Source organism: Dendropsophus ebraccatus, chromosome 12 (assembly GCF_027789765.1).
Source record: "Dendropsophus ebraccatus isolate aDenEbr1 chromosome 12, aDenEbr1.pat, whole genome shotgun sequence".
Lineage (NCBI taxonomy): Eukaryota > Metazoa > Chordata > Amphibia > Anura > Hylidae > Dendropsophus > Dendropsophus ebraccatus.
This window is the reverse complement of record NC_091465.1, coordinates 12900273-12961220: the sequence shown is the minus strand read 5'-3', so window position 1 is coordinate 12961220 and position 60948 is coordinate 12900273. Positions and strand designations below refer to the sequence as shown.

General features: G+C 43.4%; 3 protein-coding genes across 3 annotated transcripts; all 3 read left to right on the top strand.

Annotated features, from left to right (window-relative positions):
• The first annotated feature begins 2618 nt into the window (after positions 1 to 2618).
• LOC138769750 (nicotinamide N-methyltransferase-like) lies at positions 2619 to 13243 on the top strand. Its single transcript, XM_069948394.1, has 3 exons — positions 2619 to 2783; positions 12245 to 12452; positions 12619 to 13243. The coding sequence occupies exons 1-3, from the start codon at positions 2633 to 2635 to the stop codon at positions 13040 to 13042; spliced, it is 783 nt and encodes a 260-aa protein (XP_069804495.1). The 5' UTR covers positions 2619 to 2632; the 3' UTR covers positions 13043 to 13243.
• Positions 13244 to 22822: 9579 nt separating this feature from the next.
• LOC138769105 (nicotinamide N-methyltransferase-like) lies at positions 22823 to 30438 on the top strand. Its single transcript, XM_069947329.1, has 3 exons — positions 22823 to 22985; positions 28146 to 28353; positions 29084 to 30438. The coding sequence occupies exons 1-3, from the start codon at positions 22835 to 22837 to the stop codon at positions 29505 to 29507; spliced, it is 783 nt and encodes a 260-aa protein (XP_069803430.1). The 5' UTR covers positions 22823 to 22834; the 3' UTR covers positions 29508 to 30438.
• A 16604-nt stretch (positions 30439 to 47042) lies between these two features.
• On the top strand, positions 47043 to 56728 carry LOC138769104 (nicotinamide N-methyltransferase-like). The gene is made up of 3 exons (XM_069947328.1): positions 47043 to 47205; positions 54953 to 55160; positions 55382 to 56728. Exons 1-3 carry the CDS (start codon positions 47055 to 47057, stop codon positions 55803 to 55805), a joined length of 783 nt encoding a protein of 260 aa, XP_069803429.1. The 5' UTR covers positions 47043 to 47054; the 3' UTR covers positions 55806 to 56728.
• The last annotated feature ends 4220 nt before the right edge of the window (positions 56729 to 60948 follow it).

The window sequence follows — 60948 nt, the reverse complement described above, 5'->3', positions numbered from 1 at the left end:
TTTGCCTCTTTATAAATCACTGGTCAGACCACATATGGAATACTGTGTACAGTTTTGGGCACCGGTATATAAGAAGGACACAGCTGAACTGGAGCGGGTGCAGAGGAGGGTGACAAAGGCCATTAAGGGAATGGGTGGGTTACAGTACCAGGACAGGCTATCAATCTTGGGCGTATTTACACTAGAAAAAAGACGTCTTAGGGGCGATCTGATCACAATGTACAAATATATGAATGGACAGTACAGAGGTCTTTGTAGTGGTCTCCTTACTCCTAGGTCTGTAACCATGACAAGGGGGCATCCTCTACGTCTAGAGGAAAGAAGATTTCATCATCAGCATCGACGCGGGTTCTTTACTGTACGAGCGGTAAGACTGTGGAACTCTCTATATTCTTTACTGTAAGAGCAGTGAGACTGTGGAATTCTCTGCCACATGATGTTGTCATGGCTAATTCATTAAAAAGTTCAAGGGAGGCCTGGATGTTTTTCTTTTAAAATATAATATTACAAGTTATGGACATTAGATTTCCGGTGATACATTGATCCAGGGATTGTTCTGGTCGCCATTGGAGTCGGGAAGGAATTCTCTCCTTGTGATGGGGCACTTGTCATCTGCCTCGTGGGTTTTTTTTTTTTTTGCCTTTCCCTGGATTAACACAGCAGGGTTTCCCTAGGTTGAACCTGATGGACTCTTGTCTTCTTTCAACCTTATTAACTATGTTACCATGTTACTGTGTTTGGGGACCCGAACACAGAACGTCTGGGACAGGCCCGGACTTTTCAGCCCATGTTCGCTCATCTCTTAACACATTTCCTTAGTTCAACAGCTGAATCTAATTCACATGTTCTTGTGACTGGTTTATTAAAACAATAACTCATGTTATGAAAAGTAAACCTCATTAGCATACTCTGTAAATGTATTCCCTGTGAATATAAAACAACCTGGAGATGGAGACACCCTGACTGTGACACCAGATTAGATCACGGCTTCCAGCATCTATCAATTCTATCATACATGTGGTTGTGATTCCAGATAACTCCTGGAGGATGATTTTTCTGATAAACTAAAAAAATTCCCTTGGAGAGGAAACTATTTCCTAAAGATCAGACGTCTCCAGAGAGGAGATATCTTCAATTTTATATATGTAATTGGTTTTGAACAACATGAAGTAACTAAATTGAACAAATTTATTTGTGGGGTGTTTGAGATCAGAAGGGGCAACATGTTAAGGCAAATATTTTTGCAAATAACTTTACATAGTGAACTGATACATCCGTCCCTTCCATTGATGACAGCTCGTTGTCTAGGTTACCGTCTATCGCTCTGCTGTCTAAGCAGTGGTCTGTATGTTATGTATAGCTATAGGATACATATTTATATCTGTTTTAGAGAATATACAGTATAGTCTGTCTACCGTCTCACACAGTCTTTATCTTCTTCTAATGATCTAATACTAACATCTTGCAGTATCCAGACATTACATTCCTATCTGCAAGATTTTTCTTAGGCTGGGTTCACACTGCGTTTTTGCAAAAAAGCGGATTAAAAACGGAAGAAAAAAAACAGACGTGTGTGCATTCATTTTGATCTGTTTTTCCATTGACTTCCATTATAAAAAAAAAATTTTAACGCACACAAAAATGTAGTCAACCTTATTTTGTTTCTGTTAAAAAAACGGATCCGTTATTATTTTATAATGGAGGTCAATGTAAAAAACGGATGCACACCAATACATGCGTTTTCTTCCTCTGTTTTTTTGCAAAAAACGGATTTAAAAAAATGGTTTACACAAATGTAGTGTGAACCCAGCTTTATTCTGCTTCAGTTCTCTGGAATACAATAAAAAACACTTAGATTCCCAACCCCACCAGCTTTATAAAAGGGAACATCAGTGATTTATTTTTTTTTTCTTTCAGAACAACTGGTTTTGAAAGTTTTACGGATTGGTAATTTTCTTCTATTTACAACTCTGGCGTTCGAAAAACAAAACAAAACAAAAAACATAGACACACATACATTTAATACACACCATCCCTCCATCAACTCTGGTTGGCGTCTTCGGATCTCCCTCACTTCTGGGTTCTAGTGAGGTGAATGGGAGAGAAAAGGCTACTGGTGAACTACTGGTGCACCAGCAGCCTTTTCATTGGCTGGAACGCATTACATGGCTTCCAGTCTGGTCAGCCAATCAAGCTGGAATCCATGCGATGCGCTCCAGCCAATGAAAAGTCTGCTGGTGTGCAAGCTCACCATTAGCCTTTTCTCTCCCATTCAGTTCTACAGGAAGATACAGAGGAGGAAGAAGATCAGGCCAGCCTGAGGCCTGCTATGACAACACCGACACAAGATGGTGTCGGGAGAAGAGGTCAGGCCACATCCTCGCAGCTCAGCTTTTTATTCCCTATCCTGTAGATAAAAAATAACTTCTTCAGATTTAAATACCTCTAAAACACATTTCCTTATTTCAACAAGTGAATCTTTACCACATGACTGGTTTATGACAGTAAAAAAACTTGTGATGTGAGAGGTAAATATCATTAACATAATCTGTAAATAGTTCCTGGTTATTATATAAAGACCCCGAGCACTGGTGTAGAGGCAGTCACTCTGTTGGTAAAACCGGATTACACAATGGATTGCAGCACCCATAAGATCTATCATGTCCATGGTTGTGATTCCCGCCAACTTCTTGAAGATTATTTTTCAGATAAATGTGAAAATAACTTTGTGGAAGATGCCTTAATATTTCCGATAGAACAGCTTACAAAAACTTTTGCAGATGGTATGTATCTTGATTTTGCTGTTTTATTGGTTTTATATTAATAGGTTTTTAACAACTTAAAAATAGAGTGATGGAGCTCAAAAGGGCAACCACAATTTTATAATCAACTAAGGGGAGGAAAGCAAGCTTTGGTGACTGAATATGATACAAACTACAGGGTCTCATTGTTCCTCCCCTCCCCTATAGTCTACAGAAATCCAAAAATGAATGGTCACCCAAAAATTGGAGGGTACAATTACTTATTTGTGGTTTACCAGTTTGTGCCAAGTACATTTTCTTACCTTAGTCTATGGTGACCTTAACCCCTTAGGGACCAAGCCTATTTGAGCCTTACTGACCAGGCTAATTTTTCAAAATCTGACCTGTCTCACTTTATGCGCTTATAGCTCAGTGATGCTTTAACGTATGCTAGCGATTCTGAGACAGTTTTTTTTGTAACATATGGTACTTTATATTAGTGGCAAAATTTGGTCACTATCTTTTGTGTTTTTTGTGAAAAACATAAAAATATCATGAAAAATTTGCACTTTACAAACTTTGAAATTCTCTGTTTCTAAAAAAAGAAAGTCGTATCACATAAATTAGTTACTAGGTCACATTACCAATATGTCCTCTTTATTCTGGCATAATTTCGTAAACATATTTTACTTTTCTTGGGTGTTACGGGGCTTAGAAATGTATCAGCAAATTATACATTTTTCAAGAAATTTCCAAAATAATTTTTTTAGGGACCAGTTCTTTTTTTTTAAGTGTGTTTAGGAGGCTTGTATACTTGAAACCCCCATAAATGACCCCATTTTGGAAACTAAACACCCTAAGGAATTAATCTAGGGGTATAATGAGCATTTTAACCCTACAGGGGCTCGAGGAAAGTATTCACAATTAGGTCGGAAAAAAATGGAAAATAGAAATTTTCAAATAATATGTTCGTTCAGATTAAAGTATCTCATTTTCACAAGCAACAGGAGAGAAAAAGCACCCCAAAATTTGTAACGCAGGTCCTCCTGAGTACAATGGTACCCTATATGGGGGCGTAAACCACTGTATGGGCACACAGCGGGGCTCAGAAGGGAAGGAGCGCCAATTATCATTTTCAGTGCAAATTTTGCTGTACAAGTTTTCAGGCGCCAGGTGCGTTTGCAGTGCCCCTGTAGTGCCAGCAGAGTGAACCCCCCCATAAGTCACCCCATTTTGGAAAGTTAACCCCTCAAAGAATACGTCTTGGAGTGCAGTGAGCATTTTGACCCCACAGGTATTAGAGGAAAGTATTCAAAATTAGACAGATGTTATCCAAGGTTTGGAGTGGAGGTATCTGTTGCTTTAAGTAACCAATTTGGTCCCTGGGAGTGGCTGCGGTTCATTTACCTACATACTATTTCTGAGAGTTGTGCCTTGCATTTGGACAACTCATTCAGGTGAGAGTCTCTAATTTCTCTCGCACTAGTTGTAACTGTGGAAATCACACTATGGAGCGCTGTTCACATTTGTATTTCAAAATGTGGATGGCAGACATGCAAACAGGATAACAATGAGTGTTCTTCTTTCTCCTTCGGGGCACAAACGATGACGTGAATTCATTGTGGGCCACGTGTAGGAGACCTGTGCTGCTCTGACCACCACAGACTGCAGACGAAGAAAGCAGATCCAGCCAGTGCAGGAGCGAAGGAAAGGTAAGTGAGATGTTTATTATTTTATTTAGTACAGACTATGGGCATCATTGAGGGTTAACTACAATACTAGGGGTATCTGCAGTTAACTATAATAATAGGGACATCAGGGGTAAACTACAATACCAGGGGCATCAGGGGTTATCTACAATACTAGGGACATGGTGGAGGGGGATGAGAAAAAGGCCAATCTAATAGATATTTTTTCTCTACTGTATTTACACAGGAAAATCCTATGACAAATGATATGAGAAGGTATGACGTACATCATCCAAGAATTCCCCCCTGCCTAATGCCTTGAAAAGTGCTGCACTGCCTTAGAAACATTAAAATCCATAAATCCCAAGGTCCCAATGGCAAACATCCTAGAGTTTTGCAGGAATTAAATACTGTGATAGACAGGCCCTTATTCCTAATATTTAAAGATTCTATAATGACAGGAACTGTTCCACAGGACTGAAGCATAGCCAATATGGTACTAAAATTCAAGAAGGGATAAAAAAAAAGATCCTGGAAACTATAGGTCTGCAAGTCTAACATTTATCATGGATAAAGTATTTCAGGGTTCTCTAAGAGATGCTATACTGGAATATCTTAAAGGGGTTATCCAGCGCTACAAAAACATGGCCACTTTCCCCCTACTGTTGTCTCCAGTTGGGTGGGGTTTTGAAGTTCCATTGAAGTAAATGGAGTTTATTGCAAACCACACCTGAACTGGAGACAACAGTAGGGGGAAAAGTGGCCATGCTTTTGTAGCGCTGGATAACCCCTTTAATGAAAATAATCTTATAACACAGCACCATCATAAAATGAGAATCCTGGGACTAGGAGAAAACATAAATAAATGTGTACAAAAATGGCTGAATAATAGGTAACTACAATACTAGGGGCATCATGGGGGGTTAACTACAATATTAGGGGGAATCATTGGGGGTTAAGGCAGAACTCTCAAACAGTAAAAATCCAGAGCCAGCAGGAGGTGGTAACATAATAAAGAAGGGATACTTATGTGTCCCTGTGCCCCCACAGGGCAGCGTCACCAGGTCGGACACAACCACTGGTCTCCAGTTTCTCCCGGTTTCCTGTGTTGTCATGACCCAACAGGATGTACCAACTCAGCCTGTCAGTGGCTGCAGTGGTTTCCCACCTCTGTGACTGAATGGATGAGCGGGCATCTCTGAGCATGGTTGTATTATTGCTGTACTGGCAAATACAAGAGGCCGACAGAGTTCCATGAGTGGTGATAGGTAAGTATGGATTCTTTATTTTGTTATTGCCCCAAAACCTCTGTCTGCCCTGGATTTTTACTTTTCACTGGAGCATTCCTTTATCCACAATACTAGGTGCATCATCTGGGTTTAACTAGAATACTAGAGGCATCAATTACAATACTAGGGGCATCATGGTGGGTTAACTAAAATACTAGGTGCATCATTGGGGTTTAACTAAAATACCAGGGGTACCAGGGGAGGGGGGTTGGTTTGCAGTGCTTTTCCTTTTCACGGGTGCTGCAAGCCCACACCACGCTAAGTATACATTGAGTACAGCTGCTATGTAGTGTATGGCCCTCTTTTGTTGTTCCCCACCCTGTCCTAATGTGTTAAACAATCCTAAGCTTAAAGTGACTCTGTACCCACAATCTGTCCCCCCCCCCCACAAACCGCTTGTACCTTCAGATAGCTTTTAATCCATGATCTGTCCTGGGGTCCGTTCGGCAGGTGATGCAGTTATTGTCCTAAAAAAAAAAACTTTTAAACTTGTAGCCCCTGTGCCCAATGGCCATGGCCTAGAGTGTCTGTGCCCTAACTTTGCACCACCCCTCCTTCCCTCCTCCCCGCCCTCTTCATCATTAGGAATGCCACTGCCAGGATTTTTCCTATTCCTCTACAGTGAAAACTGCACAGACGCCTTAACGATCCAGCCCATGTGTCGCATTCACACTGGTGATGAATAGGAGAATACCTGCATGGAGCATTCCTTATAATGAAGAGGGCGGGAAAGAGGGACAGAGAGGTTGTGCCAGCCTAATGCATAGTTACTCTAAGCCACGGCAGTTTGGCACAGGTCTGCAAGCTTAAAAGTTGTTTTTTTAGGACAATAACTGCATCACCTGCCGAACGGACACCAGGAAAGATCTTGGATTAAAGGCAGGTATCTGAAGGTACAAGCGATTTGGGGTGGGCAGATTTTTGGTACAGAGTCACTTTAATATTACTCCTCAAATGCTAGCCTTACCTTATTTATTCTGATTGCCATTGGGATCGGAAAGGAATTTTCTCCCTGTTATGTGGCGATTGACATCTGCATCATAAGGTTTTGCCTTCCCCTGGATCGGCACAGTAGGTTGAACTTGATGAACTCTAATGGTCTTTTTTAAACCTCATAAACTATGTTACTATCTTACCTTAAGCTCTGGTGTATTAGGATATCCCGACACAACACATTATTGTTTTGAGCTAATATAGTCAAAATTTACTCACCGAAATTTGTTCTTTTTATGAGTCCGTAGGCAGTACAGGTACATAATGGGTTAACTCAGTTTCCTCATCCTGCCAGGCAGAAGGAACAACATGTTTAAATGATTAAAGTAATTAACAATCAAGTGAGCCCTATAAGAGGCCCCAGAGACCACACAATAGCGTGTTTAGTTTGCAGCAATAACAAAATTTGTTAGGGCGGGATGCTGTGCTGCCTACGAAGAATAAATTTCGGTGAGTAAATTTTGACTTTTTATTTCATCCTACGGCAGCACAGGTACATAATGGGAAAGCAAAGCAATAGAAACTAAAGGGGGGGATTAACTAGAGGATGCCAATTGCAGCACTTTTCTGCCAAAGAACACTCTACTGTTAGAGATGACATCCATCTTGTAGTGTCTCACAAAGGTCGATGGTGAAGACCACGTGGCAGCATGGCAGATCTGGTCCAATGACACCTGGGCTAGCTCAGCCCATGACGTTGAGGTGGATCGGGTAGAATGTGCCTTAATACCCAATGGTAGAGGCTGATCTTGTTGAAGGTAACATTCAGCTATGGTGTCTTTAATCCAGTGAGATAGTGATGCCTTTGAGGCAGCTTTGCCCTTGTTAGGGCCCTGAAACCTGATGAAGAGAGAATCTGAAGATCTGAACTCGCTGGTACGATCTAAGTAAGTCAGAACCGCTCTTTTGACATCTAACAGATGCAGCTTCTCTTCTTCAGACCCTTGAGGATTCTCACAAAGTGAAGGTAGGATGATCTCTTGATTGATATTATCCACTGATGTGACCTTGGGTAAGAAGCCTGGTCTTGTGCATAGGATAAGACCTTCTTGATTGACCAAGAGATAAGGCTCTTTGTGAGAGAGGGCTTGGATCTCTCCCACTCTTTTTGCCGAGACAATTGCCACTAGGAAAACAGTCTTAAATGACAAATATTTTATTGACGCTTCTTGAAAAGGCTCAAAGGGAGCAGATGATAGAGCTTCTAACACCAGTGCCAGGTCCCAGGAGGCTACAGGACTTTTTCCCGGCGGTCTAAGATTCTTGATGGCTTTAAAGAATCTACGCGTAAAAGGCTGATTCGAGAATTTGCCTTCATAAAGATAGTTGATAGCAGAGAAATGTACTTTGAGTGTATTGAACTTCAACCCTTTAGCATAGCCGAGTTGCAAGAACTTAAGTACATCTGGAAGCGCCGGGTCTGCAATGTCGTGTTGAGTACACCAAGCCTTGAAGATTTTGGAAATCCTGTCATACACTTTAATAGTGGCAGGTTTTCTGGATGATTCCAAGATATCAATCACATCACTTGCAAAGCCTCTTTGCGTCAAAGATGTCCTGTGAGACTCCAGGCTGTGAGATGCAACTGCTGTGGGGCTGGATGAAGCAGACCATTCTGGGATAGCAGGTCCGGGCAAAGAGGAATCTCTTTGTAAGAGCCCCTCGATAGCTCTAACACGAGTGGAAACCATGCCCTCCTGGGCCAAAAGGGGATAATTGCCACCACTCTGGCCCGGTCTTCCTGTATCTTCCTGAGCACCCTGGGTATGAGAGGAAGGGGAGGAAAAACATAAATTAGCTGACTGCTCCAACTAAAGGATAGGCCGTCCAGCCAGTCCGGAGCATCTGATTTGTAGATCGAGCAGAATTTGTCTACCCTCCGAACCTCTTTGTGGCCCAATCGAATGCTTCTGTATGAAGACTCCATTCTGCTTGAAGCACCTGATGCCTGCTGAGCCAGTCCGCCGTCACATTCAGATCCCCCTTGATGTGAATCGCTCTGATCTCCCGAAGATGATCCTCCGCCCAGTACATAAGCTGTTGGCATTCTTCCATCATTGCCGGGGACCTGGTTCCGCCCATTTTGTTTATGTAGAAGACCGTCGCGAGGTTGTCGGACTGGATCAGGATACTCTTCTGATGGACCAGGGATGAGAAGTGGCGAAGGGCCAGATGAACTGCCCTCAGCTCCTTCAGGTTGGAAGAACTCCGAGCCTCCTGGACTGACCATCTCTGCTGAACCCAATGGGTCTCCACATGAGCACCCCAACCTGATTTGGACGCATCTGTCGTGACCACGAGTTGGGGAGCACTGGACAGCGACCTCCCGCAACAGATTTTGTCGTCTCGCAACCACCAAAGAAGGTCTTGTCTGCACAGTCTGGAGAGGGACAGAGAGTGATCTAGTCCTGACTGGAGGTGGTTCCACTGTGATAGAATTTCGGATTGGAGCAACCTGATATGAGACCTGGCCCATGGCACTGCTTCCAGAGAGGCAGTCATCAACCCTAAGACTCTCATTCCTGCCCTGATGGAATTCTGGGGACTGGATAGAAGAGTCTGGACTTCTGAAGCCAAATTCTTTGCTCTGTCATCTGTCAGAAAGAGCTTCATTGCTGTCGAATTGATGACGAACCCCAGGAACTTGCAAGAGTTTGATGGAACCAGATTGGACTTCTCCTCGTTGATGATGAACCCATGGCTCTGAAGCATATTCACTGTTGCCTGAATATGGAGACGCAACATCTCTTGAGAGGACGCTTTGATGAACCAGTCGTCCAGGTAAGGTACTATGAAAATGCCTTGCAATCTTAGGGCTGCTGCTAGTACCACGATGATCTTGGAAAATACCCTTGGGGCGGTGGAGAGGCCAAAGGGTAGGCAAGTGAACTGTAGGTGGAGAATCTTTTTCCCTTAAAGGATCGCTACTCTGAGAAACCGGAGGTGAGATCTGAGTATAGGGATGTGCAGGTATGCATCCTTTAAATCGAGTGTGGCAGCAAAGTCGTCTTTCTGGATGATTGTAATGACTGATCTGATGTTCTCCATCTTGAAATGCCTGCAGTGTATAAACTTGTTTAGGAAGGACAGATCTATCACAAGGCGCCAGCTTCCTTCTTTCTTCGGAACGGCAAAAATCGTTGAGTACACGCCAGTACCCCTTTGGTGGAGAGGAACTCGTTCCAAGGCCCCTTTTGTCTATGAATTCTTGCAAGAGGCTCAGAAGATGAGGCTTTTCTGCATTTAGAAAAAATGAGGTAGGAGGGGGACGAGCAAATTCTATGGCGTATCCCCTTGAAACGACTGATCTGACCCAGTTGTCTGTGGTGGTATTGAGCCAAGCATGGGCAAAAGCGGAGAGCCTGGCTCCTACTGGGTGAGTTGAAGGCCTGGCGTCATGCCTTCTGATCTTTATTGTCTGAGAAATGATGCTTCTTCTTATAGTTTGTGGCATTGGAGTCTCTCTTTGGTTTGTAACCTCCTTGACTCCTTTGTGGCCAGGTTCTTCTACCCGCTGGTGACCTACGGGTCTGCCTACGAAAGGGCCGATAACGTTTATGAGGTTTGTAAGTGTAAGGATAGTCTGAACCTTTGTTCTTGCTAATAGAGTCCAGGATCTTTTCCAATTGAGGCCCGAACATACTTTCTGGCTGAAAGGGTAATGAGCAGAAATGGTTCTTATAAGAAACATTCCCGGACCACTCCTTGATCCAGACAACTCTCATTGCAGTTGTAGACATGGCCATTGTCTTGGAGCTGAGCTTGAGAGAGTCCAGAGGAAAATCTGCAAGAAAATCAGAAGCTTTTTTAATGTAAGGGATATCTTTCAAAAGATCCTCTCTTAGTACCCCCGAAGCAATGTCTTTAGATAACTGACTGATCCAGACTCGTAAGGCTCTTGCCACAGGTACTGTAGCCATGGCTGCTTTGGCATTTAGAACTGCTGTGGAGTAGATGCATTTTAAGGATGCTTCCACTCTTCTGTCTAGTGGTTCTTTCAGAAGAGAGGACTCTTCCATGGGGAACACCGATTTTTTGCTTAGGCGAGTCACTGCCAAGTCCACTTTTGGCGGATTTTCCCATTCAGCAGAACACTTGGGATCCAGTTTATAGACAGCTTTAAAGCGGGCGCTGGCTTCAGATTTTTTATCCGGCTTAGCCCAGTCTAATTCCATAAACTCCTTTAGAAAATTATGTGATGGCAAGACACGGTGTGGAGTACTCGGAAAATAGAAGAGACTTTCTCTTTTCGGTAACCCTTTAGATGAGGGTTCACCTTCAATGGTGTTTTTTACAGACTTTATTAGAGAGCTAGCCTCATCTTTCTTAAAGAGAAAATAATCTTCTGGAGCCCCAGCGTCAGAATCTGAGGAGGAGACCACTTCTCCTTCAGACAATAGTCTCACATCTGAATCAGATGAAGAGTATGGTCTTCTTTCTGTCTTACGTTTCTTTGCAGATTTAGAAGTGGACGCTTCATTAAAAAAATCAGAAATCTTAGATTTGAACCATCCAAAGAAATTCTGGGCCTCAGTTTGGAAGACAGAACCTCCTCCAGGCATGGTACAGGCATTACATATATTAGAAGTGGCATCATCAGGCAATGGCTGGTCACAGTTGGAGCAAATTCTGTGCTTGGACTTGCTTCTCTTTTTGCCTGAATGATTCCTGGAAGACATCTGCAAAGAGAGATAGATACAAGAAGAATGCGGCATAATTACTAAACAGGAATAGGGTCAAACAATTCCCTGGCAGCTCAATACCTTACTCCTAACAGAGAGTGCTCCCGGCAGAGTGCTGGCAGAGGCAGCCGCCCGCCAGCACAGTTAAATAGAAATGCCGCCGCCCGGGAAAACACTCTAGCGCACGCGCAGACCGGAGGCCGATCGCGCATGCGCAGTACCTGGAGTGACGTAGCTGACCAATCCGGAAGCCTCAGGTACCGGGATCCCGCCCATCCTATACTCCGTGGCGCGCCGAAACCGGAAGTGAACTGGTGGAGAAGATGGCGGTGCATAATCCCTTGCAGCATGGTCGAACGCCGGGAGTCAGCTTGAAATGAACTCCCACCGGCGGACCGCACAGCGGAAGTCGGCGGGCAGCCGCAAACAGAGCCACTGTGCCTCCCCGTACACCAGGCAGCCGCTGGGACCTCGACTGAACAGGTAAACCTGACAGGAGAGGGGGGATGACAGGCTTTCTCAGGATCCTGAATGGCACTGTCGCTGCTAAATAAATCAAAAAAGGGAGAGGGACGCTCCTTTCCCTTCTGCCTGCAGAAGAAACAAAACACGCTATTGTGTGGTCTCTGGGGCCTCTTATAGGGCTCACTTGATTGTTAATTACTTTAATCATTTAAACATGTTATTCCTTCTGCCTGGCAGGATGAGGAAACTGAGTTAACCCATTATGTACCTGTGCTGCCGTAAAAACTTAAGATAACCATGTGAAGTCTGTTTTATATTGCTGCTCTGCAACAGCTATTAGTAGTCATAAGAGTATGTATTTCAGTATGCTTTCTTTTTTCCCCCAGGTCATATTAAGGGAGATGTCATGATTGACCTCAGTATTGGTCCCATGGTCCATCATATGTATGCAGCCTGTGAGTATTTCAAACACATCATAGTAATGAAGGCCAAAGACAGATGCATCTTGGAGCTGAAGAGATGGCTGGACACACGGACAGGAGCGTTTAATTGGACACATGCCACAAAGATTCATGTGGACATAGAAGGAAAGTGGTGAGGTATTTTTGTAGTGCAAGTTTATTTAGGACCAAATGTCAGATATCAGTAAAAAAAAACTGATTTGGTTGAATTCTTTCCCGACTAATGGAAGCCAATAATCCACACCTAAAGATTGAGCTTTAATTCCTCCATACTGATTTCATTTTTCCATTTCTTTCAGTAACCGGTTAGAGGACAAAGAAGGAAAAGTGAGATCGGCAATTCAACATATTGTAAAAGTTTGCTTTGAGAAAGAAAATATGACAGATCCGATAGTCTTACCACCAGCCGATTGTATTATAAGTGTTTGGCTCCTAGATAATATCTGCAAAGACCAAGAGGATTACATCAGATATCTCAGGAAGTTCTCAAGGTTGTTAAAACCTGGAGGACACCTCATATTAATTGGGGCTATAGATAGAACATATTGGTTCGTTGGGAAAGAAAAGCTCCATGGTTTTGGATCTAATCAGGATTTTGTCAGGAAAGCTCTAGTTGGAGAAGGCTTTATCATCGACAACTGTAAGATTAAGAAGAGAACGGCTGTGAGTGACCTCACTAACTATACGGCAGTCTTATTTATTGAGGCTCACAAAGAGAACTAGGTCAAACTTACACATTAGGCGGCTTTATAGCATTAAAGACAAGGAGCTGCCCAACTTCTAAGTTACTGTAGACCCCTAATATCTATGTTTTAATGCAGACCCCTAAGAGAGCCCACAAGGAAAGCATAGGGATTAGAGATAAGCGAACCTCGAGCATGCTCCAGTCAATCTGAGCCCGAACTTTCGGCATTTGATTAGCGGTGGCTGCTGAAGTTGGATAAAGCCCTAAGGCTATGTGGAAAACATGGATATAGTCATTGGCTGTATCTATGTTTTCCAGACAACCTTAGAGCTTTATCCAAGTGCAGCAGCCGCAGCTAATCAAATGCCGAACGTTCGGGTTCGGTTCGACCCGGGTCGCTCATCTCTACTAGGGATATGTTTAGCATATTGAAGAGGAACTTTCCAGATGGGGGACACAATGGGGGACATTTATTTAGGAGTCTAATCTTGTGACTGATTAATTAGAATGTAGCATTGCCATAGTGAATGCAACTAAGTAAAAAGAAAAAGAAAAAAGTTGCACAATTGTCACAAAAATGAAAAAATAGTGCAAACAAATTAACCTGGTACTGAGCAGACGTAGGCCTACACCAGTTATACATTGGGTACAAATCCTGGATTATGCAAACTTTTGGGTGAATACTCAAACAGGCAGGTTAAAAAAATTTGCATCTTAAAAATATTCACCCATCGAATACTAGTTCATGAATAGAGCTTAGACCAAAAATGGGCGAAAACTCCAATTATTCACCTTTAAATAGACGCAAAGCGCTTCATACATTTCCTCCATATATCCTCCTCCTGTATAGCAATGTTCTTTTTTGGCTGTGTTTTTACCATCTTTTTGAACAGCTGTCATTTTGAGGCGAAAATACATTCATATTATGCAAATTACAGCTGTAATATAATAACTCTAAAATGATGACTGTCCAAAAAGACAGCCGTAAACTGAGAACAGAGCAAAGATGTTGTGTGAACATAGCTTCTAAAAGTTTTTTTTAAGTTTTTTTTTTTTGTATTGTTGCGCTAAGATTTTACATTTAATAGTGAGTATCTGTTTGCTATAGATTCAAAATGCTTCGACCAATAGATTTGTACGTTATAATTATGTATGGCTTGAATCCTGCCTTATCTCATGTGTAAAAATATGTTACTTAGGAAATTTGCCGATTTTTTTTTTATTTTTATTTTTTCATTTGACTATTTATATTATAAAATAATCCTGAAATCTTACATTTCCTTTCACACCACTAGATCTAAAACTAAGCCAAAACTTACTGTTCTTTCAGTGGTGATAATAAGGAGGAGAACAGTTAAGATCTATTTTTTAATGGTGGTTTTAAATAATGGTCATAATCACTTTTATAAGCAGCCCAGGCAAGATGGCTACCCCTATATTAATGTACAACTGGATTTTTGGATCCACTGAACCGCAGCTAGCGATAGGGTAAGCTGGACCAGGCAACAAAGAGGTTGTCAGGAAATGTGCATTACTTATAGAAGAGTGTGTAAAGTAGTAACCAATTAAGGGTTTTCCGCCCCTTTAAATCTGTGAATGCCCTGCGCTAGCCAGGAAGACACAGTACAGGAGATAGAGCAGTGAGGTGCCCCAGGGAACAAAGAGGAGGTGGCAGTGGTCCAAAACATGTGAACTCCAGCGTCCGCATGAGGTGAGGAGCCGGTAGAGCAGGTGTGGCAGCGGCCCGAGTGCTGGGAGCTAACACAGCCCTAACATACAAAGAAATAAAATAAAAAAGGACAGCCGCCTGCAGTCCCCGGCCCAGAGCATACATTACCTGCACGGCGCTGCGGCTGTGTGTAAGGCTCCCGTCTCCCCTCGGTCCCCATTAGCCAATCAGTGATTCCGCTGCAGAATCCGGTACATGTGGAGCTACCCTTAAATTGATTTTTTTAAAGAACTTGCGGTGTGTTTTCTAATTTTCCAATTGACTATATGATAAAAATAATAAAGCTCAACTGAGAATTCCTGTTCTGTCTGTCTATGATGGAAAAGGGGAGAAAATGATCTGTACAACATAACAGCAAAAGGTTACACCAGTAGATAGAGATTTTAATAGATTCGCTAGATTGGCAGTTATAAAGAACTAGAAAATGTACCCGGCGCTGCTCGGGTATAAAGTGTCAGTGTATTAATTAGATTTATTCTAAGGTGCCCAGGAGGCCAATCTATGTCCTTGTTTTGTTTTTTTTTTGTTTAAGGGAAAATCGCTAGTAGCCCTATATGCCCCTATATACCCAAAAGTTCTGCACTGTTTATGTAAATTGTAGCTTATGCACGTTAGACATAAACTAAAAACTTCAAACATCCGACCTGTATACTTGTAGTGTGCAGTTAGGGGGGCTGTATACCTGTAGTGTATAGTTGAGGGGGTCCTGTATACCTGTAGTATGTAGTTGGGGGGGCTGTATACCTGTACTGTATAGTTTGGGAACTACTGTATATCTGCAGTGTATAGCTGGTAGAGGTCCTGTATACCTGTACTGTATAGTTGGGGATCCTGTATACCTGTAATATATAGTTGGTGAAGGTGCTGTATTCCTATAATGTATAGTTGGAGGACTTCTATACCTGTAGTTTATAGTTTGAGGGTCCTGGATATCTGTAGTGTATAGTTGGTGGAGGTCTTGTATACCTGTAGTGTAAAGTTTGGGGGTCCTGTATAGCTGTAGTACAAAGTTGGTGGAGGTGCCGTATACCTGTAGTATATTGTTGGTGGAGGTCCTGTATATTTGTAGTGTATAGTTTGGGGTCCTGTATACCTGTAGTATAGAGTTGGTGGAGGTGCTGGATACCTGTAGTATATAGTTCACGGGTCCTGTATACCTGTAGTGTATAGTTTAGGGGTCCTGTGTACCTGTAGTTTATAATTGGTAGAGGTCTTGTATACCTGTAGTGTAAAGTTTGGGGGTCCTGTATAGCTGTAGTATAAAGTTGGTGGAGGTGCTGTATACCTGTAGTATATAGTTGGTGGAGGTCCTGTATATTTGTAGTGTATAGTTTGGGGTCCTGTATACCTGTAGTATAGAGTTGGTGGAGGTGCTGTATACCTGTAGTATAGAGTTGGTGGAGATCTGGTATACCTGAAGTATATAGTTCAGGGGTCCTGTATACCTGTAGTGTATAGTTTGGGGGTCCTGTATACCTGTAGTATATAGTTGGTGGAGTTCATGTATACCTATATTGTATAGTTTTGGGGTCCTGTATACCTGTAGTGTATAGTTTGGCATCCTGTATACCTGTAGTATAGAGTTGGCTGGGGTGCTGTATAACTGTAGTGTATAGTTTTGGGTTCCTGTATACCTGTAGTGTATAGTTTGGGGTCCTGTATACCTGTAGTATATAGTTGATGGAGGTCCTGTATACCTGTAGTGTATACGTTTGGGGTCCTGTATACCTGTAGTGTATAGATGGTGGAGGTCCTGTATACCTGTAGTGTATAGTTTTGGGTTCCTGTATAGCTGTAGTGTATAGTTTGGGGTCCTGTATACCTGTAGTGTATAGATGGTGGAGGTCCTGTATACCTGTTGTGTATAGTTTTGGGGTCCTGTTTACCTGTAGTGTTCTGTAGTTTTTAGTTGGGGGGTCCTGTATACCTGTACTGTATAGTTTTGGGGTCCTGTATACCTGTAGTATAGAGTTGGTGAAGGTGCTGTATACCTGTAGTATAGAGTTGTTGGAGGTCATGTATACCTGTAATGTATAGTTTTGGGGTCCTGTATACCTGTAGTATATAGTTGGTGGAGTTCCTGTATATCTGTAGTGTATAGTTTTGGGTCCTGTATACCTGTAGTATAGAGTTGGTGGGGGTGCTGTATACCTGTAGTATAGAGTTGGTGGGGGTGCTGTATACCTGTAGTGTATAGTTTGGGGTCCTATATACCTGTAGTATAGAGTTGGTGGAGGTGCTGTATACCTGTAGTGTATAGTTTGGGGTCCTATATACCTGTAGTATATAGTCAGTGGAGGTCCTGTATACCTGTAGTATAGAGTTGGTGGAGGTCCTGTATACCTGTAGTGTATAGTTTGGGGTCCTGTATTCTTGTAGCATATAGGTGGTGGAGGTCCCGTGCACCTGTAGTGTATAGTTTTGGGGTCCTGTATACCTGTAGTATAGAGTTGGTGGAGGTCCTGTATACCTGTAGTTTATAGTTTGGGGGTCCTATATACCTGTAGTATATAGTCAGTGGAGGTCCTGTATACCTGTAGTGTATAGTTTTGGGTCCTGTATACCTGTAGTATAGAGTTGGTGGGGGTGCTTTATACCTGTAGTATATAGTTGGTGGAGGTCCTGTATACCTGTAGTTTATAGTTTGGGGGTCCTATATACCTGTAGTATATAGTCAGTGGAGGTCCTGTATACCTGTAATATAGAGTTGGTGGAGGTCCTGTATACCTGTAGTGTATAGTTTGCGGTCCTGTATACTTGTAGTATATAGGTGGTGGAGGTCCCGTGCACCTGTAGTGTATAGTTTTGGGGTCCTGTATACCTGTAGTGTCCTGTATACCTGCAGGGTCGTATTTACCATTAGGCACTTGTGGTCTGCCTAGGGCAGCACCTTGCATGGGAGCAGCACCAGGGAGCAGGGGGAAGGAAAAAACTTTTTATTTTTTTATTTTTCTAGTCTTCCACCTCCTGTTCAGACTTTGCCAGAAAATCTAGTGTCTTTTCGAAGTAGTATTGGTCAGGTCTGGTGTGGCGGTGTTATCCAGTCACAGTATGGCGGTATTGGTCAGGTCTGGTATGGCAGTGTAATCCAGTCACAGTATGGCCATATTGGTCAGGTCTGGTATGGCTGTGTTATTGCTTTGTGTGCAGTGTGGAGATTTTCCCAATCATCTCTATGGGGCTCTTACCCCTCCGCCTCCCCTCCTGTACATCTGGCGGGGACGGGACCTTCCCTATAACCTTCCCGGGCACCTAATGTATCTGTGTGCCTAATTTGGGGTCAAACAGTTCAGGCGTTTGGAAGTCTATATGGGACAGACAGACAGACAGACTTTCATTTTTATGATATAGATGAGCGATGCTCTGGAGGTGCATGCGCAATGTGCTCCATTCATTCTGGGGACATATTGTCTTCTTTTTAAGAAGTGGAAAGCTGATAGATAAGCGTCTGATCATTGGGACTGATCCCAAGAACATTGAGCTGTGCAACACTCAGAAGCCACACAGATAATGAACATGCAGTGCACTTTATTAGTTCTGGGGACACTATTCTTCCATTCCCATGGATTGATGGGGGTCCTAGTGGTTAGAATACTAAAGCTCCGCTTGTTAAACCCCTCTCCTGTGAATAAACATTAATTTCTTCAGATAAAAATGCCCCTTTAGGCCAGTTTCACAGCAGATTTCACACTCCAAGTTTCTAATACTGTAATAATCTCAATGGGGTTTCATACCCACAGCGGAATTGTCATTCCTCTTTGAGTATGTAACATTGGCCTCTTTAACCCCCCGCCGCTCACAGCATACATTACCTGTTCTGCGCTCCGGCTGCATCTGAGGCTCCCGATTCTCGTAGGCCCCCTCAGCCAATCAGTGCACAGCCCCGCCACTGTTTTCCCCTCCATAGTCTACAGTCTAAAAATGAAGGTGGTCTACCAGCTTTTGCCAATAATATTTTCTTACCTTAGACTATGCTAACCGGAAACTTATAGGTTGTTCCCATCCTAGGCATTCAGGGCATACCAAAGGATGAGCCTTAAATGTCTGATAGATGCAGGTCCTACATCTTTCTATAGAATGGGGGACCCCCTTCCACTATACTGTCAGATGAGGTAAATATAGTGGTAGCTTGGTTTAAGAGTGTTTTGCAAGACAAGCTCACAGTTTTTCAAAATTGTAACTTGGTTTAAGAGCATTGCTTTGGTTTAAGAGCTCCCTGTACTGGGTGGAAGGGGGAGTGGAGGAGGGGCATGGTCTGCATAGTGTGGTGTACAGCACTGTATTCTGACCCAGGAAGTCTCCCTCACCTTCCAAATCATAGCAGATCCACTTCCTTCCTACTTCATGTTCCCTGCAGTCTCTGCCAGCCCTTGTGTTTCTCAACCTTTCCATTCCTGCTATAATGTGCCTGCACTTACACTCAGCTATAAACATTGCTGCTATAATGTGCCTACACTAACACTCAGCCATTCACACTGCTGTATAGAAAAGATTTGTCACTGTCCTCCTGCACAGCTCTGTGATTCTCACTTCCTGATTGGTCCATGCTGAACCCACCCCCTTCCCCATTGCTGTCATGCTGTCCACACAGACCTCTGACAGCAGCCCTGCTTCTCTATTCTGTTGTACTAGGCTACTGCATTATTTGGATCGGCAGTTCTATCCTATAAACTGCTGTTGTTTTTTTCGTTCTTATGCACGTACTATACATTACACTCTACATGCTGATTGCTAAACTGTACAGTAACTAATAATATAATATATATATTCAGCTGTTTCTCATTCTTTGTTTCATCTGTTCTACATTACATTCAGAATAAAAATCATTTTTTTTTTGAGGTGTGGAACTAATTGTCTGCATATCAGTGATTTCTTATGGGAAAATTTGCTTTGGTTTGAGTGGATTTGGATTACAAGCACGGTCCTGGAACGAATTATGCTGGAAATCCAAGGCACCACTGTAATTGTTTTTTACAATAATAAAATGAAAGAGCCGTTCAACTTCTTTACAGGACCCAGACTGCGCAAATCAGTAGTAGTAAGATAAAAGGTATTATCCCGCAATCACAGTATACAGCCATATACACTAGCAGTGGGTGTCTGAACACACTGACTGTGTCACAACAGCTTCTTAATATATGGTTTTTATACTTTTAGCCCTAACAAGGGCTTTTGGGGGTCCCTTCCTACCTAACTACATCTAAAAGCTTTCTGTCCCAAAAAATGTAGCCTGACACAGCATGGGGGTGACAACAGCGTGACCAAGTTAGACGGGGTAGCACCTGTCACCGTGTCTGACCCTGGGTTCACTCATGTGCTGCCCACACCGAGGATTGAGGGGCCTATCTCAGTCACGTTTTTTCAGGCCTCTTCCTCCAACTCCTCCTCCTCCTCTTAATTACCATCCATGAGCACAGCGTCTTCAGTCGGTAGCTCTGGGCTCAGCAGCACTGCCGTGGGTAAGTTGCAACTGGAGGTGCTGAAACTGATGAGCTTAGGTGACGTGCCTACGCGATGCAATTCCAAGTTAAACATGTTAGCCAGGGTTTACCAGCACTGCAGAGCGATTGTAGACTGCCAGATGACAACTTCCATGAGAACTGGTAGTCAGGTTAGTCCGCTTCCTCAAGTCTACAATGAGGAGTGGATGTGGATGTCTGATATATTTTAGGTGTTAAGCCCCTTTGAGGAGTCAACACAGATGGTCAGCGTCACCATCCCGCTGCCTTGGCAGAGTCAGAGGCTTTGCACATGTCACATTAGATGGGGAAAGAAGTAAAGTTGCTTGATAGCCATACCCCCCTCAGACCTGTTTATCAGGGCGTATTGGAGGAGGGGGAGGATGAGGAGGAGACTATTTGCGAGACTGAAGAGAGTACATACAGTATGCTCATTCCTTCTTATCTGTTAAGCGTGTATGGGCTGAAGAGGAGGAGGAAATGGAGAGTCAGCCTATTGAGGAGAGGGAATTCTTGCGTGTGGGGATTTCATGTTAGGCTGCCTTTCCCGTGACCCTTGCGTTAGAAACATTTTAGACAGGGCATAATCACTGATAAGCGTACCCGCCTATCAACTGACAGTGCTGACAGGCTGATGCTTATTAAAAAGAATAATGGCTGGATTTTAACGTAAACCAACTCTCCACAGGGGGGAAGCAGCTCAAAATAAAGATTCTTCATGTATCCTCTTGTCCTCCTCTATCTCTTCTTACACAAACTCTGAGCAACAGGCAATTTTTCAGAGGACCAACTGGCTCTCTTCAAACAATGTTTATGGAGTGCCACCTAGAGGCCCTCTCTCCAATCATTTTTTTTAAGAGGGTCCACTACAGACACTCAAAAACTATTTTTAGGAGGGTCAACTACAGCCTTTTGACTGGAATCTCATTGATGACCGCTCTACCTCAGTCGAACTTGGTCAATCTGTTGTTACCGCCATGCTGTGTCAGGCAAAATTCTTGGGTGGTTCACCTGCTACCTCAGTCAAACTTGATCAATCTGTTGTCACCGCCATGCTGTGTCAGGCAAAATTTTTGGGTGGTTCACCTGCTACCTCAGTCGAACTTGGTCAATCTGTTGTCACCGCCATGCTGTGGCAGGCTAAATTTTTGGGTGGTTTACCTGCTACCTCATCTAACTTGGTCACTCTGTTGTGACCGCCATGCTGTGTCAGGCTGAATTTTTGGGTGTTTCGCCTGCTATGGCAAGAACAAGAAAATCAGCCATGACTAAGGAGCTCAGGCTCTGAAACGCATCGGTTTTTCCCTCTGTGGACTTCCATGTAATTTTAACTATGTATTTTTGAATAAATTTGGATTTTTATCGCACTGGTTGGAGCTGGATTCACATTGCTGTTTTTTGCACAAATGTTTCACCTGCTACCTCATCTAACTTGGTCACTCTGTTGTCACCGCCATGCTGTGCAAGGCTTAATTTGTGGGTGGTTTAGCTGCTATCTCAGTCTAACCAAGCCACTCTTGGGTTCACTGGAAAATGCAGTCTCAGTCAAACTATGTAATTTAGAGGTTCACCACCAAGGTTTGCCAGACTACAATTCTAGGGGGTTCACCTACAATCTCAGTCATTCAGAAGTGCACCACCGTACTTTTTCAAACCAATTGTTTCTGAGGGTCACCTCCAGGCTCGCCACTATACTGTCGCCCAAAATTGTCTAGAGGGTCACCACCAGGCTGTTTCCCAGCCTAAGAGACATCCATGCATGCTGCTCCTGTTGTTTTCTGTCTATTCCGTGGTATTTCCATCATTTTCTGAGGTTTCCATGTTGTCAGGCAACCTTCCCTGTGCAGAGCTTTGGTCCCCTGCAAAAATGCTCGAGTCTCCTATTGACGACCATTTGACTCAAATAATGAGCACCCAAGAATTTTAGTATTCGCCCATCTCTAGTAACAAGGTGACTATAGGAACAGTAATGGGGGATAGCAGAGACTATCAGATACAGCAACAGAGGAAGAATTAGCTATAGCAACAGGAGACTTGGGCAATGGTTAGATCAAAGAACAGGAGACAGGGGCAATGGTTGGTTGCTGGGAACTATCCCTACTTGCTGACGTAAATTAAAGTTAAATTGTCTTTGTACGATTTTGCTACAGTTTGACTAATTCATGTGCAAATACTTAGGCTTGTGCTGATATAGAGCAACCCCTCAGGTAGATGCATGTGAATTTGCATTTAGGGGGTTAAACAAGCCGAGGCTCCATTTGCCTGGTGGCTTTATTTTCTCAGTATGATAATAATTGATAGTGTGCTCTATTATCTGATTACCATAATTATTTTACTCCAATAGGCAGTGGCCAAGTCAGTGCAGCTCACAGTCAATTCTTCCATCACTTTCTTTAGAAACCATTACAGACTGACAAATGACAAATTTCTGGGATTTTTTTCCCCCATTGTTATGTTTACATTAAAATAGATTTGCTTATTTTAACACTTGAATCTATCATAAGACATTTTCCCATGACTGTCTCCTGATGTGAGCAGTAAATGTTCCCATCATGTTTTGTATATTAATTCCTGGCTATTATATAAAGACCATGTGCCCCGGTGTAGAGGAAATCACCCGGTCTGCTATACAAGATTACAGGATGGCTTGCAGCACCCATAAGCACTATCCTGTACATGGCTATGATTCCAGACAACACTTGGAGCATTATTTCTCAGATAAATCTAAAAATGTCTTTGTAGATGATGCCTTGATATTTCCCATTGAAAATCTTAGAAGAATCTTCTCAGAGGGTACGTACTGTATCATGAATTGTTGCTTATTTGGTTTTACACAATTGCAAACAACTGAATACTAATAGGGCAAACTCTTCCTTGGTGACAACCCCCCCCCCCCCCCTGTCACCAGAGGAAAGCCTTTATTTTTGAATGTGGGTTGGGGTTAAGGAAAGTCATTGATTTCTCCTCTGCAATAACAGGACCTAAGAAAATGTATCGTGAGTAATTGAGGGGATCTAAAATTTTTAAGTTGCACTAAGGCTGGGTTCACACTATGTTTCTGTAATCTATTTTTTTTTCCATTCAATTTTGCAAAAAACAGATGGAAAAATGGATGAATTTGTGTGCATCCACTTTGATCATTTTTTTCCATTGACTTTCATTAAAAAAAAAAAAAACACAAATCAAAACGCATCTGGTTTTTTTTAATGCACACAAAATGGATGTACACAAATCCCTCCATTTTTCCATCCGTTTTTGAAAAAAAAAAAAAAAGGATAGCAAAAACATAGTGTGAACTCAGCTTTACTGTAAAATCTGCTATGCGCCAATTTGTGACTGATCAATGCCATTGTGTAACCTTTTTTGTGACTATGATAGTGTAGGACAGGGGTGTCAAACTCAAATACACGGTGGGCCAAAATTAAAAAAATTAGACAAAGTCGTGGGCCAACTTAATTTATTGAAGAGGGCATTCAGCAGATTAGCATACAGCAGTCCTGGCACTGTCAATTTTGTTCATCTCCCAGCCAGGGCCGATTCTGGGGTTTCTGCCGCCTGAGGCAGACCTCAGGCGGCCGCCCCGAGTGATGGCCGGTAACCCGCCCAAGACCCCCCCCCCCCCCCCCCCCCCCCCGCGGCCGCAGCCATCCACTCGCCTGTCTCACACCGCAGCCGGCCCGCACTCTCTGCTGTCTCCACATCCCGTCAGGTCCCGCGATCACCCCAGCGCGTCCCCCACCGACCCTGTGCACTCACTAAACACAGCCTGGAGGTCCGTGACAGCTGCAGGGTGACATCGCGGGACCTGACGGGATGTGGAGAGCGCGGGTGACGGGACAGGTGAGCGGCCGCTGTCATTTTTGTTAAGTGATACTCAACAAAAATGACAGCAGGGGGGACATAATGCCGCCCCCTGCCGGACCGCAAAATCTGCCGCCTGAGGCGGAAGACTCATTCCGCCTCATGGCAGAAGCGGGCCTGCTCCCAGCACTGTGCACTTTGATGAGATAAATAGCTATCATATGTTTAAACCCCAACCCCAATGGTTACCCATCATTTCCCCCAAGCAGTAGCTAATCCCATAACTGCCCTATGCAGTAGGCAACCCCTTCAATAGTGTCCCACATAGTAACCAGCCCTCCCAATATTGCCCCACATAGCAGCTAGCCCTACTAATGGTGCCTCATATAGTAGCCAGCCCTTCCAATGGTGACCCATATAATAGTCACCCCCCAAAATGTCCCATATAGTAGCCAGCCCTTCCAGTAGTGCTCCATCTAGTAGCCAGCCTTCAATGGTGTCTTATATAGTAGCCAGCCCTCCCAATAGTGTCTTATATAGAAGCCAGCACTCCACAATAGTATTATATAAAAGTCAGCCCTCTTAATAGCCTGTTATATAGTAGCCAGCCCTCCCCATAGTCTCACACATAGTAGCCAGCCCTCCCCATAGTCTCATACATGGTAGCCAGCCCTCCCCCATAGTATGTTATATAGAATCCAGCCCTCCCAAAGTCTCTTATATAATAGCCAACCCTCCCCATAGTATGTTATATAGTAGCCATCCCTCCCTCACAGTATGTTATATAGTAGCCAGCCCTCCCCATAGTATGTTATATAGTAGCCAGCCCTCCCTCATAGTATGTTATGTAGAAGCCAGCCCTCCCCAAGTCTCTTATATAATATCCAGCCGTCCCCATAGTATTTTATATAGTAGCCAGCCCTCCCATATAGTATGTTATATAGTAGCCAACCCTCCCTCATAGTATGTTATGTAGAAGCCGGCCCTCCCCAAGTCTCTTTTATAGTAGCCAGCCCTCCCCCATAGTCTCTTTTATAGTAGCCAGCCCTCCCCCATAGTCTCTTATATAGTAGCCAGCCCTCCTCCATAGTCTCTTTTATAGTAGCCAGCCCTCCCCCATAGTCTCTTATATAGTAGCCAGCCCTCCCCCATAGTCTCTTATATAGTAGCCAGCCCTCCCCCATAGTCTCTTATATAGTAGCCAGCCCTCCCTCATAGTCTCTTATATAGTAGCCAGCCCTCCCCCATAGTCATTTATATAGTAGTTAGCCCTCCCCAAGTTTCTTATATAGTAGCCAGCCCTCCCCCATAGTCTCTTATATAGTAGCCAGCCCTCCCCCATAGTCTCTTTTATAGTAGCCAGCCCTCCCCCATAGTCTCTTATATAGTAGCCAGCCCTCCCCCATAGTCTCTTATATAGTAGCCAGCCCTCCCCCATAGTCTCTTATATAGTAGCCAGCCCTCCCTCATAGTCTCTTATATAGTAGCCAGCCCTCCCCCATAGTCATTTATATAGTAGTTAGCCCTCCCCAAGTTTCTTATATAGTAGCCAGCCCTTCCCCATAGTCTCTTACATAGTAGCCAGCTGTCCCCAATAGTGTTTTATATAGAAGTCAGCCCTCCAAAATAGTCTTATATAAAAGTCAGCCCTCTCAATAGCCTGTTATATAGTAGCCAGCCCTCTCCATAGTCTCATACATTGTAGCCAGCTGCAGATCCTGTAGGTGTGAACGCACCCTAAGGGTATAAACACACGCAGCAAATACGCAACAAATACGCAACAAATATGCAGCAGATTAGATCTAAATAACTGAACACAGCATCAAATCTGCACCATCAAATCTGCTGCGTATCTGCTGTGTATACGGTGTGTGTGTTTGTACCCTAAAACTTTTAATTTTTTTTTTTTACACTTTTATAGTCCCCTTAGGTGACTATTACATTACTACATTAGATTGCACACACTGATCACTGCTATGCCATAGAATAGCAGGGATCAGTCTCATCTGCAGGCCTGTGGCAGGCTCTATCAAAAGAGTGAAGATCAGACTGCATGGAGGTAAGGAGCATACTTCCGGCAGTCGGGTAGTGCGATCAGGACCCCCGCAGACACACTGCGGGTGTCCCGATCGCTAAGCGACCAGAGATGCTCCCGTCACTTACACTTAAACGCTGTGGGGTGTACATTTATGCCCGTTTGCGCCAAGGCCCAGGCTGCAGGAGCATAAATATATGCCCGTGTCGTTAAGGGGTTAAAAACTAGAGATCATGGCGAAAAAATTACACCCCAACCAGCCTTGTAAATGGAATAATAAAAGCACTATGGCTCTTAGAAGACGAGGAGGAACATTGCTTCAATTTGACCCGGACATCCGTGCATCAATGATCTTAGATCATGAAGGGGTTAAAAAATATATCTGATCAACTCCATTGTGGCCACCCTTTATAACAGAGGTGGCCAGTCAGCTGTGTGTGGAGGAGAGAGCAGGATGGCAGCCGGCAGTTACAGCAGAGCAGGGAGAGACTAACAGAGTGATAAAGGGACAGAGAGAAGAGGAATGGACGAAATTGGATGGTTTATATAGAACAAAGAAAAAGAAAAGGACTATAATAGCACACCTGTATAGTGTTACAAAAACAATTCATTTTATTTTATTAAAGCACAGAAAAAAACTTTAAAAACATTTAAAAACATACACTCATAATACAGATCAAAATAAGCTGAACTATAACCTCTGTCCAAAACCGGCAATGGTGTACTGCCTATTCCCTCAGTGAAGTCGCACTGTGCGACGCAGCGCGTTGGGCGTGTTCATACCAACTGTCTGGTGACAGTCCTTGGTGCAGGTTGTATACTCTACTGCAGTTTATCATGCATATCTAAATACCAATACATGTTTTCTCCTATTCCTATATGCACAAGTTTTTCATTTGTTTCCCTCACTCATGGAATAGGCAGTACACCATTGCCGGTTTTGGACAAAGGTTATAGTTCAGCTTATTTTGATCTGTACTGAGTGTATGTTTTTAAATGTTTTTAAAGTTTTTTCTGTGCTTTAATAAAATAAAATGAATTGTTTTTGTAACACTATACAGGTGTGCTATTATAGTGCTTTGCTTTTACTTTGTTCTATATATCCTGATTTCTTAGCATTTTAGCACCCTATATACTTTATATTGGGTGGTGCCCTCCTCATAATTATCAGAAATTGGATGGTTGACAATTTTTTCAATGGTGATTTTCCTACTTTTGACACTTTTACAACAACATTCTTTATTTTTTCTGTAATAGTCCCAGTATTGTAGCTACTATAGTTTGGCTGTTTTTTTTTTTTTTTTTTTAAAGGAAAATTTGATTTACGAATCTTAACGAGTTTGACCAAAAATGTGTGCACTGAGGGAAGGTACTATGGCCTCTCTGTCCAAATCCTCCCCATCCCCTTCTTCTTTATGAGTTATCTGCAGTGATGTAGCTAGGGACACATATTATTGAAAAGAGTCAGGCAGATGGATTGGTGCTTTGAGAGTTGTAGTACTGCCACCAGTGCAACGATCCTCATATTAAGCATGACATTAAAATACAAGATTTCGGGAAAACGGTGCTGAAGTTGAAGGTAAGAAAACTGTCTATTTAATAAGCATCCCCACACCTATAGGAATATAACAGCTGATTCTTCTCTTTATTACACGGGACGATATCTGCCTGATTCGGCATACAATCACTATGTACTGTATAATAGTGCCTTTACTTACCTCTGTGCTGTCTGCTCCTCTGTTTTAGGCAGTAGCAGAGTGCCGATCTGACGGATCAATGCTGTGCAGTGGTATAGCATTGACCAGTACAAGCAAATAAAAAAAGTATAAAGCCCCCTCCCCCTTTTTTTTTCATTGAAAAAGCAATGGCGGAGATTTATCAAACTGGTGTAAAGTACAATTGTCTTAGTTGTCCCTAGAGACCAATCAGATTCATCTTTTCATTCCTCGCAGATTCTTTGGGAAAAAAAAGTGGAATCTGATTGGTTGCTGGGGCAACTAAGACAATTCTACTTTACACCGGTTTGATAAATGTCCCCCAATGTTTCCATTTGTTGCTGGAAATACTAAGAGAATTAATATATCTTAAATGCCTCAAAACTGATTCCCCCCCTCCAGGTCAAATTAAAGGAGATGTCCTGGTCGACTTCAGTTCTAGTTCCCTAGTCTATCATCTCTATGCCACCTGTGAGTTTTTCAAACACATCATAGTGCTGAAGATCAGTGACAGATGCATCCTGGAGCTGAAGAGATGGCTGGACTCACGGACAGGGGCATTTGATTGGGGACATATTACACAAATTCATGCAGACGTAGAAGGAGAGAGGTAAAGGATTTGAGCAGATAATTTACTTTCACATAAGTGACTCTCACAACAGTCATTTTAGGTAGAACTGCACGAATCGGGCACCGGATTTGATTAGAATTTGGCAGCTGATTTATACTCGGCCGCACACGTTTGCTGGTGCCGCGCAGAACACTGAGCCTCTATGCTCAGTGTAAAGGATCTTGGGAGCCTACCCTTCTCTCTTACACATGAGTCACCTGAAATAAATCCCCAAAAATCTTTGTATTTCAAAATCCAAACCAATTTTGGTGATTTTTCACAAATAATTTGATTTGTTTAGAATGAATTTAGTCATCTCTAGCCCTGTATAATATTATTACTGTTGGAAAGGAGTGTAAGTTGGGCTTTTTTGTTTTGTTTTGTTTTACCAGTAGTTGAAGTCAATAGTTCAATAGTAACTACTGAGCTCTTCATTGATGACAATTAGAGATGAGCGAACCTGGAGCATGCTCGAGTCGATCCGAACCCGAACTTTCGGCATTTGATTAGCGGTGGCTGCTGAAGTTGGATAAAGCCCTAAGGCTATGTGGAAATCATGGATATAGTCATCGGCTGTATCCATGTTTTTCAAACAACCTTAGAGCTTTATCCAAGTTCAGCAGCCCCCGCTAATCAAATGCCGAACGTTCGGATCGACTCGAACCCGAACCCGGTTCGCTCATCTCTAATGATAATCACTTAAAAAATATATATATTCTATTTCTTTCAGTGACCTGCTAGAGGACAAAGAAGGAAAAGTGAGATCAGCCGCTCAACATGTTGTAAAATGTGACCTCAAGAAAGAGAATATGACGGATCCGATAGTCTTACCACCAGCCGATTGTATCATCAGCGCTTGGCTTCTAGATGAGATCAGCAAAGACCAAGATGATTACATCAGATATCTGAGGAAGTTCTCAGGGTTGCTGAAACCTGGAGGACAGCTCATATTACTTGGGTGTTTAGAGAGAACATATTATACAGTGGGTAAAGACAAGCTCCATGCTGTAACATATGATGAGGAATTTGTCAGGAAAGCTCTAGTTGGAGAAGGATTTGTTATTGATGACTGTAAGGTTAAGAAGAGAACGAATGTGAGTGACCTTATCGACTATAAGGGTGTCATAGTCATTGCAGCTCATAAGGGGAAATAAGAAAAGTACAAATTTAAACTAGGTTTAGGTTGAGCATAGGATTCCAGACATATACCCCCAAAGGAAGGCTTTAACATATGCCACTATGTAGATGTATAAAAACATACATGCCCTATGGGGTTCCGTGTAAAAACCGAAACAAAAAAACAACATGTATACATATGGTTTGGTAATTTTTGTGATATGCTTCTGCATAGAAAAGTGTAGTTGTCTATACTTTTGTATACAGTTTGTAAAAAGTATACCAAAGTATATAACCCCAAAAGTTGCCAAAACTATACTTTTTCACCAGGTTTTTTTTTTCCCAGGTCTTTTCATTATATTTCTGCAATTCCAAACTTTGCAAAATTTAGCTCTTGTCAGTGTTCAGAAGTCCCATAGAGAGTAAATAATGCCATGGTAGCACACATGCATGCTATCCCTCCAATAAGTTAAGTTATATTTGACCTCTGTTTTTTCAGTCGCTTGAGGTCCTAAAGGTCAGATACATTTAGCTACTTACCCTCATCTTGTGGTAAAGAATACTATTTAATCTTGGAATAAACCCTTTAAGTTCACAGGTCTTGAGTTTATAAGTAAATCTTGAAATTATGGTTTAATAATCACTGGTCAACAGCCAAAAAGGTTCCGACATGAAAACAGTTGAACTTAACTAATTTTGGGGTGGTAAGATCGAAAATGATGATCAAATTTTGAAATTGGCTCTAATTTTCAAAAAGTTTGCATCATCAGTTTTGCATCATCAACTGGTATATTGCATCATCTTAGAATGACCAATAGTTATGGTATAAGGCTAGGTTCACACTGCGTTTTTGCTATCCGTGTTTTTTATCCGTTTCATCCGAAAAACGGATGAAAAAAAAAACAGATGCATTTGTGTGCATCCGTTTTGATCTGCTTTTCCATTGACTTTCATTATAAAAAAAAAAGGATCAGTTTTTTTTTTAACAGACACAAAAGTAGTGTCAACACTACTTTTGTGTCCGTTAAAAAAAAAAGGATTCGTTTTGATCCGTTTTTTTTTTTATAATGGAAGTCAATGAAAAAACGGATTAAAACGGATGCACACAAATGCATCCGTTTTTCATCAGTTTTTTGCAAAAAAAACGGATGAAAAAAATGGATTGCAAAAACGCAGTGTGAACCTAGCCTAAGGTAGCAGGGATTACTTGCAGATTACTGTTGGACAGTTATCAGAGACAATCCTATGTATGAATACAAAAGACGTGTAAATGCATGAGTAGCCATTGAATAAGGACCTACAATCCAGAGTTCAATAAACATAATTTGTAAAAATTCTTGGATATGCCTGTAAATTATAGTTGATTTCAGATAGAACTAAATTTCCTATGAATATATTTCAAAAGTTTATGAACAGTAAACTTGCTTCCTTATAATTGCAGAAGTAATAAATATGTCGGCTATTATACTGTATTCTATACAATTCACAAAACAGTAACATGAGAACTCTTCCGTATCATAGAAACTAGAGCCAATTCACATTTTTCCTTGTGATATTTCAATTCAGCACGTAAAAATCATTAAGAAATGGCTAATTTTATTTCTGAACCAAACAACTTTTGAAAATGTGTTGACCAGTGATCAAACCAAGGCTTTATCTTTGACCGTATTCACCAAGAGTATTTATAGAGAATCCTTCTAATTTTCTTAAAGACAAGTTTAAAAATGGTGCTTTATTCTTTAGATCTAAGATGGTACTGTATGTCTTATTAGTGTGGTGCCCTTAAAATCCTCAAACTATGCTACTATTTTAAAGGGAAACTGACAGATAGAACAAACATCCCAGACTGCTTACATGGCTATATAGCTATTTTAGTAGTGAGACTATCCATACCTAATAAAAATCTTTTATTGCTTCTCTGAAGTGTTATAGAGGCGTGGCCAGGGTACCTCAAAGCACTCTAGTGCCCTGACCACACCTTAATGACACTTCAGAGCTGTAAAAACAAAGGCTTTTTAGATGATTATAGTCTGCGACGGCTCCACTAGTCATGTAAGCCATTTGGGACGTCTTTTCAATCTGTCAGTTTTTCCTTAACCCCTAGACGACCTAGGACGTACCGGTACACCTTGGGAGTCTGTTCCCAGACGACTCTGGGAGTACAGGTACGTCCTGTGTTATGAAGCGTGCTCCGGAGGATTTTGTTAAATTATATATAAAAAAATAATAAAAAGTGATCAAAACTGCCCATCTACACAACTATGGTATTAATAAAACTTGAGATCATGGTGGAAAAAAATTACACCACATACAGCCCTGAAGGTGAAAAACTAAAACCGTTATAAGCGTCACAATAGGTGCCTTTTATTAATATTTAATTGGAAAAAAAGGATTTCATAAAAAAATATATATAACATTAGAGAATCTGTGTAACCTGCATATGGTTGTGTTCGGGCTGACCTATAGAATAATGGTATCACATCGCTGTTACCATATAGTGTATTACGTACACACAGTAACCCCCCAAACGTTACCATATTGCATTCTTTTTTTACGATTACACAAATTTATATCTTCATAAATAATATATTTGGAATTCCATCATACATGTTATGGTAAAATGAATGACGCCATTAAAAAGTACAACTATTCCTGTAAAAAACAACAAGCCCCCACATGGCCCTGCAGATAGAAAAATGAAAGTGCTAGAGCTCTTAGAAGGGGGGGAGGAAAAAATGAAAACGCAAAAATGAAAATTTGCGCAGTCCACTGGGTCATTTTGGGCTTGGTCCTCAAGGGGTTAATTGATCACTGATTGTGACTATGCTTGTTGATTTGCCTAACATATTGATTGACAAACACTGAGTTGAATGAGCTGTGACATTGCCTTCTGTGATACAGATTGGAGAATTAAAAAAAAAAAAAAAATTGTGTGCTTTGTTTTTTTTTTTAAACTTTTTATGTACTATAGACCCTGGCCTTGTTGTGGACCACCAGCGCTTGAGTCCATCTTATACATGTTAAAGGGAACTATAGGAAGGTTAGACAAATCTAACCTGCTTATAGCCCCCTAATGCGCACAGGGCGCCGAGGAGGAAGGTATGTCTCTTACCTTCCTCCTCGGGGCTGTTCCAGTTCAGTTAGTAGTAGAATCCATGGCCGAGAGCACCATTAGAAACACTGCCTGCGCCATTGCGCCGTGAATCAGCATGATGGGGGCAGGGCAGCGCTCCTAACAGTGCTCCTTGCCGTGTATTCAACTACTAACCACATGGAAACAGCACAGAGAAGGACATACCTTCCTCCTCGGCGCCCCATGTGAATTAGGGGCTTATCAGCAGGTTAGATTTATCTAACCTGCTCATAGTTCCCCTTTAAAAAATGCTAACTATGGAGGGTGAAGATCCCATGTTGCACACATCATATCATTATATATATATATATATATATATATATATATATATATATATATATATATATTGAAAACCAATTAAATCTGGATCTAAATGAAATAAATATTAATAAGAGCCATTATTGGTAGAATCACTCACTGCCATTTCTCTGTAAAATTCATATTTAAATTTCAAGGATTCATCCCTTATCTAAACGATGGGGAGCAACAAGCAGATGGGTGGGAGTATGTCCAGTGTGAATAGGAAGACAATCCAGAGAATAGGGACAATTGCCCCTAGAATAAAAAGAGCACAATGTACATACACAGCAATGTTCTTTTTATTATTTTTGGGACTTATGTGCATTGCAAAGCTCAGTGCTTTGTAAGGGTACGTTCACACTACAGAATCCTCGCGGAAACTTTAAGCAGATTCCGCCGTCAGTTATCGTTCAGTCTGTGGAAAGGGTTGAACTTTAGGCGGAGGCCACCTGGCGGAATCCACTTAAAGTTTCTGTGCAGATTCCGTAGAGTGAATGTACCCTAATGTAAGAATGCCTCCGGATGTGCATGCAACAGAAAATAAAACAGGTAAGAGCGACAGTGAAAAAGCTCTCATCTGGTAATGTTGCGCAATGGAGAAGCACAACACTCATTAAAGGGGTTATCCAGCGCTACAAAAACATGGCTACTTTTCCCCCTACTGCAATTAAGCTCCATTTACTTCAATGGAACTGAGTTTTAAAACCCCGTCCAATCTGGAGACAACAGTAGGGGGAAAGTGGCCATGTTTTTGTAGCGCTGGATAACCCCTTTAAGGCATGTAACATGGACTGCAGCCACTCCTCAGATAATTCCACATAGGCATAGACTTCAGACAAAACTCCTCCACTCCACCTTGAGGCATGTTCCCATGGCATATAACACCGGCCCATCTGTGACCCGGCCGTATTACACAACGATCGCTGTCACTAAAGACCATCCAGGTTGGTATTGCAGTAATGGCCAGATGATCTTCATTTCTGCTGAACTCGGATGCGGGCACATCCCGCACCTGTGTGCGCCCGCATCCGAATTCACCTCTGCGTGCTGGATCTGCACGCTCCATTGTGTGAACTGACAGGTTCTCTGTGGCCGCTATTAAATCATTAGCGGCTGCAGAAAACTGACATGTAATTTTTTATTGTGGCCGGATAGAATTGGCTAGAGTTTATACTATGGGGGACATTTATCAAGTGTCCGCCCGAGACGTATGCCAAGGAGAAGGTGCAAATTCGCCCTGCTCACCTGATCGGCAGGCTGGGAGAGCTTGGGGGGCATGGTGAGGCGGGGAGGAGGGTGGCCTCTTAGTGAATCCTGCCAGGGAAAAGGGACCGGGGCCTAATATAAGACTTGTAATGAACGCCGGTCTTGATAAATCTCCCCCAATGTGTATACACTCCAGCCGGGATTCCATTCAATACAATAGAACGCGTGTTTTGTATAAATCATGGACGTTGTTGCAAATTAGGCAGCGTGTCGGGGTGCGTGGAAGAGAGTGAGGGGGATGAGGAGAGGATGATGGTGGTAGTAGTTTTTGGCTTGTAGGTGGTTATGGCTCTCCTGTGCGTAGCGCTGAGCTCCAGAGTGAGGGGATGCACTGAAGGCTGTAGAGTGAGAGAATGCTGTACCTGCAGGATGGCTGAGTCTTGTGGTGCACCGCAGCCTTACTGACTGACTTGTCATGGTCTCAGGTGGGCACAAGGGCTTCCACAGGTACAGGTTACTCTCTGGTTCTTCCCTGTATTCTCTCTCTCTTCTGTGAGCTACTGCAGAGGTATCTGTAGGGGAGCTGCACCTGTGGTCGGTGGTGTAGACCTGTAGTTCCCCTGGGCCAACCCCAAATACTGTATGGCCCTTGATGGTGATGGGGTGCAGGTAGACCAGGACAACAGGGAGTCAAGGAGGGAGGCAGTGTTACAAAAACTCCTTTTCTGAAGAACTTGTAGCTGTTGTTACAGTCCTGTGGCATACAACCGTTAACACTGGCGGCCTTGACTGGGTTACTGTGCTTGTGGAGAGTCTGGTGGTGTGTGGAGAGATGATCTGCCTCAGACTTCAGCTTGTCAGTACGTGTGGGACATTGTGATCCTGTGGACCTCTTCCCTAAGGGTGCTTGAGTCTGTTTTCCTCCCTGTCAGCTAGGGATCTTTGTGCTTTAAAGGGGTAGTGCCGCGCTAAACAATTATTCACAAAATAACACACATTACAAAGTTATACAACTTTGTAATGTGTGTTATGTATGTGAATGACCCCCTTCCCTGTGTTTCCCCCCACCCATGCTAGACCCGGAAGTGTGGTGCATTATACTCACCGCATCTCGTGTCGACCCCCGTCCGTCATCCTGTGACAATGACTTAGTCTTCGTCAGGCCGGCCGAACCGCTCCATCCGTCCCTCATGCTGGCCCCCCTCTGCCGCGTCATAACTGTGCTCAGTTGCGATTGGCTGAGCACAGTTATGCTCAGCCAATCGCGGCTGAGCTGCTGATGACACGGCAGAGGGGGGTCGGCATGAGGGACGGATGGAGCGGTTCGGCGGCCTCCCAAAGACTATGTCATTGTCACAAGATGGCGGACGGGGGTCGACACAAGATGCGGTGAGTATAATGCACCACACTTCCGGGTCTAGCGTGGGTGGGGGGAAACACGGGGAAGGGGGTCATTCACATACATAAGTGGACCGGGCTTCTGGTCATTTATATACTACCCATTGTCCACCATATCTCTGCTGGCTATTGAGATTTCTCTGCTAAGCATTCAACTTTGCTATGCCCTATCTGATTCTGACCTATTGCCTGTATTCCCGACTTCTGCCTGCCTTTGTCCTTCTGCTTGACTTTTGACTCTCTGACTTTTTGTACTTTTGCTGCCCAATTGTGTTTGTTTGGCTGTCTGTGTTTTATTTGCCACTAACATGAGTGCAGGGACCATCTTCGTGGTTGTCCGCAGCCACCTAGGACAAGTAGGCAGGGACAGTCGGTGGGGACAACTGCAAAGGCTCACTGTCTGTGTTTCTCTGTCTTATCCAAGCCGGTTGCCACTGTCCAGTCTAACAAGTACCCTTTTGAGCAAGTACAGCCATGAGTCTTCTTTAGAATGATGCAACAGGTTTTCCATACCTGGACATGGGGATCCTTTGCCATTCTCCCTTGCAGATCCTCTTCAGGTCCCTCAAGTTGATTGATAAATGTTGGTGGCTGCCATTTTCAAGTCTCTCTAGAGATGCTCAATTGGGTTTAGCTCAAGGCTCTGGCTTGCCCAGTCTAGAATGGTCAGAGATCTACTGAAGCCACTACTTTGTTATTTTAGCTGTGTGCTTAGGGTCATTGTCTTGTTGGAAGATGAACTTTTGGCCCAGTCTGAGGTCCAGACCATTATGGAAGAGGTTTTCATTCAGGATATCTCTGTACTTGGCCGTATTCATCTTTCCTTCAATTGCAACCAGCCGTCCTGTCCCTGTCCCCCATAGCATGATGCTTCCACCACCACCATGCTTCACTGTTGAAATTGTATTGGGCAGGTGATGAGCAGTGCCTGGTTTTCTTCACACATGCTGCTTAGAATTAAAACCAAAAAGTTCAATCTTAATTTCATAAGACCAAAGAATCCTATTTTTAATAGTCTGGGAGTCCTTCATGTGTTTTTTTTGGTAAACTGTATATGGGCTTTCATATGTCTAGCACTAATATCTTGCTTTTGTCGGCACACTCTGCCATGAAGCCCTGACTGGTCGATATTCAATGTTGTGGAACTTTCTTCCATCTCCCTACTGCGTCTCTGGAGCTCAACCACAGTGATCTTGGGGTTCTTCTTTACCTCTCTCACCAAGGTAAAGATAAATGTGTCCAAGTACAGAGATATCCTGGATTACAGCCTCTTCCAGAGTGCTCCTGACTAGAGACGAGTGAACCTCGAGCATGCTCAAGTCTATCCGAGCCCGAGCATTCGGCATAGCGGGGGCTGCTGAAGTTGGATAAAGCTCTTAAGCTGTTTTGAAAACATTAACACATGGATACGTTTTCCACCTAGCCTTAGGGCTTTATCCAAGTTCAGCAGCCCCGCTCGGGTTCGGATAGACTCGAGCATGCTCGAGGTTCGCTCATCTCTACTCCTGACCTCAGACTGGGCCGAGGGTTCATCTTTCAACAAGACAATGGCCCTAAGCACACAGCTAAAATAACAAAGCAGTGGTTTCAGAACAACCCTGTGACCATTCTTGAATGGACCAGCCAGAACCCTGACCTAAACCCAATTGAACATATCTGGAGATACTTGAAAATGGCGTCCACCAATGTTCTCCATCCAACTTGAGGGAACTGGAGAAGATCTGCAAGGAAGAATAGCAGAGAATCCCAAAATTTAAGTGTGAAACACTTGTTGCATCATTTACAGGAAGACTCATGGCTATACTAGCTCAAAAGGGTGTTTCTACTCAATACTGAGCAAAGGATCTGAATACTTATGACCATGTGATATTTCAGTTTTTCTTGTTTAATAAATTTGGAAAAATTTCTACATTTCTGGGGTTTTTTTCTGTCAAGATGGATTGCAGAGTGCACATTAATGAACAAAAAAACAAAACAAAAAAACTTTTTTCGAATTTACCAAATGGCTGCAATGAAACAAAGAGTGAAAAATGTAAAGGGGTCTGAATACTTTCTGTACCCACTGTAAAACTAAGTGTGAGGTCCCAACCAAAATCTAACAGAGAAATGTACATTTAACATTACATACAGTATACTAATATTGATGTCCTCTTCTGAATATAGTGCCTCTGGAGCGTGCTCCTAGCGCAAGCATGTGATCCCATGGGAACAACAGCCGTGCTACATGATCAAATGATTCTAGTGTGGTTGTTTGCTGATGAATCATCATGGAAAATGTAATGAGTAGAAGTTCCACTCTAGGTGATTTAACCCTCGTAATACTGTGATCACATGGGCGCTGCTTTTACACTCATCACTACCACTGCTAGTTATGGCTCCACCAGTTATCCATTTTGTTGTCTCAAATAGGCCTGACTGCATCAGAGGTTCAGTTTGTCAGGTTTGCCAATTTTTTGGGGAAAAATTTGGGTTCTTCCGAATTGAATATTAAACAAGCTAAATTAAGGCAGCCACACTAGTGGAATTATTATTCTTCTCAAACCCAGTGTTTTAACCCCTGGGCATAAGAGTCTGTGCCACTGTGTGTCCTCCCTACATGAAAGTGAAACTAGACAAAACAAATTATGGCATCTGAGTGGCTTTGTGGTACAGGTTCTCATCAGCGAGCTGCTTACCTGGAGTCCAACCGTGCAGCAATCCTTAAGGGGTCATCTGAGGAGGATAAACTACTAATGGGGTGGCCTGAAGAAGAGGAGGAGGCCCGGCATCTATGACTGCTTAAGGGGTGGACTGAAAAAAAGAGTCATGGCCAGCTGTGTTCTCCTTGCAACCTCCTCGTCACCAGCATCCTTGTCACCACTGCACAGCTACTGGGAGGCTTTCAAGTCTGTTTGTAATGAGGAGGCACTTGCATGCCATCCACCACCATCATACTTTCAAGCTTGAAAGCCAAACTGAAGAAAGTGAGTGGATACTAGCAGTCTCAGAGAGGCCATCCAACTTGCCTGTGTGTGCATTAGTCCTAGTGAGGACATCTATCATGATTGAGTGTGCAGTAGTCCTAGAGAGGTCATCTATCATGCCTGCGCATGCAAAAGTCCAGAGAGACCTTCCATCATGCCTGTGCGTACAGAAGTCCCACCGCAGCAGTCGCCCTCTCCATCACAATAGCCTTCTGCTGCACCATTGTCCCTTTACATGTGGTTTGGCCAAATAAAGGAGCTGGAGTGGGCAATCAGAAGACATGTGAAGCACCTAGAGCCAGGTGAAGTGTGTGCTGAATGGGGTAAGGTTACCGTTACAGTAGTTTCTCAAAGTTAAAAGCTATGGATTTTTGAAAGATGTAGTACATGGCAATGCCCTGTTTGTTATCATGGCCCTGTCAAAAGGGACGAGCTCCCGGACTAAATACATAACCTGGAACCCATCGAGGAGATGGAGTACACATCCATGCATAACCTGGAACCAAGTGAGGAGATGGAGTACACATCCATGGGCCGCATGGACCGAGAGCTGCAACCACAATCCAGGTGTTTTGCTTTGTCTGTCCTCAAGCAGTTGGAGAACTGTGACCAAGGATAAAGAGTCTAGTGAATGGCACCATTTGGGCTATCATTGTTTCTACTATGTAGGCCCAATTGTTTAAAGTTTTTATGTTATTCCATGTTGGCATTATGTAACCTGGTAATTAAACCAGGTGTGTACCTGATGTTTCAGTAAAGTCACTGTTGAACAATAATATCTCATCTCCCTGTTGGCTGATTTCTACAGCACCTCACTAACACCGAGGCTGTCTTTGGGATTATATGACAGGTGACTCACAGGGGTTAACTACAGACAGGAGGATGTTAGTGGATCACTGGCACACAATAACTCTTTGTACATCAGTGATCCACCAAGGTCTACAGCCCTCCTGGGTCAAGATAAATCTGGTTACATTTAGGTGACCTGTTGTAAAACCATGTCTGGCAGCAGAATAAGTGTCATATTCAATGGCAGTTATTCTGCTGCCAGACAAGGTTTTACAACAGGCCACTTAATGTAACCTAACAGGTGTCTCACTGGGTTAACCTTTGCTGTGGAGAGAGTGCACAGATATATAAAGTGACAGGACAGGAACCATTTGGCAGCTTACACTACTACCCTCACACTATCCTTTATCTGTCCCTGATACCTAATCAACCTGCTAGAATTTATCTAAGCCTGCCTTTACACGTTATTTTTCTAGCTAATGCAAGCGTATGTGTTCAGTTCACTGTAGAGCAGTGCTTCTCAATTCCAGTCCTCAGGCCTCACCAACAGGTCATGTTTTCAGGATTTCCTTAGTATTTCACAGGTGATATAATTATACTCAGTGGATCAGTGTTTGAAAAAAATGTGTTTGTTTGCAAATCTGTAATTATTATCATTAATGTCACACCACTCTATATAAGGTAAGGGTTACTTCCTGTCAGGGAACAGAGTTAGGTAGCTCTAAACAGGAGTTAGTTCAGTTCTAGTGCTAAACTCTAGTGGTGGGATAACCGGATATTAGGACCACACTTGTCTATGTCGAGGATTTCTTCAGTCAGGGCAGTCACCCCTAAGGAAAGGAAGAGGGACTGACCCCCAGTAAAGCAAAAGTGCATTAAGCTGAAGTACTTTACTGATAGAATTTATCTAACAGCGGAAAAAGCTAGGTTCGATCGAACTCCAAACTAGCCGGACCTTCCACATTTGATTCCTGATGCCTTCCCGATCTGTGCGGAAGGAGGAGACATCCCGGGGACCACCTGGAATTCTGGGATTCAGCCTAGGTAATAGGCTGTATCCCGGAATTCCAGGCGGTCCACGGGCATTAGGAATCAAATGCGGAAGGTCAGGCTAGGTTCGAGTTGGATTGAACCTAGCTTTTTTTTGCTGTTCGATCAAGCCTATTTACTGACACTACGCTTGACTACTTGGGGAAACCTTCACTAGTTAGTTAGCTCCCCTCAGGGACTACCTCACAAGGTCTCCAAAATTGTGTTAGTCAGAGGCGTAAGAGTCCTTGTGTGCACTGTTTGGTTTTACATGTATATTACTGTACTGTAGTGGGTAAATTATACATTTTTCAATGAAACATACAGTTACAGTAGTAGTTACGGATGAGCGAACCGAACTGTAACGAACCAGATTCGTTACGAACTTTGCAAAAAGTTTGGTTTGTCACCGAACCGAACTTTGAGAAAGTTCGTAACGAATCTGGTTAAAATAACAATAACAAATAAAATCAAAGACATCTTTAAAAACTGATGCACCTCTGGAATGCATCTGGGAAAGCAGGGAAACAGTATTAGAGGAATCGGTTTTTTTAAAATAAATAAATAATAAAAAAAAAACTCGTAGGGTTCCCCCTATTTTCATAACCAGCCAGGTTAAAAACCAAGCGACAGCAGCCTGGTAACACCAGGGTGGGAAGAGCCATTGGTTTAGGCCCTCCCCAGCCTAAATATTACCAGCCTGCTGCCGCCCGGTCCAGGAGCGCCAATTTTGACGCTCCGGGACCACTGGAAACCGTCTCTTCCCAGCACCCCTGGTGGCATTGGGTACTGGGGTAATAAGGGGGGGGGGGTTAGTGTTAGCCATTTTATGCCGGCTAACACTAGGCCACGACTTAGTAATGGATTTCGTCTATTAGACGGCTTCCACTACTAAGTCTATAAAGTAAAGAAATAAAGACAAGACACAAGTTAAAAAATTTTTTTATTCAAATAACACCCCCACACCCCTCATTGGCCATTTTATAAAAAAACAACAACAAACAACCGCTGGTCATCTACGTAGTCCACGGAATCCGACGTAATCCCCAGGATACCGATATCTGAAAAACAAAAAGGGAGAAACACACAAAAAACACACAAACAGGAGCACAACACCCATCATTGTGAGCGGTGTTGTGCACCTTACAGTATGCAGCATCTTTACAGATCGCTGCATACAGTCTGGCCCCCAAGGGGTTAAGGGAGGATGTATTGTATCCCCCTTAACCCCTTGGGGGCCAGACTGATGTCAGACTGCACCCATCCCAGCAAGGAAGGGGTTAAGTGACCCCCCTTCCTTGCTGGGATGGGTGCAGTGCTGGGGAGGGGGTGGGGAGAGCTGTATACTCACCCCGATGTTGTCTCTTCGCTGGTCCGCAGCACAATGAAGTCACTGTGCTGCGGACCCACTAATTATATGTGCGCTCATGTTTGACAGCTCCATCTGACTACTGTATTAGCGGGCACGGCGATCGGACCGTGCCCGCTAATACCTGCGGTCAAGCGGCACCCGGGACCGCCGCGGTTCAGAGCGGGGTCGCCGCGCGGCCCCGCTCTGAACGTCCTTAACGGCAACAGGGCGTAAATATACGCCCTCTGTCGTTAAGGGGTTAATGGATTATTTAAAATATTTTAATATTTGAGCAGTCATGTCATTTGGGCATGTCAGTGCAGTGCAGTCATTTGGGCATGTCAGTGCAGACCAGTCACTCAGTTGACAATACCAGCTGTATGGTTGATTACATTCTGTTTTTGAGAATCTATTGCAGACTGACGATTCCTTCTTTAAATGGACGTTCACATCTTAAAGAGTGATCCTATATCCAAAGAAGAGGGAACAACAAGCTGATTGATGACCAGAATGCTTTAAGTAGGGGGAAAATCTAGAGGATGTGGAAAAAAATTGCCCCTAGAGTAAAAAAAGCATGGGGCTTCAAGGTGTTGTCAAGCTCATGGCTTGCCTATATGTTAATTAGAGATGAGCGAACCAAACTTTCTGAACAGAAATTTGTTCTTAATTTTGCAAAAAGTTTGATTCGGGAATGACCCAAATTTTTCAAAAGTTTCAATACTGAAGTTTGTCCAAAATGTCAAAAGCATGGGTGCAAAGGGTTATCCAAAATCCGTGCAAAACACCACCCTCTGCAATGTCACTATTTCTCCTTCACTATATTTATATAATATAATTATTTATATAGTGGAGCAAATCAGCTCCTGTACAGTGAACTGAACACATACATTTCTAGCTAAAGAGAGATAGGAAAAAAGGGTTAGGGAAGTTTGATTAGGTATCAGGGACAGATACAGGATAGTGTGAAGATAGTAATGTAAGCTGTGTAGCTTTCTAATGATTCCTGTCCGGTCACATTGTCAGTAAACACTGTCCACAGCTCTTCTAGGTGAAGTTTACCCAGTTACCTCAGGTGGCCTGTTTTAAAACCATGTCTGGCAGCAGCATTAATGTTATTGGAAATGGTGACACTGTGTTAACTTGACATGGCATACATGGCATGGCATACAATCAGCCACTGATTAACTAAGACTCCTGCAGTTTTTGCTCTGCCAATCACGTAAAGTTATTGGCAGCAATTTCACGTAAAGTTAAATGAGTGACAATCAGGTAAAGTAACAGGAGTGATGATTACCGTATTTTCTGGCATATAAAACAACTTTTTAACCTCGAAAAAATCTTCTTAGAAGTTGGGGGTGTCTTATACGCCGGGTATGGTTGCCCCATACGGCGGGGGGAGCTCAAAAATGGCCCCATCCCCACTGTATGGGGTGACTACTATAAACAAACAAACAGTTAACTCTCTTGGGACCTGTTCCCGCCATTGGCGCGCCTCCTGTCTTGTCCTGATGTACACTGCCTGTGTCGGGGATCCCCGAAGTTCTTCCTAGCAGCTGAGTGTCTCATCGGAGACACTCGGCTGCAGGAGAGCTTAGGGAGAATGACAGGGGCTCCGGAAGTACCCCTGCATATATAAGGCAAACCCCTGATGATTTTCTTAAAAGTCAGGGGTCGTCTTATACACCAATATCTGGTACACTTACAAGGGCAATGAACAGTAACAGCGGTGATAATAGGACTTTCAGATACAGCAGCAGAGGATAGAGGAGACGATTATTTATAGTAAAAGGAGACTTGGACAACAATTAGATGGGACAACAACAGGGGATAGCTCCCCACACCGTAACGCACCACCCACTTGACAGTCTCATCAAATGACATATACCGAAAACAAATCCTGCCCAATCCCATTATTAACAGAGGCCCCCTTAGGATACGACAAATGGTGGATAAGGCGAAATTTATTCACTTCCTTCTTAGGCACCACCCCCAACGGACACACCCGCAAATCCACCATAGGGGGGTCCGGTCCACAAACGGACCCGCCATCCGCCCCAAAGCCACCTCCTTGGACAACTTTTCAGACACTACGTCAGGATGCTCCAATGCGGACCGCAAATTCCTAACCGGAAACCCCCCAACCCCCAACACACACGGAATCCGAAAACCAGCTTCAAACCCTTCCTCCAACAAGGCCGCAGCTGCCCTGTCCGGGTTATCATTTAGAAACCGGCGCATTTTTTCCAGCCACACCGGTGTCTGCCCCTTTTCCCCGAGCCATCTCCCCCACTGCGCTGCCGCCCTTTAAAACACCGGGCCTGCTCGTCATAGCGCAGCCACTATGTACACCCTATAAGCCTCCCCAATAGTGTCCATATAACAGAACAACGCCGAACAATTTTCCAGCGCCTTCTTCCCCACTATACTAGCCAAAATGGCGAACGTTCGTGGTATCAGCCTGTAACGCTGCTTCTCCTCCTTTTCCGTTTTATCATCCACCGCCTTGCCCTTGTCCAGATTAAATTTCTCAAGTGGGAGTAGCGAAAAAATTTCCAATACTCCCCCTTCCATTTTTTCCACCTCACCTCCTGCTTAAGGTGGGCCCCCAAGGGGCCCTCATAGCAGACGTACACCTCCCCTCTAGCAGCATCATCCAACCGAACCACTTCCCCCTCAGTATCAGCTGCCTTCTCAGTACCAGCCCCATGGCTGTCCCCCCCGAGACACCGCCAAATGGGCCCACCAGACCCACTTTGCTGCTCAGGCACCCTCAAGCAGCCACGAGCGTCCCCACTGCAGCCTGTCCCCCATCACCGGTGGGGCATCCCCAACATTAGGGGAGGGCCCCAGCTACCCCCGCTGTCAGCAACCCCTGGCACCTCCAGCCCCCTACTCACTGCCCCAGACCCCTGCACCACCTGAAGCCCCCCCCCCAATCTGCCCAGCATGTTCAAGGAGCACACTTCCCAGTTCCAGCCCCGGACCCCCTCTGAGCCCAGACACCAAATCCTTCAACCTCACCAACAATTCCGACATCTGCTGCACCACTGCTAGCCCCTGCGCTCCCCCTGCAGACTACTCAGCCCTGGATGTAACGCAAGCACTGTCTCACCTAGCTGCCTGGGTACAGCTGTCCCAGCAGCCAAAGGAAGGCGACTCCTCCCCCCATCGTGGGCCGCCTCTGCACACCGGGAGCAGCAGACCGACCGGCAGAGAGGCTCGGAGGGTCCCTGGAGGGGTTTCCCAATTGGCGCCGGGCCCGAAGGGTCTCATCCGGACTCAAGCGCGCAGGAGGCCGGGTCCTCCTCGGCTGTCTCCTAACTGGAAAGACCATAGCCGTGGTCTCCCCTGACCCCTGCTGCAGGCTCCGAACTTGCTTCTACAGCCACTGATGCCCTCTCTCCTCTGCCATTCTCCTTAGCTGCTCCAGAATCACAGACGACTCCATACCCACAGATACAGGTGAGCTAGCCAGCAAGATTCCACTTCAGCAAGGTTTTACAGAAAGTGGCTTTCCACTTCCTCATGTAACCCCCTAATATAGCTTTCTCCCCCCCCCCCCCCCCCCAAGCTCCACAGACCTTTCCACCAATCCTCGCCCAGCTCCCCTCCCCTGTCCCCTGTCTGCCCTTGCTGCCCTCTCTATGACCCCTCTGTACTGGTTGCTGGTCCCTCCAAACCCTGTCATGTCAGCTTCCCCTTAGGCTAAAGCCCTAGTACAGCCTCTCTTACCCCTAAAGGGCGGGTTCACACTACGGAATTCTCGCGGACAATGTCCTCAGAATTCCGTCAGCTGTCCGTCCGCACATCTGGGCACCTTTCCGCCGGCCCCTTAGATACCATTCTATGGGCCGGCGTATTCCGTAGTGTGAACCCGCCCAAAGGGTATGTGCACACTGAGGAAAAGGTGAAGAATTAGGTGAAGAGGAATTTCAGCTCAAAATTCCTCCCGTAAAATATGTACAGAGCAAAGTCCCATTGTGTTTAATGGGTTTTCTGCTCTGTTGTTCACACTGCAGAATTTCAGAGCAGAATTTTCTGCCGCAGATCTGCTAGAGGAATCCTATAGAAGTCAATGGGGGGCTTAAATTCTGCTTGAATTCTGTCTGAAAACTTTCTGCTTCAATTCCTCGAGAATTGCTCAGTGTGCATATACCCTTGAAGAGGAATTTCAAGCAGAAATCTTCAAGCAGAAATTCCTCGTCTTTTGATCCAGTCCTCAGGCCTCACCAACAGGTCATGTTTTGAGGATATCCCATACAAAGATCACCTGTGATAATACCGGATGCACTGACTACAATTATATCACCTGTTAAATACTGAGGAAATCCTCAAAACATGACCTGTTGGTGAGGCCTGAGGACTGGAATTGAGAAGCACTGTGCTAGAGGAATCCTATAGAAGTCAATGGGGGCTTAAATTCTGCTTGAATTCTGCTTGCATTCCGCTTGAATTCCACTGGAAGGGCGGGTTCACACTACGGAATTCTCGCGGACAATGTCCGCGGAATTCCGTCAGCTGTCCGCCCGCACATCTGGGCGCCTTTCCGCCGGCCCCATAGACACCATTCTATGGGCCGGCGTATTCCGCTATACGCTGAAAGAAGTGTCATGTCACTTCTTTCAGCGGATCGCGGAATACGCCGACCCATAGAATGGTGTCTATGGAGCTGGCGGAAAAGCGCGTGCCCGTGCGGGCGAACAGCTGACGGAATTCCGCGGACATTGTCCGCGAGAATTCCGCTCTTATTCAGCTCCTATTCTGCTCGGAACAGAATAGAAGAGGGATTTCAAGCAGAAATTGCTCGTCTTTTGCTCAGTGTGCATGAGCCCGTATTCCGCTCAAATTCTTCTCGAATTCTGCAAGAGCTGAAAAGGCAAGGAATTTCGAGCAGAAAACTTTCTGCTTCAATCTCTCGAGAATTGCTCAGTGTGCATATACCCATAGGCCCCGTTCACACTGACATGTCACTTCTTTGAGCGGAGAGTGGCGGCTGCGGAAGAGCGCACGCTCTCTCATTCTTTCAAAGCAGCACACTGAGCCCGGTGGGATTCCGCGGCGAAGAGGTCCAACGTTCTTGCTCAGTGTGAACAGGGCCATAGGCAGTGGCCGAGTCAGTGCAGCTCACAGTCAATTCTGCCATCAATTTCTTTAGAAACCATTACAGACTGACAAATAGACAAGTTTCTGAGATTTTTTCCCCATTGTTATGTTTACATTAAAACAGATTTGCTTCTTTTAACACTTGAATCTATCATAAGACATTTTCCCATGACTGTCTCATGAAGTCAGTATCTCCTAATGTGATCAGTAAATGTTCCCCATCATGCTTTGTATATTAATTCCTTGGGATTATAAAAAGACCATGAGCCCCGGTGTAGAGGCAATCACCCCCTCTGCTATACAAGATTACAAGATGGCTTGCAGCACCCATAAGCACTATCCTGTACATGGCTATGATTCCAGACAACACTTGGAGTGTTATTTCTCAGAAAGACCTAAAAATATCTTCATAGATGATATCTTGATATTTCCCATTGAATGTCTTACAAAAATCTTCAAAGAGGGTATGTACTGTATATTGAATTGTTGCCTATTTGGTTTTAAACAATTGCAACCAACTGAATACTAATAGGGCAAACTTTTCCTTGGTGACAACCCCCCCCCCCTCCTGTCACCAGAGGAAAGCCTTTATTTTTGAATGTGATAAGAATGCATGGGGTTGGGGTTAAGGAAAGTCATTGATTTCTCCTCTGTGAGGGTAAAACAGGTGGAAATTCCAAGCGGAACCCCTGCCACGCACTCCTCTCAGAATCCTGCCTACCTCGGTGTCTCAATGTAATGTGTTGACATGTCAATTCTTTGAGTGGAGAGCCCCAGAGAACAGAAGCGTGCAACACATTACATTAAGACACTGAGGCAGGTGGGATTCTGAGCGGAGTCCGTGGCAGGGGTCCACACTAGGCTGGGTCCACACTAGGTTTTTGCAATCCGTTTTTTTTTTTTGCCAAAAAAAACGGATGAAAAAAACATAGTGTGAACCCAGCCTTACCCTAATAACCAGAAATGTATTGTGAGTAATTGAGGGCATCTAAAATCTAAAGTTGCACTTACTGTTATATCTACTGCTATGTGCCAATTTGTGATTAACCAGTTTGTGCCAATGCCACTGTGTGGCCTCTTTTAGCTATAAGGCTACTGTATGTTCACACAATGTACTATTTTTGAAAAGATTGTCAGTTGTTTTCCATTAAAGGGGTAGTGCGGCGTTTAACATTTATTCCCTAAATAACACACATTACAAAGTTATACAACTTTGTATTGTGTGTTATTTAACTGACTGGCCCCCTTCCCCATGTTCCCCCCCACTCCGGAAGTGTGACACATTATACTTACTGAATTGCTGTCGACCCCGGCCGGCCTCCCGAAGACGACATCGACGACCCAAGATGGCGGCACAGTTATGCTCAGCCAATCACGGCTGAGCAGCTGATGAAATGGCAGAGGGGGGCCGGCATGAGGGACAGCTGGGACGGTTCGGCCAGCCTCCCAAAGATGACGTCCTTGACCCAAGATGGCGGCTGGGGTCGGTGAGTATAATGCACCACTCTTCCGGGGTGGGGGGCACACGGGGAAAGGGGCCATTCACTTAAATAATAAACATTACAAAGTTGTAAAGTTGAATTGTGGGCAATGTTGGGTGTGCCCACAATTCAATTGTAAAAAGATAATGTTTCTGCAGCCAATACCTTCTGGCTTTCGGTACTATAACACTGTCTGTTGCTATGCAATGGACAGTTTTATAAGTAGTGTGAACACAGCCTTATGCATATCATTGCACTATGAAAAGAACTGCTGTTGTTTTAATGGACTTCAATTAACCATTGGCTACAAGGTAAAGTACAACCATACATAATATACATGTCTAATGCCCCCCCCCCCCCACACACACAGATGTACATGTATGCTTCTTTAGGCTATGTGCACACTTAGTATGAGACCGGCCGTTCCGTAACCCGGCCGAGTCACGGAACGACTGGTCTCAGAAAAGATCATCCTGGCCGGTACCGGCCAGATGATCTTTAGCGCAGCAGAGTTCAGATGCTGGCACATTAGTGCACGCCCGCATCAAAACTCTCCACTGCACACTATGAAGCATGCGGCCGGAGCCGCTCGCTCAACTGTGTGCACTGACAGGGTTTTCTGCGGCCGCTATTCAATGAATAGCGGCCGCAGAAAACTGACATCACCATTTTCTATGGCACCGCTAGGGATTAAGGCTGGAGTTTTTACAATATGCATACACTCCGGCCGGGATTCCCTCGGCCTGCAGCACGACATAATTTTCATACCAATCACGGCCGTTGCAACAGTGGCTGTGATTAGTACGGAACTTACATTGTGTGAACATGGAACAGCTATATAGTCTAGGATCAAAACAATATTTATCTTCCTCGTATATGTTCTCTAATCCCCCATATGATCAAACTCCACCAAAACCGAAAAGAGAAACCCACAAAAATAGTAAAAACTACATGGATCCTTGCTTAGTTCATAGAAAATATCAGGTTTATTATATCAATCACAGAAAAGACAACATATAAAAACAAGACAGGGGGAGGTGGGAGACCAAGTTGTTGGGACAAGATATTTAAAGTACCAGTGCATCCATATCAATAATATTGTAAACCATATGTAGACGTTCGTGCAGCATAAGGTGCAAGGAAATAAAGTGCAAGTGCCTGCTGCTACAGTACGCTGATCGGAACAATGCATATACCAACTCCACACTGGAGTAAGAGGTGGGTGGCCAGTGGACTGGGACCTGTATTACATATCGGTAATAGTATCTCGCATTCGTACATATTTGTTGGTATATGCATTGTTCCGAAGTGAGCTGAGAAGCTGAGCTCACTTTGAATATATGCCGCCAGTTCCTCACTGTTAATGACGGGCCACCGCGATCACGCCGCAGCCCTCCAGTGCAGTGCCGCGATCACGACTCCTTCATCAATGACAGGAGCTGCTCTCCTGTCACTGACCAATCGGGACGCCCGCAGTATAACTGCGGGGGTTACGATCATTCTATCTGACTGATGGAGGTCCCTTACCTTATACCCGGCAATTGGATTGGCGATCAATGTATAGAGTCTGCACCCAATATGTATGTATCCTAAGGGGACATAAAAAGTGTTTAAAAAATAAATAAATACAAACGTTTTAAAAAATCACCTCCCTTTCCTATTTTATAAATAAAACACATAAAAATAAATAAATAAATATACATATTGTATATTGTAGCGTGCATAATCATCTGATATCTTAAAATAAATCAATATTGTTCCCGCATGGTGAACTGCGTAAACAAAGAGCGGTAAAAAAAATTGCCAGGTTTGATCATTTTTATTACATTTATTTAAAATAAAATGAATAAAAATTGATTAATTATGTCTCATCTGCACAAATATGGTATTAATAAAAACTAGAGATCATGGCGCAATAAATGAGCCAAGGGCCATTGTAATCCCACCTATTTGCTAAAAATTTTACTGGTAAAATTAATGGTAAAACATTAGAAAAGCTATATAAAATGCATATTGCTGGGTTAAGGCTGACCTATAGAATAAAGATAAAATGTCGGTTTTACTGTAAAGTGCATTACATAAACACGGAACCCTCCCGCAATTTGCAGAATTGTATTTTTTTTCCACAATTTCACCCCATAAATGATATTTTGGGGGTTCCATCATACATAGTATGGTAGATCAAAAGGTGCCAATACAAAGTGCACCTGTTCCTGAAAAAGTAAGCCCTTACACGGCCCTGTAGCTGGAAAAATAAAAGAGTTATGGCTCTTAGAAGGTGAGGAGGAAAAAACCAAAACGCTAAATTGAAAATTGTCCCGGTCTTTAAAGAGGATGTACCATCAGGTACATCTTCTTTAATCTGACCCAGGGATAGAACGGCGCCATCACGGGGAAGCCGGTGCAGCAGTCCGTTTTTTTTTTTAACCGCGGCCCGGTTTCCATTTACGACGCCGTTCTATGCACTGGTACTGGGCCGGGGCTGAAGCACAGAAGGTGGGCTGGCCCACCCTAAGTGGGCGGAATCCCCCGCCCCTCTATGACGGGCTCTATTGATTCTAATGAAGCCACGTCATAGAGGGGAGGGAATTCCTTCCCACTGGGGGCGGGCCAGCCCGCCTCCTCTGCTTCATCCCTGGCCCGGTACCCGTGCATAGAACGGCGCCGTACATGGGAACCGAGCTGCGGTTCAAAAAACGGATCGTGGCACCGGCTTCCCCGTGACGGCGACGTTCTATCCCTGAGTCAGATTAAGGAGGATATACCAGTAGGTACATTTTCTTTAAGGCCATTTTGAGCTCTTTCCATAAAGGGTCAAAGTGTCACAGTCGTTATAACTTTCAAAATCTAAATCAACAGTAGATGTGATATAAGGCAAGTTTGCAATATAGACTATTTTTTTTCTTCTTTTTTTGTTTTCTTATCATGCTGTAAAACAAAGCTGATTGAAACTGTCGGTACTGCCAGCCACAGAAATGGGGAAAATGACCCAAGGGCGGTGTATCCTGTGTGTATAGGTGCTGGTGCAATCACAAGTCTCTTGCAAAACAGGATAATAAGGTAACGAGTGACTTCTGAGATACAGAATTAAGTTCACTGAGTCTGTGCTGAGAGCTGCTCTCGTGCTGAGGTAGGATAGAAGAGTTCTGGTTCATTTGAGTGCTGAGTAGAAGAGAAGAGTTCAGAGGAGCAGAGAGGAGTTTGTCGGGAGAGCCCCAACCCAGTTTAGTAATGTGCTTTGTCGGAACTTGTGAGAAGAAATACCTGAAGAAGAAATAGTTGAGAGAAAAATACATGTGCCTGTGTGTCGACCTGAGTGTCGCCAAACCACCTTCTGCCCTGCAGTGTTGGGTTACCAGTCCTACGAGGGTAACACAAGCTCCAGTCTTGGTTACTTGAGTTGAGCTAAGTGTCCAAGCATTTCCTGGTGTCACCTTCGCTGCAAAATAAAGTACATAGGCCTTGGATATGGATGCTTTGCTCTATCCGGATCAGTTCCTCTGTCAGTTCACCCTGCTCTTTTAAGAGAGGTTCAAGGCATGGGCTGGGGTGATCTCTGACATGTCCTCTTTAGCTGTTTAGCACTGCATCTTGTCTGTAAGTGTAGGTTTTAGAAAGAAAGTCTCTGCATTCTCCATACGTGTGTCCATTACTACCACAGCTAGACTACACTGCACTGTTCACTAGGGGTTGTGCGTTGTATGTATAGAGTACGGGGATAGGTAGAAAAAGAACAGCATCTCTCATTGGCTGGCACAGACCATGTGGTACAAAAACAGAAACCCTCTAATGACTACAGCTGTGCAATATATAACGGAACCTGAACATAACAGTGTAAAACTAGAGAATGCAAGTTCATTACCACGGAAGAGATACATTTGCGACAAGTGCCTGAAGCACCTAACTGTGGGACATCACACCTGAACTTGGGACAAGAGTGGTGTTGTCTCTGGAAGAAAGTGTTTTTTATGCTGAATAACCCCTTTAAAGGCTTAGGACTTAGAAGATTTATTACTTTTACCAGAAGGACAATTTTCCCCAAAATCTTTTTATTTTTTATAAATATGCTAATTGGATGATTTGGGCACTGTGAGAAGGTACTATGGCCTCTTTGTCTAGATACTCCAGATCCCCTCCCTCTTTATAAATATTCAGGCAGTGCTCTGCAATGACGTAACTCCAGTCACTTATCACTGCAGAGAGTCAGATGAATATTCATGATGAGGGCCAAGCAGGCGGATTGTTGCTCTGAGGGCTGTAGTACTGCCCTGGGCGCACAGATCCTCATATTAAGCACATATTAAAAAAACAAAAGATTTTTGGAAAATGGTGCTGATGATGAAAGTAAGAGAAGAAAATCTTTTTTTATTAGCATCTCCCCTTATGGGAATATAACTGCTGATCTTTGTCTTTATTACATGGGGCAATATTCAGCGGATAATCACTCTGTATAATAGTGACTTTACTTACCTCTTTTCTGTCTGCTTCTCTGCCTTAGGCAGTAGCAGAGTGGCGATGCCGTGCAGCAGGGGCGTAGCTAATGTCTCTTGGGCCCTGGTGCAAGAGGTCAACTTGCCCCCCCCTCCCTTCCAAGTGATGCTATTGATAGATAGATAAAATCTCAAGACTGATATTACCAATACCACCAGTATATAGGAAATATTATCACCACAGATATTACCACCATACTGTTACTGACCAAATTCTGTATAGTGAGACCAATATTGCCAATAATACCAGTATACCAGTAAGGGGCAAATATTACCGCCATACCACAACCGCTACCATATTGTTACTGACCAAAACCTGTATACTAAGATCAATAAAACACAGTACCAGATTACAAGTAACAAATACCACCACATACTGACTAACCCCACCACATACTAACCCCACCACTGCTACTGACTAATACCACCACATACTGACTAACACCACCACTGATACTGATTAATACCATCACATACTAACACCACCGCTGCTACTGACTAATACCACCACATACTGACTAACACTGCAGCTGTTACTGAATAATACCACCACATACTGACTAACACCACCACTGCTAATGACTAATACCACCACATACCAACCCTACTACTGCTACTGACTAATACCACCACATACTGCCTAACACCACCACTGCTACTGACTAATATCACCACATACTAACAACACCGCTGCTACTGACTAATACCACCACATACTGACTAACACCACCACTGCTACTGACTAATACCACAACATACCAACACCACCGCTGCGACTGACTAATACCACCACATACTGACTAACACCGCAGCTGTACAAAGATCACTATCACATACAATCTCATACAGTCATATAGAGGAAGCCCCAGCTCTACACAGACTCTTTATACCATATACATTACAGTGCACATAGATTTAGTGATTCACAGGGGGACGTCTTCTCTGATCAGAGTTCTTCCCTTTTCATCGTCTTCTCCATCTGCCCTGGGCCATTAAGAGAACTTCTCCGAGTCACAGATCCACAGAATCTGCCAAACAAATATACACTGGCACCATCCTCTGGCACCATCCTCACTCTGGCACCATCCTCATCTCTCTACAAACTGCACTTCTGTAATGGCCCCTTTACGCCCTCATTTAGTGGGTAGGCTGACTCTATGTGACCCCCGTATAGTATATGCCACTCTCTGTGTGGTCCACTATAGTACATGCCCTATTGTATACACCCCCGTGGAGTCCCCCTTATAGATGGCCCCTCAATGTTTCCCCCTTATAGATGGCCCCGCATGTGTTATCTCCCTTATAGATGGCCCCCATGTGTCCCCCTTTATAGATGGCCCCCATGTATCCCCCCTTATAGATGGCCCCCTGTTAGCCCCCATGTAATCCCCCTTTATAGATGGCCCCCAAGTTTTCCCCTTATAGATGCCCCCCAGGCAATACCCCTTATAGATGGCCCCCTCAGGTAATACTCCTTCTAGATGCCCCCCCAGGTAATACCCCTTATAGATGCCCCCCCAGGTAATACCCCTTATAGATGCCCCCCCCAGATAATACCCCTTAAAGATGGCCCCCCTAGGTAATACCCCTTATAGATGGCCCCCCTAGGTAATAATCCTTATAGATGCCCCCCAGGTAATACCCCTTATAGATGGCCCCCAAGGTAATACCCCTTATAGATGGCCCCCCAGGTAATACCCCTTATACTTTATATGGCCCCCCCAGGTAATACCCTTAATAGATGCCCCCCCCAGGTAATACCCCTTATAGATGCCCCCCAGGTAATACCCCTTATAGATGCCCCCCCCAGGTAATACCCCTTCTAGATGGCCCTCAGTCTGTGCAAAAAAAGTACTTCCCCGGCGCACACTGACCTTACTAATGTTTGTGCTGGCGGGGACGGGACAGATCCGGGGAGCCGGGAGCCGCGCGTTAGTCGGGGGCCTGTCCCAGCCTCCCTCTTGTGATCGCAAGAAAAATCCTGCTTGCGGTCACAAGAGGGAATGGGAGGGAGCAGTGCGGTGGCAAGGTAGTGGCCCTTGGTAGTGGCCCGGTAGCTACGTCACTGCTGTGCAGTGGTATAGCATTGATAAGTAGAAGCAATTAAAAAATGTTTATACAGCCCCCTTACTTTTTATTGAAAAAACAATGTTTCCATTTGTTCCTTGAAGTAATAAGAGATAATATCTTAGATGCTTCAAAATTGAATTTTTATTTTTTTATATATTTTTTTTCTGCAGGTCGTATTAAAGGAGATGTCCTGATTGACCTCAGTGCCGGTTCCCTGGTCCATCATCTGTATTCAGCCTGTGAGTTTTTCAAACACATCATAGTGCTGAAGGTCAGAGACAGATGCATCATGGAGCTGAAGAGATGGCTGGACTCACGGACAGGAGCGTTTAACTGGGGACATGCCACAAAACATCATGTAGAGATAGAAGAAAAGAGGTGAAGTATTTGAGCAGATAATTTACCTTTAGAATCGATTTGCTCATCTCTAGCCCTGTATAATAGTTATTTCTGTTGGAAAGCCAAAGTATAGGTTGGTGCTTTGTAACCCAGCCTTAAACTCAACTTTTTTTCTACCAGTACTTGAAGTCAACGTTCAATGGTAGTTACTGAGCTTACATACCACCCTACTGATGTTCATTTTCCCCCATTTCTTATAGTGCCCAGGTAGAGGAAAAAGAAAAAAAAGTGAGAGAAGCCGCTCAGCATATAGTGAAATGTCACCCGGGAAAAGAGAATATGACGGATCCAATAGTCTTACCACCAGCTGATTGTGTCGTCAGTGTTTTGCTCCTAGATAAGTCCAGCAAGGACCAAGATGATTACATCAGATATCTAAAGAAAATTTCAAAGTTGCTGAAACCTGGAGGACACCTCATATTAATAGGGTGTTTAGAGATGACATATTACACTGTAGGGAAAGACAAGTTCCATGCTTTTACATATGATGAGGAATTTGTTAGGAAAGCTCTAGCTGGAGAAGGTTTTATTATTGATGACTTTCAGACTAAGGAGAGAACAAATGTGAGTGACCTTATTGACTATAAGTCTGTCATGTTCATTGCAACCCATAAGAGGGAATAAGGAGTGTAATTCTTTCCAGTCTGACACAGTGCTCTCTGCTGCCACCTCTGTCCATGACAGGAACTGTCTAGAGCAGTAGCAAATCTCCATAGAAAATCTTTCCTGCTCTGGACAGAGGTGGCAGCAGAGAGCAATGTGTCAGACTGGAAAGAATACACCACTTCCTGCAGGACATACAGCAGCTGATAAGTACTCAAAGATTAACATTTTTAAATAAAATTAAATTACTAAATTAGCAGAGGAACCCCTTTAAGCAATATTTGGCCTCTGTTCTTGCAATTGTTCGATGTCTTAGACCCCCAACAATTAGCTTATTTCCGCCCATCTTGTGGTAAAGAATTTAATTAATTTTGGGATAACGCCTTACAGCGGCACTATCAGCAGTTAGACAAATCTAACCTGCTGATAGCCCCCTATTACGAAGAGGAGGGTATGTCTCTTACCTTCCTCCTCTTCGCCATTCCTATGCAATTAGTAGTTGAAGTCCCCGTTAGGAGCACTGACCCACCTCTATGGCGTCGATCCGGCGTGCCCGCTTCATGGATTGTCATTAGCAAGCGAGGGCCACCTTGGCACGATGGGGGTGGGACATTGCTCCTAACAGTGCTTTGGGCCGTGGATTCAACTACTAACTGCATGGGAACCGCGCTGAGGAGGAAGGTAAGAGACATACCTTCCTCCTCGGCAGCCCATGTGCATTAGGGGGCTATCAGCTGGTTAGTTTCATTTTACCTGCTGACAGTTTCCCTTTGAAGTTTACATGTCTAGGGTTTAAAAGTAAATCTTGACACTATGGTTGAAAAATCAGACTAAGGCTTTGGTGATGGCTATATTCACTAAGATTATTTATAGAGAGTCCTTCTAAATTGCTTAAATAAACACTTTAGATCCAAGATGGTGTCTTTCATTAGTGCTGTGCTTTTAAAATGCTCAAACTATGATACTATTTTAAAGGGAAATTGACAAATAGATAAGATGTCCTAAACTGCTTACATGGCTACGTAGCTATTTTAGCAATGAGACTATCTATCCCTTTATTGTAGTTGTTTGAGGCTGCAATCACCTAAAAAGGCTTTTCTGGCTGTTCTCAAGTGCCCTGGCCACACCTCTTTGACACTTATAAGCTGCAATAAAAACACTTGGCTACACTAGAGGGATGGGTAGTCTCACTGCGTATATAGCTATGTAGCTTTGTGAGACATTTTCATGATCATGAAGCTGGGTTCACACTATGTATATTTGAGGCTGTATTTGTGAGGCTGTATAGCAACCAAAACCAAGAGTGGATTGAAAACACAGAAAGGCTCTGTTCACATAATGTTGAAATTGAGTGGATGGCCGGCATTTAATGGCAAATATTTGCTGTTATTTTAAAACAACGGCTGTGGTATTGAAATAATGGCCGTTATTTACTGTTATATGGCGGCCATCCACTCAATTTCAACATTGTGTGAACAGATCCTTTCTGTCTTTTCAATCCACTCCTGGTTTTGGTTGCTATGAGGACCTGACATGAGGACCAAATACAGCCTCAAATATACATAGTGTGAACCCAGTTAATCTGTAATTTTCCCCTTCCCCTAACTGATCACTGTCTTATTATCGATAGACTTGTTGCTTAACATATTACCTGATAAAAGCTCAGTTAAGTCAGCTGAAATGTTGCTTTCCGCGATGCATATGGGTGAATAATAATTAAAAAGTTTTCACTTATTGTGTTGGCATCTTTTATGTATATGCAAAAAACTCTTGGTGTGGACGGCCAGCACCTGAACCAAATATAGAACAAAGTGCCAAATATGGAGGGCAAGGGTTACATTTTGCGCAAATCAAGTCACAATATTTACAAAACAAAACACTAATTACAAAAAAAAAAAAAATTAAGGGAATATTAAAATCTGCCATTATTGGTAGAATCTTTCATTGTTAAATAGAAAAATTTCCTATGACTTTCTTTTGACTTTCCTATGATTCTTGGGGGCCATTGTATAACAATAAGTCACATAATAGGCCATTATCTACAATTATTATTATTATTATTATTAATAATAATAATAATAATAATAATAATAATAATGTATTTGTTTATTTAAAAAAGTAGGGTTCCCCCTATTTACATAACTGGTATGGTAGAAACTAAATAGTAACAGACTGATAATGTCAGGGTGGAAAGAGTAATTTTTATTGACCTGCTTTAATCTAATAATGCCCCTGACCTCATGCTGTCCCTGCCTTTCTCCGCTGTCCTTATCCATGATCAGGCGGTGTGAAGAGGCTGCAAGCACAGTGTCTAAGGGGAAGCCAGAAAAAGATCTGCTCCCCCCAAGCGCTATGTGAGCATTTGCGCAGTTCCAGGGGGTAACCATAGACGCTGTCTAGTGCGCCGTGTTGCTATGCTTAGCAATGATCAGGTCCCTGCACTGAAGCAGAGGCCTGATTGTATGTATGAGCTGTGTAACAGCCATGGCCGTGGTAATTCCTTCTAGTAGTTCAAGGTTCCTGCTGTCTGCGGTTCCTGCTGTGAGAGCTGCTGTGTTTCTACTTGCCCATGTGTCTCCAGCTGTGTCTTAGCAAGGGGTAGCGAAATGGGGGTCGTCTGCTGGCAGGAAGTCCATCACTGCGGCGGGCACTGGAGAAGACCAGTGACCCCTTAATCTCCATTCCCTGGTGCGGCTTACACCACCGCTAGCAGTGGTACAGCGGATCCACGACTCCTGTAGTGACAAGCTGGTATTGTAACACTGACAGCATACACACTGTATAATACATTACAGCACAGATAATTTGCGATAATTTGCGAACTGAAAAAGTAAAAAAAAAAAAAAAAAAAAAAGACCAAATAAATTCACAAATAATTTATTAAATAAAAATAAATAAATAAGCAAATGTACATGACTGTATTCGGCCCTAATAATGTATAGTAAACAGCTTAAAAATAAAATAATGAACAACTGCTAAATAAATAAAAAAAGTCCTCAAAATTCACCACGCCTATGTCATGTCTGAGGCCTGTGGTTGAATCAGGTGAAGCACAGGTACAGGGTACAGGGAACCAGAGCCTACAATTGCAACTAACAACCCAATGTGGACACAGGATCGGGATTCTTGCCAAAACGTCCGTTGCTTTAATGAAAAACAGTGGTTGTTCTTTTTTTAAAAAATTACTACGTTGTGAGAACATAGCCTAAGGCTGTGTTACCACACAGTATATTTGCTCAGTATTTTGGTCAGTTTTCAACCCAAACCAGGAGTGGATTGAAAACACAGAAAGGCACACACTGTTAAAATGTAGTTGATGGCCGTCATTATTTTAAAACAATGGCCATTTTGGCTTTTAAATGACGACCATCTACAGTGTGTGAACATAGCCTTTCTGTGTTTTCAATCCACTTCTGGTTTTGGTTGAAAACTGACCAAAATACTGAGCAAGTATACTGTGTGGGAACACAGCCTAAAACTTGAATGCTAAAGTACATATCAGAAGTGGACAAAAAAAAGTAGACAAAACACAAGACAAATATTTCTGTACTGATGATAAAATTCACAATATTAGATAATCAATGCTAAAATGAAAAAAAAAAAAAAAAAAACTTTTGCCCTGAAAGTCTAAAATGTAGAAAAAAAAAATAAAAATAATAATAATACTGTTTTAATTTCTTTTGCCTCATTTTTACTATGTTGTGCTGTACAGAAATTTTGCATTTATTATGATTTTATATGTATTTGCTAACTGCACTAGCAGCCACGTTAATCCAGCTCACAATCAGTTCTTTTATCCCTACGGCATGGTTTATCATTATTGCAGACTTAAGGGCTTGTCACATCACAAGTAGCTATCCCCTACATACAGCATAGGCAATAACAAACTGGGTAATGGGTGTTCAATTTCTCCGAATTGTGTTTGTGTATGTGTGTGTGTGTGGGGGGGGTGGATTGTGAGGAAAAAAACCAAAAACAGCATGCTGTACGTGCTCGCCAGTGTTTCATTCATTCTCTATGTGGCCTCAGGATGTTACTGAGTTTATTGCCCTTGAATATCCCTTAGAGAATACCTTCTTGGCATTAGAATACACCTTTACCTTCAAGTGAATCTTTAACACATGACTGGTTCATAAAACTTGTGATATGAAAAGTAAATATCAGTAACATATTATGTAAATTGTTCTTGGTTATTATATAAAGACCCCTGGTATAGAGGTAGTCTGTGATACAGGATTACACAATGGATTCCGACACCTATAAGCGCTATCATGTCCATGGTTATGATTCCAGACAACTTCTTGAAGATTATTTTTCAGACAAATATGAAAATATCTATGTGGAGGATTCCATAATATTTCCTATTGAACAGCTTAAAAAAACCTTCACATGTGGTATGTATCCTGAATTTCCTATATTTGTTTGGATTTAAGCAACATGAGGCTCATATGACATTTACGACATAACAAAGGATAAGCCTTAAATGTCTAATAAATTCAGGTCCTGCATCTTTCTATAGAACAGGGACCCTCTGTCCCTATACTGCTTGGTAAGGTAAGTGCCTTCAGCTTCTATGAGGTCAGTTATAGACTGGACTTGGGGGAGGCTGTGGACGTTGTCTATCTGGACTTTTCAAAGGCATTTGATACTGTGCTGCATGAAAGTTTGGTCTATAAAATGAGGAAGCTGGGATTAGAGGAAAATATATGTAAATGGGTAAGTAACTGGTTAAGTGATAGAAAACAGAGGGTGGTCATCGATGGAATATACTTTGATTAGGTCATAGTTACTAGTGGGGTACCGCAGGGGTCAGTGTTGGGTCCACTTCTTTTAAATATATTTATTAATGACCTTGTAGATGGGCTACAGAGTAGAGTCTCCAATTTTGCAGATGATACTTAACTGGGTAAAGTAATCACCACAGAGGAGAGTAAGATTATATTACAGAGGACTTTGGAGAAGCTGGAGGCTTGGGCAGAAAAATGCCAAATGAAGTTTAATGTGGATTAATAAAACGTAATGCCTTGGGCAGTAGAAATAATAAATACAATTATGTTCTAAATAATAAAACACTGGGTAAAACTGCTTTCAAAAAGGTCCTCACTCACTCTTAGTGATAAGTTAACATGTTTGTAAATGTTCGTATGTTCGTACAAACATGACG

Excerpts from the sequence above, each read along its gene's own strand:
- LOC138769750 (XM_069948394.1), top strand. The coding sequence starts at position 2,633 with ATGGATTGCAGCACCCATAAGATCTATCATGTCCATGGTTGTGATTCC. Across the intron at positions 2,784-12,244 it reads TACAAAAACTTTTGCAGATG|GTCATATTAAGGGAGATGTC; the intron begins GTATGTATCTTG and ends TTTTTCCCCCAG. Across the intron at positions 12,453-12,618 it reads GTGGACATAGAAGGAAAGTG|TAACCGGTTAGAGGACAAAG; the intron begins GTGAGGTATTTT and ends CATTTCTTTCAG.
- LOC138769105 (XM_069947329.1), top strand. The coding sequence starts at position 22,835 with ATGGCTTGCAGCACCCATAAGCACTATCCTGTACATGGCTATGATTCC. Across the intron at positions 22,986-28,145 it reads TAGAAGAATCTTCTCAGAGG|GTCAAATTAAAGGAGATGTC; the intron begins GTACGTACTGTA and ends CCCCCCCTCCAG. Across the intron at positions 28,354-29,083 it reads GCAGACGTAGAAGGAGAGAG|TGACCTGCTAGAGGACAAAG; the intron begins GTAAAGGATTTG and ends TATTTCTTTCAG.
- LOC138769104 (XM_069947328.1), top strand. The coding sequence starts at position 47,055 with ATGGCTTGCAGCACCCATAAGCACTATCCTGTACATGGCTATGATTCC. Across the intron at positions 47,206-54,952 it reads TACAAAAATCTTCAAAGAGG|GTCGTATTAAAGGAGATGTC; the intron begins GTATGTACTGTA and ends TTTTTTCTGCAG. Across the intron at positions 55,161-55,381 it reads GTAGAGATAGAAGAAAAGAG|TGCCCAGGTAGAGGAAAAAG; the intron begins GTGAAGTATTTG and ends CATTTCTTATAG.